Genomic DNA, 72,089 nt, shown 5'->3' with positions numbered 1-72,089 from the left:
ATGTTCAAAAATGTTAAATATTATTGAGTAGAATCAGGCAAATTTTTTCTGTAAAGGGCCAGATAGTAAATACTTTTTGGCTTTGAGGGCCATTATGTCTCTGATCCAACTATTCAGCTCCATTAGTGTACTGCAAAAGTAGCCACAATAAATATAAATGAATGGGCATGGCTATGTTCCAATAAAATTTTGCCTACAAAAACAGGCAGTGGACTAGATTTGGCCTAAGACCATAGTTTGCCAACCCCTGGACTGGATAAACTGATTCATTTCATGGCACAATAGTAATATCTATGCAATACTTTTTCTATCCCCTTTGTTGCAGACTCTTGAATTGATACTCAGTGATTCCAAGAGAATCTGCCTCTCCTTGCTTCTTCCTTAATGAACATGAAATACCAACAGCTCTAAGGGGGAAAAAAAAGAAGCTTCTAACCCTACTCATTCAACTCAGGCCTTCAAAGCCCAAGAGAAAAATAAAGTTGCCAATTGTCCTTGCTGGGCTCAACATATCCAATGTATCTGAATGGCCATTTTACATTTTCAAAAGTGCTAACAGATACCACATAATTAAGTGTATTAGCTGTGATATCACACGTTATTCTGCATTTTGTGTTGTTACCTCCGAGCTCTGCCAATTGTGGATCTTAGCAACCAGTGGGTGGTGGCATCTCCATTTAATATTAATACTGAATACTCACCTAGTCGCAGCCCCTTACTTTAGGAAATAAGACCCCTCTCAGGCATTTCAAAATAGTTATTTGTAATTTGTAATTACAAAATAATCATTTAGCCTCTTAGAATTCCATCCAGATCTCATTTATAAATGTATTTAAATTAGTCTATGGTGGATTGAATTGTGCACCCCCCCAAAAAAAAAGTTTTATCCACACCCTAATCTCTGCAACCTATGAATGTGACCTTATTTGGAAAAAGAGTCTTTGCTGATATAATTAAGTATCACAAGATGAGCTTGTCATGGATTATCTAGGGAATTACCTAAAACCATTGACAAGTATCCTTAGAAGAGACGGAAGAGGAGAGGACACAGGGAGAAGAGATGGCCATGTGAAGATGGAGGCCAAGATTAGAGTGATGCAGCCCTGTGCCAAGGAAAGCCTGGAGCCACCAGAAGATGGAAGAGGCGGGGAGAGATCCTCCCCTAGAGCCTCCAGAGGGAGCGCAGCTTGCCAACATGTTGCCTTTGGACTTCTGGCCTCCAGAATGGTGAGAGAATAAATTTCTCTTGTTTTAAGCCACCAAGTTAGTGTGGATTTGTTATGGTATCCCTAGGAAACTAACACACAGTCCAAAAAAATCAAATGGAGTCAAAAGCAAGGCAGATTGTTTGACAAAATCATGACATTTCAAACTCAGCTACTTAACTAAAATATTCAGCCTACTAAACTATAGATCTTCTATGCATATATCACTTTGAACATGGATGTTCTTATCATTTGTGAGCTAGAATTATATTGGAAACCTGTATTTTGGTTTCCCCAAGGAAAACAAACCTTGTCTCTTTTCTGAGATCATACCCCTCCCATACATCATTCAGGAACAATGAGGCATTCAATTGCCCACGACAACTTTTCCAAGTGCAATGTTAGAAACAAAGCAGGGACCACATAAAGGCACAATACAGCATCTCTGAATAAGCCATTCTTGTCTTATTTATTATCACCTCACATAGGACTCATTCAAATACATTCAGCAAGCACTTACTGTGTGCCTAGCAGATGCCGGACTCACTGCTAGGTGCTGAGCAGTCAGAGATGAGTCAGATATAGTTCTTGTGATTTAGTTGAGAAAATCAAAGTTGACTGAGACAGACAAATAAGGAGTCAGGTATGGTGTGTGTGACAAGTGAGAAAGCATAATGGCGATGGGAGGCCAAACAGAGGTGCCCCTGACCCATGGGGACAGGAGGAGAAGGAGGAGATGGAACCTGGGCTGAATTTTGAAAGCGTGGTTGACTGGATTCTGGGCTGGGACACATAGCATCAGGGAGCAGCGAGTGAGAGCTTGGAGGCCTGGGAAACTGCCAGAGGGTCGGTATATCTGGATTAGAGAATTATATTACAGAAAGGCTGAAGATGCAAACAGACCTGCGATGGTGAAGGGCCTTGGCAGGGGTTCAGATTTCATCCTTAAAAACATTAGAGTGCCATTGAAGCAGCAGTCCCCATCCTTTTTGGCACCAGGGACCGGTTTCATGGAAGACAGTTTTTCCACAGATGGGGGGTGGCGGGAGGATGGTTCAGGCAGTAATTCCAGTGATGGGGAGCAATGGGAAGCAGCAGAGGAAGCTTTGCTTGCCTGCCTGTCTCTCACCTCCTGCTGTGTGGCTGGTTCCCAGCAGGCTGCAGACCGGTATTGGTCCACGGCCCGGGGGTTGGAGACCCCTGCGTTAAAGGGTTTGGCATCAGTTACTGAATGATAGGATCAGGTTGCTTTCTGGAAATGTTCACGTTCTGCTGTGAGGATGTTGGATCCGGATGGGGCAGGAGTGGTCAAGGAAACCATGTAGAGAGGCTGTTTCCGCTATCCATCGAGGCTTTCAGAAGACCTGGCAGTAGCAATAGGGGTGAAGAGGAGCAGGTCTGGAGAGGGTATTAAAGGGCTAGTTTTTAGGGCTAGCTATAGGGTTGGGGTAGGGGAAGGAAATGTAGTTTTTGAAAGTTACTCTCTCTCCTAAGTTTTTGAACTCCAGAAGGATTAAGCACTGTCTTTTTATTCATCTCTGTACCAGCCCGGCCACCTGTACAAAATAAGTCTTCAATTTGTTAGTAGTTGAATCAAATTTCCCAGGTTTCTATTAGAAACTGAGGTTCCAGGTACTTTCCACAGTGCTCTCAGAATACCCTTCACTTTCAAGTATATAAAGCTATTATGAGAGATAATTTATGGCTCTCAGAAGGGCCTCCTGTTTTTGTTCATCTGCCCATTTAGCAGCCTCTTACTGGATTAATGGCCTGGTGCATCAATCATGTCGACAACCCGCACAGAATTAAGCGCTAACAGGAGGTTCCAGGAGAGCCATCTCTGATGCCTTCTAGAGGCCCAAGCAAAGGCCAGCAATGGTTGAAACCCCGATCCCAACCCACCCCCAACCCCAGGTCTCTCACTGGCATCCGTAGCATACACATTTATACTCATACTTTAGAAAGGCCCATGTTCATGTCTCCCTAGCTACAATCTCTAAAGAAATTCCTACAGCACTGCCTATGGAAGGCTTTTTAAATCATTTTATGAATAGCAGACTGGCTTCCTGAAGGCAGAGTGCCTCCAATGTGCTTCGACAGATAGGCTTTTACATCAAGAGGAGAAGGAAACCAGAGAAAGTAAGACTGAAAAGCTACTCAGGAGTTGGCGGGGTAGCAACGGCATGGAGTCATCCAAGAGAGAGAGGTGACTTCGGGCTGGGTTGCAGGGATGACTTGAGCTGGGTCTCTAAAGACAGGATTTAGCCAAAGTTTTGGAGGGAGTGCTATTGACAGTTTGGGGCTGGATGACTCGTTCATGCTTCATGCATGACATAATGCTTAGCATCCCTGACTCCTGCCCGCTACGTACCAGGGATCCAAAATACTCCCCGACATATACGCTTCCAAATACCCCCTGGAGGGCTGACCTTTACTGGGTGTGTGAACCACTGATGGATAGCGAAGGGGAATGTGAGAGGGTGATTCAAATGGAAGAGACCAAGGTGTGGAGAAGGACTCATGAGACATTCTCCGACCACTGGTAGAGCATTGTGACTGTGGTAGAGGATTCGAGAGGAAAACAACTTTTAAAACAAGCTAAAAATGAGGTTTATCATTAAATTCTATTCACAACATGTCCAAATGGCCCCCAAAGACCCTGTTAAACACTAATGTCGGATTCAGTTAAGAAGTCAAAGGCGTGTAGTAGATGGAATATGAGCTCTGACTTCAGGCCTAGTTTGAATCCCAGCCTCACCACTTACTAGCTGTTTCCCTGGGCAAGTTACTCATGGTCTCTCGGCCTGCTTTAACAACTTCAAAATGAAGATCATACTTCCTCAAAGCATTGTTGGAATCTCATCGTGTTTGAGGAAGTCATTAAGAGGACATGACCCCAGTTGACCTTCAAGCTGGACCCAAGCAATCAGAAGCTCCTCACTCCCTGCTCCCCTGTCCTTGGAATGTACATTCTGCCCACTGTACCCACACTAGGAGCCACTTAAAGGACACAGCTTTGACAGAGCAATGTATTATTGAGAACATCTAGACAGTATACACGACTGAACCCCATTAAGGCTTCTACACAAACTCTTAAGATTCTGGGGGGTAGGTGGGGAGATCTACTTATGTTGCAGCCACCCAGGACAAACCTCATATGTAAGGTCTCTTGCTTATTAAAACTGCCACCTACCAATCTGCAATGATCTGCCTCTTTCTTTGGTCTCTCTTTGTTCCCCACGTAAGGATACCAATTCTGAATTTTACCAGGAAACTCCCAAGGATGCAAACCAACACATCAATCTGACATTAAAAACATTTGAGGGCTTCCCTGATGGCACAGTGGTTGAGAATCTGCCTGCCAATGCAGGGGACACGGGTTCGAGCCCTGGTCTGGGAAGATCCCACATGCCGTGGAGCAACTAGGCCCGTGAGCCACAACTACTGAGCCTGTGCGTCTGGAGCTCGTGCTCCGCAACAAGAGAGGCCGCCACAGTGAGAGGCCCGCGCACCGCAATGAAGAGTGGCCCCCGCTCGTTGCAACTAGAGAAAGCCCTCGCACAGAAACGAAGACCTAACACAGCCAAAAATAAATAAATAAGCTTTCATTAAACAAACAAACAAACAAACAAGCATTTGAGCCTTGAAATAACTACTTTGCAAATGAATATATGTTCTACCAGTGTATCTATTTTTTTTGTAAGTCCTCTAAATTTTGGCTGTATGTTGTTCACAGTTAGCTGGAAGTTTTTTCCTCTTTTTTGTTAAGCAAGGTAATATTTACACTAACTTCAAGTGTCCAATTTGGTGAACTTTTGTAATTTTTTACAATCATTGAACCACCACCACAATCAAGAAATAGAACGATTCTCTCACCCTAAAAAGTTTCCTCACCTCATACCCAGCATCTCCCCTCACCCTGGCTCAGGCAACCATTGTATCATTATAGGTTAGAATATTATAGAATTTCATATAAATTGACTCATACAGTATGGAATCTTTGTGTTTGACTTCTTTCGTTTAACGTAATATTTTTGAGATGTATCCATATTGTTGTCTATGTTAGTATTTCCTTCCTTTTTATTGCTGAGTAGTTTTCCATGGTATGAATACACCACACTTTGTTTATCCATTCAAAGGCAATGGACATTTGAGTTATTTTCAGTTTGGGGCTATTGCAAATAATGCTGCTACAACCATTCATATACATGTTTTGTCTGGACATATATTTTCATTTCTCCTGGGTGAATACACAGAAGTAGAATTTCTGCTTGTATGGTCTGGTTGTATGGTAATGAATCTTTAACTTTTTAAGATAATGCCATACTCTTTGCCAAAGTGACTATATTCCCACCAGCAATGTCTGAGAGTTCCAGGTGCACCACATCCTTGCCAACACTTGGTAGCATCAGTCTTTTTCACTTCCTCCATTCTAGTGTATAGTGGTATCTCCCTGTAATTTTTAATTGATATTTCTCTGATGACCAATAAAGTTGGACACTTTTCGTGTGTTTATGAAAATGTTTAATCAAAATATCCATCAAATGAAATGCCAAAATGCAGTTATTGGAAGCAATAACTTCACGAGCACAGGAGCTACTGAACAAATTAAACAATGAGCCCTTCAATGGTATACCATATTGATATTGAAATTCTGTAATTGCATTTTGGGATATCTGAACTTGCAGAATGAATCATTTGCTGAAGTACCTTTTTTTTTTTTTTTTTTTGCGCTACGCGGGCCTCTCACTGTTGTGGCCTCTCCTGTTGCGGAGCACAGGCTCCAGACGCGCAGGCTCAGAGGCCATGGCTCAAGGGCCCATCATGTGGGATCCTCCCGGACCGGGGCACGAACCCGTGTCCCCTGCATCTGCAGGCGGATGCTCAACCACTGCGCCACCAGGGAAGCCCTGAAGTACCTATTTTTAATTGGGTAAATTTATGTTCTATACTGGAATGAAATGAAATTTAGGAGGCCTATAATTATGCAGAATCATAAGTAGAGACAACTTATTTGATGAGGTTTTTCTTATGAAATATTTGTTGAAGAAAGTCACTCTGAATGAAGGCAAAAAAAGTCAGCATCTGTGAAAATATTTGGGCTGAAATATTTACACATTTCAACATGCAAAAACTTAAAATTGTGAATATGCTTGTTTTAGTTCGCTAATGCTGCCATAATAAAATACCACAGACAGGGTGGCTTAACAGAAATTTATTTTCTCTCAGTTCTGGGAGCTGGAAGTCTAAGAGGAAGGTGTCGACAGGTTTATTTTCTTCTGAGGCTTCTCTCCTTGGCTTACAGATGGCTGACTTCTGGCTGTGTTCTCACGTCTTTTGTGTGTGTGTGCTTGTACCTCCCTGGTGTCTTTCTGTGTCTAATTTCCTTTTCTTATAAGGACACCAATAAGATTGGATTAGGGGCCATTCTAATGACCTCACCTTAACTATCCTTTAAAGACCCTATGTCCAAATATTGTCTCGGGTGTATTTGGCGCTAGAGGTCAAGGCTTCAAGATAGGAATTTTAGGGGGATATAATTCAGCCCACCACACTCTTCCATTTAGCAGACCAGTTCTGACATCCCTTTTACTTCCACATAACACAGGAAGAAACGTGACCGCTGGCATCTAGTGAAGGGTATAAATGGGCCAGAGAGTAAATGCCCTCTGCCCTGTAATCTGCAGTCACCCTCGTGCTCTGTGCTTTCCACGTGTCAGCATGGACCTGCCAGGTTCCAAAGTCCACCTGTTTAGGCCAGTAATATCTACCTGACCCTCTCACACTGGCACATTTTAAAAAAAATAGTTCTGTTTCTTCTGTTTGTAAAAGTAATATATGCTCATTGGGGAAAAAAAAAAAGACCAAACACTGGTGAAGTATATAGAAGAAAATAAGATCACCTCCAAAAATACACACCCAGAGATAGCCACTGTTAACTACATTTGTTGTGTATCCATCAGAATGTTTTGTCTGTGCAAGGACTTGTGTGCTTTTTAACATAAAAAGTAGAAATCATAACATATATAATTTTTCAGCTTTGTTTTTTCTACTTAATATATTCTGGACATATTTCCCTTTCTATAAACAGCTATCTTAAGACGTGTCAAAATTCAGCCTGGCCAGCTGTGCCGCCACCCAGGCCTAGGTTTTACTTAGACTCTTTGGAATGAGGTAGAAGTTTCAGGGCCAAGAGAGTCAAAGACCATTCAAGGTTAAGCAAAGTGCAGCCTTTAGTCCCGTACTGTTCCAACCTTCTTCCTGAAGGTGGGATGCACAGATTACCAAGTGATGCTGGGCCCAAGTCAGGAAGGCTCGGGGAGTGATTTGGGAGCTGATGACAAGCAGCCTCTGATGTCCTGCAGGCTTGAGGAGAACTGCCTTTCTAAGGTGGAAGCTGCCCTTACCTCTTTTATTAACCTTCCTCCAGGCTGAAATTGTGACCCTTAGCCACTCCCAATCACACTTCTGTTCTCTCATTTGGGACACTGAGGGGCATCTTTCTTCCCCCAGTTCCCAAACAGACAACCTAGAAAGCAATTCAGCACAACCTCCAACAAACAGAAACTATCGAAAAGAAATTTACAAGTATCACACATTCTCCTCCTTTGCTTCAAATACACAGTCCATCTTCTGGGAATTGGGCCCGGAGGTGGATAAGAAATATAGATGTTTGTCCTAGTCTGTTCATTCAATCTCCACAAGAAAGAAAAAAATTACAGTGTAAGAGAGTCATCAGCCCAGCCACATAATATCCTTTTAAACAAGTGCTAGGAATTCCACTGCCTAAAAGAAACCATATCAGAACTTATTTCCTATTGATAGATATCATAGGTTATTTCCAAACTTACTAAACAATACTTCAATGAACATCTTAGATATATATTTTGTACTCTTGCCTTAATATGTTTCCTTAGAATATATTCTGAGGGGTGGAATGTATGGGTTGAAGGGTATGTATTTTTCAAGTTGTGATAACTATTTCTAATTTGCTCTCTAGAAATGTTATTGCAGTTTATATAATTTCAATTACCTTGGTTATATACCTAGGAGTGAAATTGAGCCTCATTTTGTAAACCTATGTTTAACTTTTAGAGTAACTGTCAGATGGTTTTCCAGAGCAACTGCACATTTTTATATCCCATCAACAATGTATGTGGGTCCCAGTTTCACCATATCCTCATCAACACTTGTTATTATCTGTCTTTTACTATAGCTGTACTAGTAGGTGTGATGTGGTATCTCAGTGTGGTTTTGATATGCATTTCTTTGGTGACTAATGCTGTGACTATCTTCTCATATGTTTACTGGCCATTTGTCTATCTTCTTTTAAGAAATGTCTATTCAAATCCTGTGCCCATTTTTTAAATAGGTAATTTTTCCTTTTAATGTTGAGCTATAAGTGTTCCTTACATATTCTGGATAGTACTAATTCCTTATCAGATATATGAGTTGAAAAATTTTCTCCCATTCTTTGGGTTGTCTTTTCACTTTCTTAATAGCATCCTTTGAAGCCCAAAAGTTGTAAGTTTTGATGAAATCCAATTAATGTATTTTTTCATTGTTTGCTGAGTTTTAGGTTTCATGTCTAAGAAACCATTGCTTAATGCAAGGTCAGGAAGATTTACCCCTATGAGTCTTATAGTTTAAACTCTTACATTTAGGGCTTTGGTTCATTATTAGTTCTTTTTTGTATATGGTATGAGGCAGGGGTCCAACTTCATTCTTTTGCATGTGGATATCCAGTTGGCCCAGCACTATTAGAAAAGACTATTCTTGGGACTTCCCTGGTGGTCCAGTGGTTAGGACTCCACCCTTTCACTGCAGGGAGCACGGGTTCGATCTCTGGTCGGGGAACTAAGCTCCCTCATGCTGGAGGGTGCGGCCAAAAAAAAAAAGAAAAAAAGATGAATCTTTCCCCCACTGAATTGTTCTTGGCACCCTTGTCAAAAATTAATTGACCATAAATTGGTTTATTCTTAATTCTGTTCTATTGATCTGTATTCTATCCTCATGCCAGTACCACATAGTCTTGATTAAAATAGTTTTGTAATAACTTCTGAAATCAGAAAGGGTAAGTTCTCCAAATTAGTTGTTGTGTTTTTTTTTTTCATGAGTGTTTTGGATATTCTGGGTCCCTTGCATTTCCAAACGTATTTTTCTACTATTAATTCAAAAAGTACTTTCTATGTTAAGGATAGTAACCCTTTATTTATTAAACATATTACTATTTTCCCTTGTAAATTGTTTATTTTTTCTATTTAGTAGTTTTAATGTTTAATTAGTTTATTAATCTATGACTCTTTCATTCACAGTTTGGGGATTTGGCTATAGCTAACTTTTTGGAACCTCAATCTTTATTCTGCCTAAACCTACGACAGTCATTTAATCCTGCCATCACTGATCACTATGAAACTCAGACTTTACTCTACCTGAGTCACAGTATTTGTTAGTCTCTTCTTATGTAAATCGCGTGAAAGATTGAAAATGGCCAAGAACTCTTTGACACTCCTCCCATCAAGCGATAGGGTTTGTGTCCCCTCCCCTTCAATTTAGGTGGGCTCTGTAACTGTTTTCATCAACAGAATATGGCAAAAGCTCACTCTGTGCCTGGGCTTAGGCATTAAGTGTCTGGAAGCATTCACCTCCTATCCTTGGAACATTCTCTGGGAGCCCTAAGCTGCCATGTAAGTCTGACTGCCCTGAGACCACCATGCTGGAGAAGCCCTGTGTGGGAGCATCCCACAGCCGAGGGTCCCAGCTAAGCCCAGGCTTTCAGTCATCCCTTCCAAGAAACTGTACAAGCTAGTGAAGCCTTCCAGAGCAGCTAAACACACAAGCTAAACACCATCAAGTGACCCCAGTTGATACTCACGATGGAGAATTATCACCCAACTAAGCCTGCCTGAATTCATGACCCAAAAAATCATGAGATAGAATTAAATGGTTGTTGTTTTAATTGTGGCAGTAATTTGTTACAAAGCAATAGATAATCAGAAATTAAACTGGGCTAATAGCCACCCATGTACTGGTAAGACAGGTGGAGTAAAAAGAAGCATATAATCCTTAAAAGAAAAAAAATTTTTCCTTTTAGAAAAGAGGAGAAAAAGTAATGGTTGAAAATCAAATGTGGAAACTTTTCAAGCTCTGTCCTCTTTGCAGATTCTGGATGAGAGATTAAGACTATATAGGAGCTGAGTGGTATAAAAAGGTGAAGCTTTGAGGAAGTCAAATAAGGGTATGGCTTACTCCCTTATCATGGTTGATCTCTCTGAATAGTCCTCCCCCTATATACTCGAGCAAGAAGATTCTTCTTAGTTCCCACATTTCTATGATGGAAGAGATAATAGGAAGAATAGACCATGGCTAAATTCTAAAGTGCCCCTTGTGAGCTTTCAATGCAGAATCTATTTTAAAACTGCTCCAGCTGTTGGTGAGAATATGAAATGATGCAGCTGCTATGGAAAACAGTATCGTGGTTCCTCACAAAATTAAACATGGAATTACTATATGATCCAGCAATTCTACTCCTGGATACATATCCAAAAGAATCGAAAGCAGGGTCTTAAAGAGGTGTTCGTATACCCATGTTCATAGCGGTATTCTACACAGTAGTCTAAAGGTGGAAGCAATCCAGGTGTCCATTGATAGATAAATGAATAAACAACATGTTAGGTGATTAGGTAGAAAATCATTATGACACATGCTACAGCATGGATGAGCCTTAGGACATTATGCTAAGTCACATTAAGCCAGTCACAAAAAGACAAATACTATGTGATTCCACTTATATGAGGTATCTAGAGTAGTCAAATTCATAGAAACAGTAGAATGGTGGCTGAGAACCAGATAAGCTCTTTAGAAGACCACCTGAGGCCAGATTAAAGGAGTGCAGGCCCTGCACACACACTGATCCTTATCAGCAACTCCACCCTTGAACCATTGCTATAAAACTCCTCACCAAATCCTCCCAGGTGGGGACACACAGTTTTCTAGGGCACAAGCTTGCTGTGTCCCCCTTAGCCTGGCAAAGCAATAAAGCTATTCTTTTCTACTTCACCCAAAACTCTGTCTCTGAGATTCAATTCAGCACCGGTACACAGAGGCCAAGTTTTCAGTATCAATACCCAGAGGTAGCCAAACTAGAAAATTTGAGGGCACAGCCCCCAAGACTGTCCTCACTTCTGACATCAACTGCAAGTTCAGGGGTTCCCCAAACTACCCTCAGGTTCAATAATTCACCGAAGGACTCAGAATTCACTGAAAGCTATTGTGCTCAGAGTTACTGTTTATTACAAGGAAAGGGTACAGATCAAAATCAGTTAAAGGAAGAGACACATAGGGCAGACTCTGGGAAGGTTCCAAACACAAAGCTATGCTGTCCTCAGGATGCATTCCTCTGCTGGCATCAGTATGTAACAATACACACGGAATATTGCTGACCAAGGCAGCTCACCTGAGCTTCTGTGTCCAGACTTTTTATGGGGTTACAGAGGCATGATTGGAGGAATGGTTATCCACACGGTTGAACTCAGTCTCCTGAGTTGAGATAACACATGACTCAAAGACACCCCCCGAACCCCATGTGTGGTCTTTCTGGTGTGGCTAGCCCCTACACTAAGCAAAGACACTCCTACCCAGTATGACATTGATTACCTCCTAGTAGCTGATGGCAAAGTCAGTTTTTTCTCTGAGCAAGGCCAAATTCCTTACTACATAGCATATGTCAAAACACACATTGGCTTTTAAAGCTTCTACTCAGAAGTAACACGTGGCATTTGCTCTCACATCTTTGGATAAATCAAGTCCCAAGGCCAAGCTTGACTTCAAAGCGGGTGGTGAGGTACATTCTTCCCATAGCTGATTAGGTATAGGTGATTAGAAATCCTGTCTACCACGTGAGTGTTTTTATGTGTATTAATTCATTTAATTCTCTCGACAACCCCCTATTACTACCTTCATTTTCCAGATAAAGAAACTGAGCCACAGAGAGGTTAAGTGACATACCCAAAGTGGCACAGGTAGTAAGGGAAGAGCTGGGATGCCAGGTTTCAAGCCCAGGAACTCTACCTCCATAGCTCATGCTTTTTAAGACAACTAAGGGAGAAAAAATCCTATAGCTTCTTCAAGTTTCTTTTTTTCTACATTCAGATAATACTTGATGAATACTTCTGAAGTACTCCAGGCACTGGACTGTGAGGTGCTGGAAATTAATGGTGAATTAGACGTTAGGCACTTGCCCTAGTGAAGCTGAAGTTTTTCTACTTTCTTCTTGGACAAAGGGATTTGTGGTGGAAAACAGGAGCTGGAATAACCAGGCCCCGCTCCTCAAACACACAGTCACCACTACTACAACTACATCACACTCATTCCCCCAAACTAAGATCAAATCTTACCCACCCACTTCTTGAGACTTTGGAGGAGCAAAGAAAGAGGTAAGGGAAAAATAAAAGTGAAAATGGATGAAATGAAGTAAAAGCTATTAAAAACCCAACAGGATGACTCTTTGCCACTTCTCCTTACTTCAGATTAGTTAACAACAGGTACAGCATAGGCACTGCCCAGTTGATGGCAGTGATAGACTGTTGTCCCATCTGTAAGCATCAACCCTGTCCTTACCCCTCATCCTCCAGAGTGGACACATTCTCTTGGAACTACTGAAGAAAGAATGTGTTTTTTTCTGTTGGGTTTTCTGAGAAGACAAAATGTTGGCAGCTATCTTGTCAGCACTAGAGATCAGCCTGTCTGAGAATGGAGCCACTATAGAGGAAAGCAGGCAAGACCCAAGACATGTGAATCAAGCCTTTGACAGCATTTGAGCTCCTGGATCCAGCCATGCCTGAGGTCAAATGGCCTAGACTTTTCAGTTATGTAAGCCAATTAATTCCCTTTTTATGGCAAAGAAGTTGAGTTTCTGCTATTGAAGTCAAAGAGTCTTAATACACCTATATATTCATCCTCTTTTTAAAGTTCCAATGCCAAAGAAGCCATCATGTGCCCTTCACAGGAAGGGGAAAAGTTCGTCTTTAAGAAATGAGAATAAACCTAAGGAAGGCTGGTGCTGAAAGCTTGGCCTCTCTGCACAGGTGCCAAATTGAATCTTGGAGACAGAGTTTTAGGTGAAGTAGAAAAGAATAGCTTTATTGCTTTGCCAGGCAAAGGGGGACACGGCGGGCTCCTGCCCTCAAAAACTATGTGTCCCAACGCTTAAGGATTTGATGAAGAGTTTTATAGCAATAGTTCAAGGGTGGGATTACTGACAAGGTTAGGGGGTGTGCAAGGCCTGCACTTGCTTCATGTCGGCTTAATGTCGTCTCAGCTTCTCTGGTCTCTTTAATCTTTTTTTAAAATTATTTATTTATTTATTTATTTTGGCTGCGCTGGGTCTTAGTTGTGGCGCGCGGGATCTTCATTACTGCATGTGAACTCTTAGTTGCAGCATTCATGTGGGATCTAGTTCCCTGACCGGGGATCAAACCTGGGAGCTCTGCTGGGAGCTCTGCTGGGAGAGTCTTAGCCACTAGACTGCCAGGGAAATCCCTGGTCCCTTTAACCTTGCCTCAGGTGGGGGCTTGGCTGCTCCTCCCTTGATTAGCAGCTGTTCGAATCTGCCCTTTGGAACTCAGGGAAGGTCATGAAGGCTGGAGTCTTGCCTACAAGAAACGGGGGACAAAAAGACTTCTGTGCCCAGGAGCCCCACAGGGTCCTTCTTGGTTTCAAGTTAAATGAAGCTCATGGGGGATGATACCAATTTCCTAGGCACCAACTGCTGAGACTGTCCCCCTTCTACCAATACTTATAGCCCGCAATTTCTAGGAAAGCATGAATAGCAACAGAAGGAGGAATTGGCTACCAGGATGCATGGAGAGACACCAGCAAACTGCATATCGTATCTCCACTAAAAAGATTTAGTATTAGAAAGCTACAGTGAAGTCTCATATCTCTAAAATTCATTGCAGCCATAAAAAGCACCACCATATTTTCACAAGCTATTAAAACAGTTAAAAATAAAACCCATTTGGGGCTTCCCTGGTGGCGCAGTGATTGAGAGTCCGCCTGCTGATGCAGGGGACACGGGTTCGTGCCCCGGTCTGGGAGGATCCCACATGCCGCGGAGCGGCTGGGCCCGTGAGCCATGGCCGCTGAGCCTGCGCTTCCGGAGCCTGTGCTCCGCAACGGGAGAGGCCACAACAGTGAGAGGCCCGCGTACCACAAAACAAAAACAAAAACAAAACAAAACACAATGTCTGTCTCTGAAAAGTATGATTTGGCAAGGTGGTTGTAGGAGTTGGGGCGGGGGACGGTTAGGGAGAGGACAGGAACTTTCATTTTTTACTTTATAAACTCTGTATTTGATTTTTTTTTTTTACAGTGAAGATGCATTTTATGACAATTTTAATTCGTTAAAAACAACTGGAAGGAAATTTGTAAAATATTAACAATGGTTGTCTTTAGGTAATGGGGTTTGGGAGATTTTTTTAATGTCACCTTTCTAAACTTTTTTAAGATTCCTATGATGAGCATATGTTTCTTTATGCCTTAAAAAAAAAAAACTTATTTCAATGAGATGATGCATTTGAAAGCACTCTGTAATCTGTGGAGCAATTCAATTATAAAAGTGATTTCATTACTACTGTAAGACATATTAAATGCTGGCAATGACATTTGTAAAGTCAGAGGACAGATCCACTAACCAACTACCCGAGCACTCAAGTTTTGCGCAGCTGCCGCCTTCCGGAAGGTGGGAGGGAGGCCGGACAAACCACCACCGCCCACCCAGAACAATTATAATGCTTAAGAGTTGGGGCTTCCCTTGTGGCGCAGTGGTTGAGAATCTGCAGGCTAATGCAGGGGACAATGGTTCGAGCCCTGGTCTGGGAGGATCCCACATGCCGTGGAGCAACTAGACCCGTGAGCCACAACTACTGAGCCTGCGCGTCTGGAGCCTGTGCTCCGCAGCAAGAGAGGCCGCGATAGTGAGAGGCCCGCGCACGGCGATGGAGTGGCCCCTGCTCGCCGCAACTAGAGAAAGCCCTCGCACAGAAACGAAAACCCAACACAGCAAAAGTAAATAAATAAATTAATAAACTCCTACCCCCAACATCTCCTTTAAAAAAAAAAAGTTTATCTGGCAAAACCGAAGATGTTAGATTAGAAAAGCATTTCTTAGGGCTGTGCTTCTCAGCCCAGGAGGCATATTAGAATGGCCTGAGAGAATTTTTTAGGGCTCCACCCCCAGAGATAAGAAATCTATTGTTTAGGGTGAGGCCCGGGTGTGAGTATTTTTAATGTTTCCCAGTTAATGCTAATAAGCAGAACCGAGAGTGATAGCTTTGGGAAATACTGTGGATAAATTCTCCATGTAAAGTGCTGGGAAGAGTTCTAAAACCCCTCTGGGAACATTTAACTCTCTAACCAAAAAACTAGAAAAATATTGCTTTCTTCAAACCAACCTGAGGTTTTTGTCTTTTTTGTTTTTTTTAAAGTAAGAATTTTAATTGCTACTTCTGTCCTTACAATTTACAAAGGTCATCATGGAGATAATCTTATTTGATAATCTCATTGAATTATGATAATGTATGTAAAGTGCTAATAGGTGTAACTCTCTAGACAATTCTGGGAGGTAAGTGAGGCAAAAACCATTATTTACATTTCGCCCAGGAGGGAATTGAGAGGAGAGCGTTCAGAAGTTTCCCAAGATCCAGCAGACTTGAACCCAAGTAACTTCCCCAATTACAACATGCTTGTTCCAAAAATTGGCTTGTATCTTTAAGTTGCCAATAACATTACACTAGAACAAAAGATTCAAAAAAAGGCTTGTCTTCCTCCTTTCCCACTGCATCCTCAGGATCTAGAGAGCAAAGTGAAAGTACAGTCGTCCCTTGGTATCCATGGGAGATTGGTTCCAGGACTCACACAGATACCAAAACCCAAGGATGCTCAAGTCCTTTCTATAAACTGGTGCTGTATTTGCATTTAACCTAAGCACATCCTCCCGAATACTTTAAATCATTTCTAGATTACTTATAATACCTAATACAGTGTTAGTGCTATGTAGATAGTTGCCAGTAAGCAGCAAATTCAAGTGTTTTGGGGAACTTTCTGGATTTTCCCCCCAAATATTTTCACTCCACGGTTGGTTGAATCCGAGGATTCAGAGGCCACAGATTTGAAGGGTCGCCTGTGTTATGTGAACATATTTTACGTGCAACTGTGCCACCAATAGCACTCCTGGGAGCAGGGTCTGGACACATGAGTAAGTGTGTATTGAATGAAAGAATGAATGACTATATCCTATTAGATAACATTACCCCCATTTGTCTTAGTCCTTTCAGACTGCTATAACAAAATACCATAGACTGGGTGGCTTATAAACAACAAGCATTTATTTCTCACAGTTTTAGTGTCTGGGAAGTCTAAGATCAAGGTGCTGGTATATACAGTGTCTGGTGAAGGCTCACTTCCTGGTTCGTAGATGGCGGTCTTCTTGATGTAACCCCACGTGGCAGACAAGATGAGGGGGATCTCGGGTATCATTTATAAGGGCACTGTTCCCATTTGTGAGGGCTCTACCCTCATGACCTAATCACCTCCCAAAGGCCCCACCTCCTAATACTGTCATATTGGTGGTTAAGATTTAACAGATGTATTTGAGGGGAAGGCCATAAACATTCAGATATATAGATAGAACCATTTTACAGGGGAGGTATCTGAAACTCCAAGAGAGAAGGTGAAACTCCAAGAGGGAAGTTGACACTCCCGAGGTAACAGAACTTATGCCAGACAGAACTGGAAAGAAAGAGAACTCGGGACAGCCAACTCTGTATTTTTACCCACCATACTAAACTGCCAACTTTTGCTGTATTTAGAGACCAAGCCCCAAGGACAAGGCCTTAGAGATAATTTATGTGGCAACTCTTCTCTAGATATTATACAAAGATGCTGTAATAGGAGGAATATTGAATAGGAGTTGGCAGCAGTGATTTGCTATTATAGTGTTTTATTGAAAACAATTCATTTTACTGAAGACTTACTTCCAGAATCCTTAGTCTGATTAATGACAACCTTCTGGAATGATTTTTTTTTAAATAAAAAAGATTTTACTTCCTTAAAAATTCACATAATATAGTATGTGACAGATCACCATAGTCATATATTTAGATCCACAATTACTAGACACAAATAAAAGAGAGCTGGAGAGAAGACATCATACATGCTTTTAATCAGGAAAGAAAAAGACCTCTCTAATCAATGTCTTGCAAAATCATTAACCAAAGTCGTAAACTGAAGCTCAAATAATTGAAAAATGAAAATGATCCATCTACTCATGACAGGGAGATTGCAGTCTAATAAAAAAGTTGAATGCATATATGGATGAAAAGGATTGACACTGCCATTTGGTAATTGGCTAACAGTCATAAACAAATGAAAGAAATAACCAAGTTGAGAGCAGATGTCAGAATTTTCCCCATCATCTTTAAGAGGTCACAACACATTGATCTAGAATTTTGATGCTCAAATCATTAGTTATGTGGAATAGAACTGACAATGGTAAAAGGCATTACAATTCATCCATCCATCGTCATTCATCCATCCATCGTCTGTCTGTCCATTCATTCATCCACTCATCTATCCATCCACTAGGTTTAACAACATGAAATTGCCATTATTTGATCATTTTTGACCTACAAGAAATGCAAATTCATGTGGTTCAATATAAAATATTCAATTAATACTTATTGAACTTACTGCCATGTTCAATGCACTATGTAAGGCTTGGGGAGTAAAGGTTGAAAAAGAAATACTCCCCATTTCTGAAAATCTGTACTGGGAGAAACATACACCAACTACTGTTTATAAGAGAGTTACAAAGTGCTATGGGTTTATATTGATTACTGTACATGCATAGAAAGAACATATAGCAAATTGTCAGTAGAGATGTTGTTGGTGGGAGTTTGTAAAATTCTTTTTCCTTTTGCTTATTTCTACCTTAAAACTTTTTATTCAGTGAACATGCATTATTTTCATAATCAAAAGTTTTTTGAAAATGTACCATGAAGGCTGAAAAATTGATGGATATTAATAGATATGTATAAGATAAAGGATGTAAAAGTTAAAATAGATGAAGCAACCTAGGTAAATAATAAGTGAGAAACTGAATATACAGAAAGACAATGGTCAGACCATATACAAAAATAGAGCTCTGACCCACAACCTGTAGCAACCAGCCTGGGAAACCAATCTATTATTTATAGTAACCAGACTGGAAAGCCAGTCTTCTATCTATAAGTCAGACTGCTATCTCTATCAACCAGCCCAGGAAGCTAAATAATAATCGCTGTAACAGTTGGCCCCAAATCAAGCCAGGACTTGATTAATAACTGAACTTTCCTAATATTTGTCCCCACTTTGAACTTAGGACCAATCAGACACAGCCCAATATGCACCCCTAACCAATCACATAGGATGCCCCACTTCTAGTTAGCCCACCTCCAGGTTCTCCAAGCCAACAGGCTCCAATCAGGGCATACCCGAAGCCTTCGCTTTGTTTCACTATAAAACTTTCCCACTCCTCTGCCTGCCTTTCAGTCTCTGCCAAAAGTCAAGTAATGGTGGCTGACTCCCTTGCTATAGCAAACTCTAAACAAAGACAACTTGCCCCTTCTCATTTGGTTGGTCTTCATTTATTTCCACAGAAGAGAAAGAGAAATGAACTCGGGAGTGAGCTTAGCACACAGAATGCAAATGACAAAGGCAAACACATTTATGAGAAATGAACATTAAAACAACTGTCCATACCCCACTGATCACAGGGACTAGCTGGGTTCTGGTTAAGCTCCAGGAAGACGAAATTGTTTTACTTCTTGGTATTTCCTTTTCCACACCCTCTTTCAGCATGCTTTACCCCCCACTCCTTAACCTGAAAAGGAAAATCTAGAGCTACCATATGCCTCTGATTTGGTTTGACCTTTGAAGGCTGGCTCTGAATCAGGAAGACCTTAGGAACCAGATTTTATCACTTAGAATATCAACTCCATGAGGGAAGGGAGCAAGCATGTCTGTTCAGCCCACCTCCATGTGCCCAGCTGAATGATTGAAATAAACATGTGGATGCATTCAGGGTATAAGCACTATGTGGTACATGCAGGAAGACAACTCAAATGAATAGCTTGTGTCAAAAACCTATTTTGCTTCCCTGAAGTTATTGAACCAAAGCACATTCAGAGAACACCTATGGTCCAACACACCAAATGAGGTCTAAATAGACTAGCCACACAGGAGCTGAAGATTGGGGTCATCACTGCATAGTGATTTGTCCTATGATGTTCAGTGCTTAGTTGGATACAGCTGCATTTCTAACTCTTTCTTTCGTGTTCACTGGATAGTAAACATGAATCACTATTAATAATAATTTTCCACCGCACGTCCAGAACAATCCATGCAGAGAAAATTGGAACTTCTTCTTTGCTGAGGTCCAGTCCCATCAATTTGATGCTCATTTTATAGAAAGGCCATTGAGCAAAATTAATGTACCCAAACAAATAGAGTTTGTCCTTGTAACTGATTCCGAGTATGACAGGAAACAAAAGGGCTGCCTTAATGACCTCGTCTGAGAAATTTATTTTCAGAACATTGAGTTATTTTCTTCTACTTGACCAGATTGGATTAAAATTTTTATAAAAAAAAAAAAGAAAAGAAAGGAAGAAAAATAAAACTTAGTTGTCTGTTTTCATAGAAATCACTTTGAGATCTAGCTTCATTTAAATTCACTTGTTATTGTCCAAATCAAATAATGTTATAATCTTCGGGTTATTTTACTTCTTTACATTTGACACTTCTTTTCCCATTTTCTTCACACTGCCCCCAGCATGTTTTACTCCCAGCCTCTTAACCTGAAAAAGAAAATCTAGAGCCACCATATGCCAGAAATGAGGGAGACTGAGCCTCTTTAAAATACTACTATACCTTGCCAGGAGATACCACTTTAGACTATTATCCAAAAACTCTGGCCATCCTTTTTCTGCGGTATTGGACAGATCAGTGAGGGTACCTGCCTCACTCTCAGTCCCTGGGGGGGGGGAAGGCCTCCCCCACAGCCTCTGGAATGTTCTTTTCCATGTGATCTGCCTGTCTCCTGACCTCCTCCATCACAACCAGTTGGACCAATTGGGAAGCTCTATCCAAACAGGAAGGGTAGGAAGAAAAGACTCCAACCAGAGTGCCTTGGTCAGAAATTAGATCTAGAAAGTATGAAGAGAGAATCAGCTGGGTTCGAGATTCTGAAAACTTGCAAAGAGAAGGCATGAGTGAGCCCATGTTACTCATAACCAGCTGCCACAAGGTCAGGAAGGTGTGGACAGATGGGAAGTTGTTCGTGGGTAGTAGCAGGAGAAGAGCCGAAGAGATGGGGCAGAGCTGAATCAGCAGAATGGCAGGGAATTGGTGACTCCTTGCTGCTGAGGTGCAAGGAGAGAAGCTAGTTCCTTATCAGGTTTCCCTCCAGTTCAGCTGGACCGCAGCTTGTAAACCCAAATAACATTTCGGATTGTATTATAAGTATCATGGGAAGCCACGGAATATATAAGCAGAGGGGGAACACAATTGGAAACGCAAGTTAGGAACATCACTCTGGCTGCTCTACAGAAAAGAGATTTGGGTGGAATGCCTGGCTGATACCTTGGGTTGCTTGTCAAATACCTTTTCCTCCCTTACCTCTTGCAGACAGAATTATAATTTGGTCTGGTGTACATCTATTCAGGGTGATTCAGGATAATGGGATCATATTCCCAACTCCAAGGGTAACTTCTGATTGGTCCAAGTCAATATGATGGTCCCATTCTCCTTGTCAGTGATTGGTTCCATAGTAGACATGTGAACCAGTTCTGACTAATGAGCTTTGAGGGGAGACCTATCGTGGGAGACTTCTGGGAATGGCATCTTCATTTGTAGGAATGCACCAGGAGACAGTACCTTTCTGCTCCTGGATGTGGCTGTGTCTGGCTATGAAGCTGCTGACAACACCTGCAGTCATCATTCACCCATCTTCCTCTCCACCAGGGGCTTAAGGCAGCCTGAGAGTGAAGCCAACAAACTAAGTGTGGATGAGCTAAAGGATGGAAAGAACCTGGGTCTCTGGTGACAGTGATGAGGCCCTGAGTGAACCAGCTCCCAAACGTGCCCTCTTGTTGGCCTTTCTCCTAAGTCAGATAATGAATTTCTTTTAAACCAATTTGAGTTGGGATTTCTGTTTCTGCTGCTTATGACTTCTTAACTATTTAGGGGGCTAAAGTACAAGTGAGAGTCCAATTAGAAGATTGTTGGAGTGGTCAAGACAGAGATGATGGTGAACAAGGATGGCAGTGGTGAAGAGAGAGAGAAGTTGATGATTCAAGAGATATTTCAGAAGTAGAATCAAGAGGGTGAGGGGTGGATGAATGGAAGGATGGTTAGATTAAATCATTAGGAAAGTTCCATGCCATATCCCATGTTGCCAATGTCTGTCTTAGTCTATTTGGGATGCTATAACAGGAATACCATACGCTGGTGGCTTATAAACAATAGAAATTGATTGGAGGCTGGGAAGTCCAAGATTGTGGTGCCAGCAGATTTGGTGTCTGGTAAAAGCCTGCTTCCTGATTAATAGGTGCCCATCTTTTCACTGGGTCCTCACATGGTAGAATAGGGCAAGAAAGCTCTCTAGGGTCTTTTTAAAGAGTATTAAATCCATTCATGAGGGTCCCACGCGCACAACCTAATCACCTCCCAAAGGCCCCACTTCCAAACACCATCGTATTAGGAATTAGATTTTAATATATGAATTTTGGGGGAAACACAATCTGTGGCAATTACTTAATAGTTTAATATGCCCTTTGAAAATTTCTCGTGGACCAGAAATGATTGCAGTTGTACTTCTGAGGTTCTTTTACATCTCATTCATTGGCCAACAGTACCAACTCTGTGATAGAAGTTAAAAATAGTATCAGCATATAAGTTTGTTTGTTCGTTTGTTTTTTAACCTGTGCCAGAGTCCAGAAGTATAATTCTGGGAGCAGAAACGACTTTGCAGCCACTCTCCAGTGTCTTCTCAGAACCAAGAGTGACAAATTCCAATTGCCAGAGCTTCCTTAAACAAATAAAGATTTCCTTTATGCTGAGGCCAGCTTGACGGGAAAGCCTAGCAGAGAAGCAGTCTCCAGAAACGAGTGGCCAGAGGTCATTTTAGTGTAGCTGGGGCGTCTTTGTGGGTGGCTTGGACAGTTCCGGATACGGTTACATGCATGTGCCTCCTGTCATCTGACTGCATCTGGATCCTTGCAGGTGGGCCTGTCACACACCCAGTGAGGAAGAGACTGTGTGAGGAAGCTCAGAGCACGTTCAAGACACCCCGAAGAGTTAATGGAACCACATTCAGCATATGGTGCTTCATAGGCAGATTTCCATCAACAAAGAGCTTTCATTGTGAGGTTTGGAATCATGGTCTTTTAAATCTGGTCATGTTTAGGAAGAAATTTTCCTTATCCTTTTTTTGACTACTTCTTAGGTTTGCTCAGTGGTTTCCTTTTTTTGATAGTCATAGATTCCAGGAAAGCTATGCTAATAGGCACATTGAGGTTTTGGCTGGGGACCTTCCATCTAATAATGACAGATGCAAGATACTGCGATGGGGTTTTACAGTGAGTTGAATAGTGTCCCCTGTTTAAACAAAAAAAAGAAAATATCATGTCCATTCAAAACCTCAAAATGTAACCGTATTTGGAGATAGGGTTTTCGCAGATGTAATGAGTTAAGATGAGGTCATCCTAGATTAATGGAGGCCCTAAATCTAATGACTGGTGTCCTTATAAAAAGAAGAGAGGACAAGCAGAGATAAACAGAGAGGAGCAGGATATGTGATGTTGGAGCAGAGATTAGAATGATGTGTCCACAAGGCCAGGGATTTCTGGGAGGTACCAGAAGCTGGAAGAAACAAGGATGGATTTTCCCCAAGAGCCTTTGGAGGGAGCATGGCTCTGCTGACACCTTGATTTCAAACTTCTTGCATTCAGAACTGTGAGAGAATAAATTTCTGTTGTTTTCAGGCACCCAGTTTGTGCTGGTTTGTTAGGGCAGTTCCAGGAAACTAATACAGGCTTCAAAGGCTGAGCCCCAGATCTCTTTGCAGGCCCACGCCTGCTGACCCCATTTCTTCCTCTCCACCAGGGGCTTAAGGATGACCTATTTTCCTTTTCTTTCAGCCACTGTCACCACCCGCTCACCTCCCCTCACCCAAGCCCAGCAGCAGAGTGGTACCCAATTTTCCCAGGTCCTCCTTTTCCTGCTGACAAGCTCATAATCCTCTCTTTGCTTTCATTACTTTTTTTTTTTTTTACTAATTACTACAGACAGACAGGCAATCACACAAGTAAGAATCCAGGGGAAATTTCAAGGTTTATAAAACGTGTTAAACCACTGCTCTTCTGGTCTATCTTGTTCCTGGATTTATCTAGCGTCTGCAATTAAATTGGCACTTGGGTATTTTTCCTTTCTGTCTGTTAAAACAAAAAACAAACAAAAATTGAATTGTATACTTCTCTACAGTTACAAAAATTTTAAAATATTTCCTAAAATTGATATAAACTGCACAAATCGGAGGTACCAATGCATTTTCATCAAGTACTTATATTTTTAACCACCACCACAGCCTTGTATGCCATGAACCCATCCCCATCTCCAACCAGGATTTTGGAAAAGAAAATCTGGCAACTTTTTGCTTAACTCTCTTCTGAGATGGCCTCTGAGGAACCAGGCTTCTGTCCTTCGTGTTCATTCTGGAGTGTGGGGCTGGCCAACCCTTTCCCTCTTTTCTTGTTGAGATGTACCCTTTCCTTTGGGAGCTCTTCTCATTTGGCAGATGTGATCATCACTGAAGAGGTCGTCATGGCCCCTGACTGACATCTGGGAACTTCGGTTCCCACCATTCCTAATAAGAGTGGCTCACTATGCCTAAAATGTTTGTGCAAACAATATGGTTTATGCTGAACACATGCTTTGTTTCTAGGGATGTGGAATTTTGGTAGATGCTAGGCAGGGGGTGCCTGCATGACTAGCCCCAATAAAAACCTCGGACACTGAGCCTCTAATGAGCTTCTCTGGTAGACAACATTTGACACGTGTTGTCCCAACTTGTAGTCTAGGGAGGTAAGAGTGTCATGTGGTGCCTCCAATGGGAGAGAGCTCTTGGAAGTAAGGACCTGGTTTTTCCCAACTTGGTCTCAGGTGCTTTTTCCCTTTGCTGATTCTGCTTTGCGTCCTTTTGCTATAATAAGTCATAGATGTAAATATGACTATATTGTGAGTCCTCTTAGTGAATCATCAAACCTGGGGATGCTCTTGGGGACCTCCCAACACAGGCTTTCTTTGTGATATTTGGGGAGAAAATATCAATACTATCAAAGAGAAGTGGAGGGTTTATGGCTTTCACTACAAAGTTTATTTACATAACTCCTTTAAATCTAATTTTACTTATTCATTCATTTGTTCATGAATTTATATGCTTTGTCAAGCACACATTATGTTCTAGTCACTCTCCTAGGAACTGGAGGGAGCGAGAGAGAAATACAGAGAGAACATCACATCCTTCCCTGCAAGGAGCTCACAGTTTCACAGCACCTTTGAATAGAGAAATAATTAAACTTCAGTGGGAGAGGTGCCACTAGAGGAAGTCAGAGCAAGGATTTGGGGAGAATACAGGACAGAGACATGGTGATCTCTGCTTAGGAAAGTGGGGACAGTGTTCCAAAGGAATTGGCATTAAACTGGGATTTAGAGGTCAGGTAGAGTTTGGCCAAGTGGAGAAGAGGGTAGGGATTTCCTGTCAGCAAGAATAAAGCCACAGAGGCATGAAATAACTGGTTCTAGGAATAGGGAGATGCTCAGGATGGCTGCAGCTGGGATGAGGTCAATCGTGGGGTTGATGTGAGCAGTTAAGAGCCCAGTCTGGGAGGAATTACATGCAGTGATAATTTTTTCTTTTAATAAATTTATTTATTTATTTATTTTTGGCTACATTGGGTCTTTGTTGCTGCGCACAGGCTCTTCTCTAGTTGCAGCAAGCGGGGGCTACTCTTCGTTGCGGTGCACATGCGGGCTTCTCATTGCGGTGGCTTCTCTTGTTGCGGAGAGTGGGCTCTAGGCGCACAGGCTTCAGCAGTTGTGGCACGTGGACTCAGTAGTTGTGGCTCATGGGCTGAGTTGCTCCGTGGCATGTGGGATCTTCCCAGAGCAGGGCTTGAACCCGTGTCCCCTGCGTTGGCAGGTGGATTGTTAACCTCTGCGCCACCAGGGAAGTCCCTGCAATGGTAAATTTTTAGGTTTGTTTTTGTTTTTGTTTTTTGGTGAGCAATGGGATAACATTAGAAGTTAGTGACTGTCCATCAACAGATGAGTGGATAAAGAAGATGTGGTGTACATATATGTATAGATATAGATATAGAGATATATATCAATACAATGGAATATTACTCATCCATTAAAAAGAATGAAATAATGCCATTTGCAGCAACATGGTTGGACCTAGAATTTATCATCTTAAGTGAAGTAAGTCAGACAGAGAAAGACAAATATTACATGATATCACTTATATGTGGAATATAAAAAAATATGATACAAATGAACTTATTTACAAAACAGAAATAGATTCACAGACATAGAAAACAAACAAACTTATGGTTACCAAAGGGGAAAAGGAGGGGAGGGATAAATTAAGAGTTTGGAATTAACAGATACACACTACTGTATATAAAATAGATAACCAACAAGGACCTATTGTATAGCACAGGGAATTATATTCAGTACCTTGTAATAGCCTATAATGAAAGAGAATCTGAAAAAGAATATATATATACATATATATAACTGAATCACTTTGCTGTACACCTGAAATTAACATATTTTAAATGAACTATACTTCAATAATAAAAAAAACTATCTCCAGAAAAAAAAAAAGTTGTTGACAATGATCAGAACTGTGATTTAGAAAGAACCTTCCGCTGGTTTCCTAAGTGAAGAGAGGCTGTATAATAGAATGGCCAAAAGGGTGGAGCCAGACCACTGGCGTTCCAACATTAACTCTGCCACTTACAGCTGGGTGATCTGGGACAAATCACTTCACCTGTATATACCTTAGTTTCCCCATGTGTAAAGAGGGGATAATAAGAACACCTGCCACAGTGAGCTGTTGTGAGGGTATATAAGCTAATAAACTCAAAGCATGTGGAACAGCATCTGGTTCTCAATAAACTGTAGCTTTCATTATCACTGCATAAAAGCAGCATTTGTTTCACAAGCATTTTATCTGCATGTAAGTTTTTGGGAACAGATTCTGCTTAAAGCAAGATCCAGTATTACTATAAGATAAATTTGGGAAATGACAGAAAACTGAGAATCAGGATTTTCTTTAATATATCTGTATTCAAATCACAACATATACATGTAGATATTGAAGTGGAGCAGAATACAAAGATTGGAGGGTTCTTCTGGAGGATCTTTGTGTTTCTTCAAGACAATAATAATTCCCCGTGAAGTAAAAGTCCACTGGAGCTAGCTAAACAAAGCCAATATAGATTATCAACCAAGTGGCTATTATCAGATTTATAATATTATGGTATTTATAATATATTTATAATATATCAGAAAGGCTAGTGTTCTTTCTGTTTTCCATGGTTACACATGTCATATCAGTTGAATCATAACCTTAAAAATCAACCTCATCTAATTAAGACATTCACCTAAGTCAAGTAGTCTTTGTTTCTTTTTCCCCCATTGCTATAAAAACCTTGTAATGCACTAAAATCATTTTAATGTAACTATTTAGTAAAAAAAAAACCAAACAAACACAAAAATTAAAACAGTGCCAAAAACAGAAGTAGAAGCTCCAGAATTTTCATATAGAAGGGATTTAGAAGTAACCAGGTATTTGGAACATTCTTTTTGTTTGTTTGGTTTTTGTTTTTTTTAATTCTTTATTGGAGTATAATTGCTTTACAATGGTGTGTTAGCTTCTGCTTTATAACAAAGTGAATCAGTTTGCAGATGACATGATACTATACATAGAGAATCCTAAAGATGCTACCAGAAAACTACTAGAGCTAATCAATGAATTTGGTAAAGCAGCAGGATACAAAATTAATGCACAGAAATCTCTGGCATTCCTATACACTAATGATGAAAAATCTGAAAGTGAAATCAAGAAAACACTCCCATTTACCATTGCAACAAAAAGAATAAAATATCTAGGAATAAACCTACCTAAGGAGACAAAAGACCTGTATGCAGAAAATTATGACACTGATGAAAGAAATTAAAGATGATACAAATAGATGGAGAGATATACCATGTTCTTGGATAGGTATTTGGAACATTCTTATCCCATAGCCTAATAGCGATCACTTTCACCCTCAATTCTGTCTTTGAGCGTTTGACTATCGTATCAGTTTCTTGCCATTGTTGGCATTCCTTGGATTCCATGGCTTGTGGCCACATCACTCCAATCTGTGCCTCATCTTCACATCTGCCTCTATGTGTGTCTTCTCCTCTTCTGTCTCAAACTTCCCTGTGCCTTTCTTTTATAAGGACACTTGTCATTGGATTTAGTGCCATCTGGGATGATATCATCCCCCAATCCTTAACTTAATTACATCTGCAAAACCTTTTTTTCCAAATAAGATAATATTCACAGGTTCCAGGGATTTGACAGGGACATTATCTTTAGGGGGAAATCACCATTCAACCCACTACAACCACCTTGTATGAAATAGCACCCACCCATTGTACTACCATCATTCTGTACTCTTCACCCTGCATTATTCTTTTTCATAACGTTTGTCATAATTTCACATTCTAATATTCTCTTGGCTACTTCTTATCGTTTATCTCCCCCAGGAGAATGGAAGCCTCATGAGAGCAGAGGTGCGTTCACTCCTCTCTTCCCAGCACTACAATAGCACTTGGCACAATTTATTTGTTGAATGTATGGAGGAACTAGGAAACTTTCTTGAGTCCATGTTTCCTCAGTAAGGATCGTTTTTCTACTTAGGGGTGAAAATAAAGATCACTTGGGGTACCTTGGAGGGACGAGAGTTGTTGATGGAGCCCAACCAGTACCACTAGCAAAAAGCAGCAGCTAGATTGCTGAAAAAAAATGATCAGAAATTTCAGGTGGGATTTTACTCCAGCCAAGTCTCTTCCCTGCCCTGAATTCTCTTTCTTAACCCTTTTTCCTGATCTTGGCCCCTCTTATATGCTCTCACAGCAGCCTGTACTTCCTCCACATAGCTACAGCATACTGTATTGTAACTGCCTGTTTATTTGTTTGTAATTTCCATCTCATCATACTCTCCCTTACAGCAAAAACCTTGAGATCTTTGCTGAGTTCTGTGAGTTGTTCTGGCAAATTACAGAACCTGAGGAGGTCATGGGCCCCCCAAATTTATAGCCAGTTGGTCATAAAAGGGGGTGTCCTGGGGACCCCTGAAGTGTAGCTGGCATCTGTAGTAAGGACAGTCTCATGGAGAACTGACCCCTTAACTTGTGGGATCTGTGCTAACTCTGGGTGGTTAGTGGCAGAATTGAATTGTATAGTATGCCAGGTGGTGCTGGAATGCCTATCCTGAATCTTCCAATGGCTCCTTGCTCCGGGGTGTTAAAAAACCTGAGGCTCACAACAAAGACTGGATTTGAAATACAGATGTTGACACAGCCTCCATTAACAAAAGCCCCAGCAAATAGCGGCAGCGCTCTGTGTCTTTTCTTATTAAAGGAGCATTATTTTACAGGTGATGGTGACATTGGACATGGTGCATTTAGGCCTGTGTTAGGATGTTCTAGGATGTAGTGTTAGGATGTAGAGTGATGTTGTAAGAGTGATGCCACGTTTCATTTAAAGGTCTTGCATCTTCTAAACCCTGACTCTTATTGAAGAATGGACTCCTAAGGGAATATTCCATGGAACAAAATTAAGAAATATCTGTGAGAAATACTGGAGGCAGCAGAGCCTTAGAATTCAAAACTGAGATGCTGACACAGGGATATATTTTACCATGTTTACAAGAATTGAAAAAAAGTCTGCTTTGGCTGATTGATTTGGCAATAAACATTGGCTTTACCGATCAACTTTTTTTTTTTTTTTCTGTGGCACGCGGGCCTCTCACTGTTGCGGCCTCTCCCGTTGCAGAGCACAGGCTCCGGACGCGCAGGCTCAGCGGCCACGGCTCACGGGCCCAGCCGCTCCGCGGCATGTGTGATCTTCCCGGACCGGGGCACGAACTCGTGGCCCCTGCATCGGCAGGCGGACTCTCAACCACTGCGCCACCACGGAAGCCCCCGATCAACTTTTAAGTTAGATTTTTTACATACACTGAATGAGCCAAATTTGCATTTCTAAAGTTTTGGCAAAAATATACTTAAAACTCATGATAAGATAAAAGCATTTTAACAAATAATATTGTATTGCCAAAGGTCTATAGAAATGTTAATGTTCTTATTTTCTCAATTCTGAGTTAAAAAATAAAGTGCCTTGAAATGAAAGAGTTACAGTACAATTATTAATTACCGATAAGTCTTTTAAAAGACTTTTTGGTATACTTCCCAGAGATTGACAAAGTGAATAACTCAAAGGAGGACCTAAATGAATTGCCTTATAATAGATCATAAAAAATAATTTTTGATGATAGAGTGCTATATGACTTTTAGCATTTGGAAGATCAAAGATCTGAGTGACATTGCTATTTCAAAGTATTCACCATAAGCATCTATTTATTTGAACATATTTTCTCAGTGTTTATATCTACAAAAACTAAAACTACGAATAGAACTGATGACGAATCCTGTCTTATCTAGCAATAAGTAATGTTCCTCTACTAACATGTGAACTGCGGACAAAAAATAGCACCATTCATCTCACTAAAAGATACATTTCCATAAAAATATGTTATAGGAGATTATATCAGACTAAGCCTTTTATAGATAAAAGTTATAAACTTTGGATAAAACATAAAAACAATTGTTTGAAGATGCTGGAAAGTAACCAAAAGCTAGCAGGCAGGATTTTAAGGGATGGCTACTCTTCAAAGAATTGAAATATAATGAGTATGATTTATGCTCATACATCTGTTTATCTGAGGGCACTACTCGGTCTGCACTGTGAAAAGCAGCGGGAACTCAGAAAGCCACAATCTCAATGGCTTAAGGAATTAGAGAATGGACCCTGGGGCTCCCAGAGCATCTGGAAGTTGAGGATGAAACTCCTGAAAAGGAAGGAGTAATAGAGGGAGAGAGCTCCAAAATCTACATATACACTCTGCCCAAGTCCTTGGTTGACTCCTGAACTCTGTGTGCATAGGATAAAAGTTAACTACCGTAAGTCCCCTACATACAAATCTTCAAGTTGCAAACTTTCAAAGATGTGAACGTGTATTCGTGTCCAATCATGTAAGTTAGTTCACGTGTCTGCTGTACGTTGTCACGTGCGTGCATCCTCTACAAGTGGCTGTGCTTTTGTGTACTTTACTGTACAGTCCTGTATAGAGTACAGTAGTGCAGTATCTTTATTTCAAGCCCAGGATGTCCGGAAGCAAGCGTAAAAGCAGTGGTGATGTAGCTGGTACTGCTAAGAAGCGCCAGGAATTGGAGGCCCAGAGAAAGGATGAAGAGAGACAAGAGGAAGAAGAAGTAACTGCAGAACCGAAGAGATTCACAATGTAGGAAATGGCAAGGGGATTTTCTTTGTGTGAGGAGGCACTGTTACTTTTGGAGGCACAGGACCCGATCGTAGAACAGTACATGAAGGTTGCAGCAGCCGTTCAGAATGCAATCCAGTGCTACCATGTCATCTACAATGAGAAAAAAATAGCTACCCAGACATCACTGGATTGTTTTTTCAAGAGGGTAGATAGAACTGAATCCAGCAAGGAACCAGAACCTGTGCCGTCAACGTCAGGCGTGAGTGAAATTGCACCTTGCCCTCCGTCTCCTATCGCTGACGATCCTCCAGCTCTACCATCTCCCACCTCCTCTCCCTCCAGTCAGTAACTCTTCTTGCCTGTTCACTCGATGCCAGCCCTGTTGTCCTGTACTACTGTACTTTTCAAGGTACTGTACTGTAATATTAAAAATGTTTTCTTTATTTTTTGTGTTTGTTCTTCATGTATTATTTGTGTGAGAAGTATTGTAAACCTATTACAGTACAGTACTATGTAGCCGATTGTGTTAGTTGGGTACCTAGGCTAACTCCGTTGGACTGACAAACAAATTGGACTTACGAATGTGCTCTCGGAACAGAACTCATTCGTATGTAGGGGACTTACTGTACCTGCAAGAATACATCAACATTTATCAGAGGAAGATAACAGAATCTAGAGGCTCTACAATGTATCACCTACAATTTCCAGTACACAATAAAAAACTAACAAGAATATAAAGGAATAGGAAAGTTTTGGGGTTTTTTTACTTAATTTTTATTGGAGTATAGTTGCTTTACAATGTTGTGTTAGTTTCTGCTGTACAGCAAAGTGAATCAGCTATACATGTACATATATCCCCTCATTTTTGGATTTCCTTCCCATTTAGGTCACCACAGATCACTGAGTAGAGTTCCCTGTGCTATACAGTAGGTTCTCACTAGTTATCTATTTTATTATTTATTTTTTTATTTATATTTTTGCGGTACGCGCGGGCCTCTCACTGTCGTGGCCTCAACCGTTGCAGAGCACAGCCTCTGGACGCGCAGGCTCAGCGGCCATGGCTCACGGGCCCAGCCGCTCCGCGGCATGTGGGATCTTCCTGGACCGGGGCACGATTCCCGGACCGGGACACAAACCCGTGTCCCCTGCATCAGCAGGCGGACTCTCAACCACTGCGCCACCAGGGAAGCCCACTAGTTATCTATTTTATACATTGTAGTGTATATATGTCAATCCCAATCTCCCAATTCATCCCATCCCTCCTTTCCCCCCTTGGTGTCCATACACTGTTCTCTAGTTGTGTCTTTATTTCTGCTTTGCAAATACGTTCGTCATTTTTTAGATTCCACATATAAGCAATATTATACGATATTTCTTTTTCTCTTTCTGACTTTCACTCCGTATGACAGTCTCTAGGTCCACATCTCTGTAAATGGCACAATTTCGTTCCCTTTTATGGCTGAGTAATAGTCCATTATATATATGCACCACATCTTCTTTATCCATTCCTCTGTTGATGGGCATTTAGGTTGCTTCCATGTCCTGGCTATTGTAACTAGTGCTGCAATGAACATTGGGGTGCATATATCTTTTTGAATTATGGGTTTCTCCAGGTATATGCCCAGGAATGGGATTGCCTGGTCATATGGTAGTTTTATTTTTAATTTTTTAGGGAACCTCCATACTGTTCTCCATAGTGGCTGTATCAATTTACATTCTCACCAACAGTGCAAGAGGGTACCCTTTTCTCCACACCCTCTCCAGCATTTATTGTTTGCAGATTTTTTGATGATGGCCATTCTGACCGGTGTGAGGTGATACCTCATTGTAGTTTTGATTTGCATTTCTCTGATAATTAGTGATGCTGAGCATCTTTTCATGTGTTTGTTGGCCATCTGTATGTCTTCTTTGGGGAAATATCTATTTCGGTCTTCCGCCCATTTTTTGATTGGGTTGTTTGCTTTTTTGATATTGAGCTGCATGAGCTGTTTGTATATCTTGAAGATTAACCCCTTGTCAGTTGCTTCGTTTGCATTGTTTTATCCCGTTCTGAGGGTTGTCTTTTGGTGTTGTTTATGGTTTCCTTTGCTGTGCAAAAGCTTTGAAGTTTAATTAGGTCCCATTTGTTTATTTTCATTACTCTAGGAGGTTGGTCAAAAAAGATCTTGCTGTGATTTATGTCAGAGTGTTCTGCCTATGTTTTCCTCTAAGAGTTTTATAGTGTCCAGCCTTACTTTAGGTTTTTAATCCATTTTGAGTTTATTTTTGTGTATGGTGTTAGGGAGGTTCTAATTTCGTTCTTTTACATGTAGCTGTCCAGTATTGAAGAGACAGTCTTTTCTTTTGTCTGTTCTTGTCTCCTTTGTCATAGATTAGGTGACCATAGGTGCGTGGGTTTATCTCTGGGCTTTCTATCCTGCTCCATTTTTCTATATTTCTGTTTTTGTGCCAGTCCATACTGTCTTGATGACTGTTGCTTTGTAGTGTAGTCTGAAGTCAAGGAGACTGATTCCTCCAGCTCCATTTTTCTTTCTCAAGATTGCTTTGGCTATTTGGGGTCTTTTGTGTTTCCATACAAATTGTATTCTAATTCTGTGAAAAATGCCATTGGTAATTTGATAGGGATTGCACTGGATCTGTAGATTGCTTTGGGTAGTATAGTCATTTTCACAATACTGATTCTTCCAATCCAAGAACATGGTATATCTCTCCATTTCCATTTGTGTCATCTTCGATTTCTTTCATCAGTATTTATAGTTTTCTGAGTACAGGTCTTTTGCCTCCTTAGGTAGGTTTATTCCTAGGTAATTTATTCTTTTTATTGCAATGGTAAGTGGGATTGTTTCCCTAATTTCTCTTTCTGATCTTTTGTTGCTAGTGTATAGGAATGCAAGAGATTTCTGTGCATTAATTCTGTATCCTGCAACTTTACCAAATTCATTGATTAGCTCTAGTAGTTTTCTGGTGGCATCTTTAGGATTTTCTAGGTATAGTATCATGTCATCTGCAAACAGTGACAATTTTACTTCTTCTTTTCCAACTTGGATTCCAAGGAACAGGAAAGTTTGACTCATGGTTCAGAGAAAAGGTAGTCAGTAGAAACTGACTCCAAGATGACTCAGATGTAACAATTAGCAAAGACTTTTTTTTTAAATTGAAGTACTGTTGATTTACAATGTTGTGTTATTCAGGTGTACAGTAAAGTGATATATATTCTTTTTCAGATTCTTTTCCATTATAGATTATTATAAGATACTGAATATAACTCCCTGAGCTATACTGTAAGTCCTTGTTGTTTATCTGTTTTATATATAGTAGTGTGTATATGTTAATCCCAAACTCCCAGTTTATCCCACCCCCTTTCTTTCCCCTTTGGTAACCATAAGTTTGTTGTCTATGTCTGTGAGTCTATTTCTGTTTTGTAAATAAGTTCTTTGTATCATTTTTTTAAGATTCCACGTATAAGTGATATCATATTATATTTGTCTTTCTCTGACTTACTCCACTTAGGATGATAAATTCTAGGTCCATCCATGTTTCTGCAAATGGTATTATTCCATTCTTTTTTATGGCTGAGTAATACTCCATTATATATATATATATATATATATATATATATATATATATATATACCACATCTTCTTTATTCATTCATCTGTTGATGGACATTTAGGTTGCTTCCATGTCTTGGCTATTGTAAATAGAGCTGCTATGAACATTGGGGTGCATGTATCTTTCCAATTATGATTTTCTCTGGATATATGCTCAGGAGTTGGATCACTGAATCATATGGTAACTCTATTTTTACTTCTTTAAGAAACTTCCATACCATTCTCCATTGTGGCTAGAAAAGAGTTTTAAACAGTTATTATACATATATGCAAGGACATGAAAAAGTATATGGTCAAAATAATGAATTAACAGAAAAAGTCAGCAGAGATATAGAAATTCTAAAAAGAGAGAGAGAGAGAGACAAATGGAAATTCTAGAACTGAAAAGTACAAAATTTGAAATAAAAAATTCACTGGGTAGTCCTAACAGCTATTTAGAAATGGCTGAAGGGTTGGTAAACTTAAAAACAGGATAAAAGAAATTATCCAATCTGAAAAACAGAGATAAAAACTATTGAAAAAAATGGACAGAGCCCTACTAGCCTTCAAGACAATATTAAAGAGCCTAACATACATGTAATAGGAATCACATAAAGAAAGGGAAGAGAGAATGGGGCAGAAAATTTTTTGAAAAAATAATGACAGATTTCCCCAAATTTGGTAGAATACATAACTTTAAAAATGAATAAACCCAGCAAAACCCAAGCAGGATATATAAAAAAAGAAATTCATACCACAAACATCATGGTCAAACTATTGAAAACCAGATAAAGAGAAAATCTTAAAGGCAGCTAGGGAAAAATGACATAGTAGAAATTGAGTGGGTGGGTAGAGGGACAGGATTCAGAAACAACAAAAGCTAGAGGACAATGGAATCATATTTTTAAGAGTTAAACTGGGAGCAGGGGTAGGGGGCAACGTCAATCCAGAATTCTATATGCAGAGAAAATATTCTTTGAAAATGATAGTGAAAGATGACTTCAGAGAAACAAAAACTTAGAAGTTATGCATTACAAGAAATGCTTTTAAAAAATTATTCAGAGGGAAGGGAAATGATATTAGATGAAAATTCAGATCTATGCGAAGAAATAAAGGGCACTGGAAATGGTAAATATGTAGGTAAATAGAAAAGAATATACATTTTAAAAATTTCTTTAAAAGATGTAATTGTTTAAGGCAAAAATAGTTCACTGCATTTAAACATAGGTGGGCCTAATGTATATGAAAGCAATCATGTAAAGGATGGAGGATAAATAGAACTACACTTCTGCAAGGTTCTTACATTTTACATCAGTTACTACAATATGAGGTCTACATGCATTGAGACACTTTAAGCATGAATATGCTAGAGTAAGCACTAAAAATTAATGTAAAGAAGTTTAGTGGAAGGTCAATAAAGGAATAAAGATGAAATATAAACAAATATTGATTAACCCAAATGAAAGCAGAAAAGGAGAAACAAAAGAACAAAAAAGGGATGAAACAAATAGAATACAAATTGCAAATAATAATAGACTTAAAATCCAATGATATTAATCTTATGTTAAATGTAAATAAACTAAAAACTCCAATTAAAAGGCAGAAATTATCAGACTGGATTTTTTTTTTTTTAATCAAGAACAAACTATAGAACTTCCCTGGTGGCACAGTGGTTAGGCATCTGCCTGCCAATGCAGGGGACCCAGGTTTGAGCCCTGGTGCGGGAAGATCCCACATGCTGCTGAGCACCTAAGCCCGTGTGCCACAACTACTGAGCCCATGTGCTGAGACTACTGAAGTCCACATGTCTAGAGCCCATGCTCCGCAAGAAAAGAAGCCACCACAATGAGAAGCCTGCACACCACAACAAAGAGTAGCCCCTGCTCACTGCAACTAGAGAAAGCCTGCTCACAGCAAGGAAGACCCAACATAGACAAAAAAAAAAGAACCAACTAGAAGCTATCTACAAGAGACATATATTTAATATAAAGATACAAATAGATTGAAAAGGAAAAAGATTTACCAGGCAAACAGTAAACATAAGAAAGGTGGAGAGGTTGTATTATTATCAGACAATATAGAATTCAAGCCAGGAGTATTAAGAGAGATAAGGAGGGGCAGTTCATGAAAGAAGGAAAGAGAAAGAAAGAAAGAAGGAAAGAAAAGAAAGAAAGAAAGGAAGGGAGGGAGGGTTAAATCATCAGGAAGACTTGAAAGCCTAACAGAAGACATAAAAATCATATATATATATGCACCTAATAACACAACTTCAAAATGCATAAAGGCAAAGCTCATCAAACTAAAAGAAGAAATAGACAAATCCACATTCACAGATTGTAATAGTCTCCTTTCGGTGAGTGATAGAACAACTCAATTTAAAAATCCATAAGGATATAGTTGATCAGAATAACACTATCAATACCAAACTGAATTAATATTTATAGAAAAAAATTGACAGTTATATAACTACTCAACTGCAGAATACACATTCTTTTTTAAAGCACACATGGGATGTTCACCAAGGGAGATAATATGGTGGGTTATGAAATGAGTCTCAATAAACTCCAAAAGGTTGAAATTTTAATGACTCTTCTCTGTCCACAACAGAATTAAATTAAAAATCAGTAATAATAACCAGGAATCATTTTGCAATATATACAAATATTGAATCATTATGTTGTATACCTGAAAGTAATATAATGTCATATGTCAACTATACTGTAATTAAAAAATAATATCTAGGGCTTCCCTGGTGGTGTAGTGATTAAAAATCCGCCTCCCAGTGCAGGGGATGCAGGTTCGAGCCCTGGTCCGGGAACATCCCACATGCTGTGGAGCAACTAAGCCTGTGCACCACAACTACTGAGCCCGTGTGCCACAACTACTGAAGCCTGCGCGCCTAAAGCCCATGCTCCGCAACAGGACCACAATGAGAAGCCCACGCACTGCAACGAAGAGTAGCCCCTGCTCACCACAACTAGAGAAAGTCCATGCGCAGCAACGAAGACCCCACACAGCCAAAAATAAATAAATTAAAAATAGTGTATATGTGTCTATCGCAATCTCCCTAAAAATATATCTATATAATAATTTAAAAATAGTATCTAGAAAAGCCCCTGAATATTTGGAAATTAAACAACACACTTCAAAAAAGTGAGTCAAAGAAGAAACAATAAGGGAAATTTAAAACTACTCTGTACTGAATGAAAATGAAAGCACAACACATTAAAACTTGTGAAATGCAGATAATGCAGTGCTTAGAGGGAAATGCATAGCTTTAAATGCTTATATGAAAAAAATAGAAAAGTCCAGAATCGGTAATGTAATCTTCTACTCTAATCAGCTTGAAGAGGAAATCAAATCCCAGTTAAGTAGGAAGAAGGAAATAATAAAGAACAAAAGTCGATAAACTAGAGAATAAATAATCAATGGAACCATAGATGGCTTTTTGAAAAAATTTAAAATTTTTATAAACTTCTGACCATATTAGTCAGTAGAAAAAAAAAAAGAGAAAATGCAAAATACCAAAATCAGGGATGTTTGAAAAAGTGACAAGGTCCTGGCTCTCGTGGACTTCTAGTGGGGGAAACATGTTACATGGTCATACAAAGAAATATACAGGTATAGATTGTGGTAAACTCTATGAGAATTCTGCAGGGGAGGGAGAGGCCGATTGGGGCTGGAGAGGGGCACCTCCGCAGAAGTAAGTTAACTTCGACCCCTTCGCTCAACAAGGAGTAAAGTCAGCCCCTCCCGGCGTCTTCCCGGCCCCTAGGAGGCAAGTGGCGGCCCCCCCCCCCCCCCCGCGCGCCGCGCTCCCCCCCAATCTCAGCCGCCCCGGCCCTTCCGCGCAGGCGCGGGACGGGCGCGAGGTGGGGCTCGGCCGGCGGCGGGGCGGGGCAACCGCCGGGCGAGCGCCGAGCGGGACCACACACTAGAGAGGTGCTTTCGGTCAGACCAAGCGGCGCCGGTTCCCCGCGATGCCGAGGCCAGATCCGGACGCCTCGCCTCTCTGAGTCGGTCTCAGCGCGGAAGGCACAGAGGGAGGCCATGGCGGAGCCCTCCGAGCCCGGGCGGCAGGCGTCCGCGGGCGGCGGGAGCCTGGAGGAGGAGGACGAGGAGGACGAGGAGCGGGAGCCGCTGCTGCCGCGGATCGCCTGGGCCCAGCCGCAGAAGGGCGCTCCGGGGGGCGCCGTGCGGCTGGAGAAAGCTGTCGGGGAGGAGGGCGCGGCCTCCCCTAACCAGGCCAGTGACCGGGAACTGCTGCTCCTGCCCAGGGATGCGTCTTTCTTCTCTTCCCTGAGTTTGGGGTGCCTGCGGAGCTCGCCCACCAACCTGGACCGGAACCACCCCGTGGGTTCAGGTGCGATCCGGCTTTTCCCTTCCCCGGCGCCCTGCCAGTGCGCCTGTCGCCGCCGCCGCTCAGCCCCCTATTCAAGCCCCTCCTTGGGTCCCTACCCCCGGCTTCTTTCGCTGTCTCCCGCTAGCCCTTGCGTAGTAGGAAAGGCTCTTCGCCGGGCATCAGGTCCGGCGCACAGGCCGAGGGGTCAGCCGCTGGGCACACCTTGGACACTTCGCCTTTCTTTCCTGCTCCCCCGTTTACTCGCACCTTTTCCAGGGGCTATAGGCTGCTTCACCTGAGGCCTGGGGTTGTCATTAAACACTGATCCTTGAGGCCTCCCCTAAGAGTGAGCCTAAACTTTTGTAATCAGACAGGAAAAGCTAACACTGTAAAATGACGTAAGTTGTTTGCTCAAGTTTGGACTTGAGTTTGGGGTTAAGAACCCTGAGCTACCAGGAAAGTTGGTGAATTTGCAAGGTGGATGACAGCCGAGAGATAAAGAGCAAGAATATCCGGTTGCCTCTGGGACACGTTCCAAAAACTTTTGAAGTTAAATATTGTTACTGTAACATTAGCCAGAGGGCGCAGAAGCAGTTGAATTTCTGTACCTGCTCTCTCTCTTGCAAAGTTTCCTTTCTTGAGTCATTTCTATTTTTATACTTTAAAAAAAAAAAAAAATTTTCATTGTTAAGCAGACTGACAGCCTCAGGTGAAAGAGAGGATAATTGAAATGATGTTGAAAGGTATGCGACTGCAGGCATTGATATTTATTGATAAATCGAATTTTTTGCCATGATCGAGTCGAATAAGGCTAATTTGATAGTAAAATAGAATAGGCTTGTAAGAGTCCTAGGTAGAGCTGAGACAGGCTAGTTTGTAAAATGGCCATGATAACACCTACTTGCTGGTGGTAAGGATGGTTTAAATGATGAGATGTGTGCATTGTGCCTAGAGTTTCATTCCACCTGTGAGCTTAAAGAAAAGGCACAGAAAATGTAGTTTTCATTAATGCTGCTTAAGTTTTTCTGGAGTGGTTAGATTTTACATGTCCTGCTATTAGTACAGTAATGGGGCTTCTACAATTTAAAGAATTCTGGGTAGAGTAGGTTATTCTAGTTGTAGTTGAATTTATGGTCAAATATTCTAGAGTAAATAAATCAGAGCAGCCCAAGGGAAGCAGACTTTAATGAATAAAGCTTTAACAAACCTGTCTAATATACAGATCGGCTAGCTACCATTATGTTAGCTTTTGGATGCATTGACAGTACAACATTTAACAGAACAAACAAATATGCATTTGCAATCAAATCACAAATGGATCCACATTCACCCAGCTACATTGATAATATGGGTATATATTACCTAGAAACCGGTCTGTGAAGTAACTAAGATTTGTGTGGCTAGCTTGCCTTTTTCTACCCAAAGTTACCTGTGTAGCTAGATTTTAAAAGAGCCTAAAACCTTAAAAATGCATTTATTCTATGAAGCTGAGGTTTTGTAAACAAATGATATTAAGGCTAGAGAAAGTCAAAGTGGAGATAGAGTATAATATTTGAATACAAATGGATTATTAAAGAGAATTCCAACCTTTTGAATGGCAGTAACTTACTTATATCACAGTTTACAGTTTGCTAAGATCTTTTTCTTTGTATATTTCATTAATTCTCACAATAGCACAGCAAGTTAGTTATTTACCCCCATCCTGAGTGTGAAGACTGAAAATGAATGAAAACTGTAATAACTAGTAGTTGATAGAACTTCAGAGGTAAGCCAAGGTCAAGGTCCAGGAAGTGGAAAAGCCAGACTGAACCTAGTTTTTTCATGTCCTACAGTTTTTCCATTTTGCTGTAGATCCCCAAGTGTTATAAAATAATTGTTAACTTTTGTTTACTTATTATGGAGGTCTTATTTTTAATGGATTTAAAAACAGTTTTGAACTGTAAAAACTATTTTTAAAATTTCAAACCATTCTCCTAGAAAGTTCATGATTAATTTAACTAGACGATTAAGTTTAGTTATTTTTTGAGTCCATTAACTTGCTTTGTCCCTTACCATCCAATTTCCATGAAGCCACCTCTCTAGTTCCAAGATATTCTTGCCTTTAGATTAATATTAACATCATTTATGATGCTTAACTATTTTATGTAAACAGGAGCTTTATGTACTTTACCCAGTGGAAGAATGTCATATGTCTGTTATCTTTACTTGAACAAGACATGTGACAAAGTCTAGAACCAGCATAAACATAGTGTTGTTGGATCAATGTCAAAAGGATTAGTGGCATTCCTTGTTCCAGTTGTCGTTTTAATCAGTGAGTTGAAGAGTAGTAAAGATGATAATAGTTAATACCCACAAAACTGTTAGTACATGCAGAGGGCATAGTTCTCTGCGCTTCACATATATTAATTTATAACGAACCCTATGGATGTGAGCACTATTTTTTATTTATTTTCATTTTAAGGAAGCACAGAGAGGTGAAGTGAAGGTCCCAGTTAATATAAACCAGAGGCACTTATCAATTTTGTTGGAGAGCCTGGCAATTAGAGAATGGTGTTAGAATTCGCAAAGAGCTTCTAAAGTAAAAGAAAGTGTGTGTTTATAAGCCATTTAATGATTCATGGTGGCTTATAAATGTACGAACAAAATAAAATCATTTAAAACTAAGGAAGAAATATGAGAATGGAAAATAAGAGCAATGAAATAAATAAGATGGGGGCCGGAATAAGAGTACACAAAATTAACATCACACACTCGATACAGGCAGCCCACAAATTTGATATTTAAGATTACCGAGCAGCCAACTTGAGAGAAACACAATCACTCTGTCCATAAAGTTAAAACAGACTAGTTATTTGAACCAAAACAAAACTGGCAAAGGATAAACTGTCATGTATTCTCTTGGAGAAGAGATTATATGCTGAGTAATATCTTGGTAATAAAAGTGATGACTTTCACAGGAGTGTTGCTTACAACTTCCCTGAAGTTCATTTCAGTAGAAGTAATTCTAGTGGGTGGTGTTATCAGTATTGCTGGGTCTAGATTCCAGATCCTGATAGTCTGGCTTAATTTAGAGGAAGGTATTAGAAGAGTGGATATCCCGAGGATCTTGACAATCCTCCAAAGCTGAACTTTTGAAAGGGAGTGAGCAGCAGTGTGTTGGAGATTATTCCTCAACCAATAATTAGAATACACTTATTCTCGTTTTCCATTTATTGCAGAGATCCATCATTCAGCAAATGTTTCAGTGTCTGTGGGATGCCAGTGGAAATTGAGGCCTTGGGGAAACAGTGGTGGCCAGATATCAAATGGATGTCCAGTCACGAGCCTTGTCCCCATGCAACCTTATAACCTCATGAAGGAAAGAGTCAATTAAAACAAACAGTTCTAACAGAGGATATATGTGCTTGGATGGGGAAAGCCAAGGCTTCCATAGAGCCATACCCTGGATTTAGGGGCCAGGGAAGATTTAGCAGAGGAAATAGCATCCAATTTGAGACTTGAGGATGAATAGCACTGGAACCCCTGAGGGTTCCAGTTTGGGTCAGATCGCCAAACTTGTGAGCCAGCTACTTTTCTCTTTAGAAAATATTCTGGCCAATGGGTAAGATATATTCCCAACCCTTAGGTGAGGAAGAGTTCATTTTGATTTGTTTATTTAAAATGAGAGCTTGATAAGTTACCATGCACACTTATATAAAACTAAATATAAGAGGTTATACAAGGGGTTCTCTTAATCCATTTTCAATTTCTGCTTATCAGAGGATCAGCTGTAACCCTTAAGTGTGGTTAAGGGTTTGTTAATAAATAATTCGCAAATTTATTGAGGGTTTACCATGTGCCAGGTACAGTTTTAAGCACTTGGCATATATCACAGGACAAAACAAAGCTCTCTGCCCTCCTGGAACATAGATCATTTTGTTATAGCATTGCAAGGTGATCAGATGAAGTCGAAGGATGGATAAGAATTAGCCATAGAAAGGAAACTTGGCATATACATCAAAACAGCATGGACAAAGGTTCGGAGGGTGGGCTGGATGCCTTGTGAAAAGTGTGGAGTTTGAATAGGACTGGAACTTGCTAGAAGGCCACTGCTTCTTGGAGGAGTGCCAAAGAGAGTATACAGAGATAGAACTCACATGCTTCTCAGAAAACTGGAATATTTTTTGATACAGGGACAAATAAAAATCTCATAGTTTATTTCTTAAAAGGGAGAAAGTAATTTTAACTGAACAAAATTTAAAGAAGATATAGCTAATTAAGCCCTCAGCTATTAAAAATCAAACCAAACAATGACAACAAACCTTCAAACCAAATCTCCATGGCACATTTATCTTGAAGTGTAACTTTAGGGTGTGTTCTCCAAGTTAAACTCATTGCTAAATACACATTTAGGTAAATAAAATGAAGAAAGTTGTAGAATGTAATTGTGAGTTATGAATCAGAAAAATTACTAAAAAAGAATTACTTTGATTTTTAGAATAGTTGATATATAGTCTTTTTTTTTTTTTTTTTTTTTCTGGCAGTAGTTAGGTAGGACCAGTTGTCTTTTAAGTGCCTTTCTGGATTGTGATGGTAAATCCAGACCATTTTCAAAGAATGCCAGTTTTCATGTAGGGAGATAATCTCATTTATCTCCAAAAGAGTTGCTCATTAAAGGGACAAGTTAAAGAAAAAGAGATTGAGAACATCCAGGCTGATTTTTTAGGAATCGTTCTGATCTGATTTTGGTTGAAGCTGAATTATTAAGTATTCAGAGTATGATCCTGGGCTCCATGAGAGTAACAAAGGCAGGTTCTATGATGAACTCATAAAGCTTAACCCATAAAGCAATTTGATAACATCTAATAGTAATGTCAAAGTCTGCACATAGTTTCCAAAAGAATTGCTCAAGTACAGGATGGGAGAGACCAAAAGGGGTCCAAGAGTTTAGCCATTTCAACATGAATTAGTATGACAGGACTCCTAAACAACGATTGTAATACTTGAGTACTTCTTATTTTGGTATAGTGTCAAGACTGAGAGATATCTCTATTCTCTGCAATGGGTTGCTTGATTCTGGAGACCATATTTTAAAGTGGCACATTGAAAACTGAAGCATGAAACGGGAGGGCAACTCGGATGCTGAAAAGCCTGAAAATACTTCCATATGGAAGGAGGCAGAGAATAGAAGAGACTTAGGGGAGCATGAAATTATCTTCAGCTATTTGAAGGGCTATCCCTGGGAAGAGAGGAGTAAGTAGACTTTTGTTTTGCTCCAGATGGCAGGTCTGGGACATTGGGTGAAACTACAGGAAACCTATTTCTGAAAAAGAAAGAAGTTTATATTTGTTTTCAAACAAACACAAAAAGTATGGAAAAAGGAGTGATCTGTCTTTGAAAGTGTTTAAACATTGGTCCAGAGACCACCTGCTGGTGATGTATTATGGAAAGTACATCAGTACTGTGAGCAAAGTTGAAATAAATAGCTTTTCAAGTTCTTTCTTGTTAAGAGCCCTGATCTAGAAGAAATATCATTTGACTAATGATAATTATTATTGGCATATTCTGCCACACAAATAATACTTCATTTATTCATTTAAATGCTTATGAAGAACCCACTAAATGCCAATCCCTCTTCCAGGTGCTAGGGATGCACAGTGAGCAAGAAAGACAAAGTTTCTCCCTTCATTCTTAAGAATTTTCATGGAATAGATCTGGAAATAGTATATCAATTGTATAGACATGACTAAGGTACTTGGATTATTTATTCTTTTAAGTAGGTTAAATATGCCCAAGGGCCCTTTTTGTAGTATTTTTCTCAGCATAAACTTTTAAAAATTAGTAAATAATTGTTTTGTTTATGTCTGAATTAAGGAAAATTTTAAATTAAGGAAAGTTTATAGTTTGAATTTTCGTAAGATTGACGTGAATAGCACTTAAATGCCTTTCAGAGTAAAATGTGAATAATTTTTGGCTTGTCTACCACTTTAAATGATTAATTACCACTTTAAATGATTAACTCTGCAAGTGTTTATTGAATGCCTTTTATGTTCCAGGAACTATAAAAGTTCTGGGTATATAGCAGTGAGAGAATCCTTGTCTTCTTGGAGCTCACAAAATAAATAAGTTATATAATATGTTAGGTGATAAGTGCTAACCAGAAAAATAAAGTGGAGGTTAGGGGAGATTGGGTAGGGTCTTGGCGGCCAATATAAGAACTTAGAGTTTTTCTTCAAGTGAGATGGAGAACCACTGGGCGGCCCTGTGAGTGAAAGTGCTGAGTCCTAACCACTGGACCACCAGGGAATTCCCTGACTTACGTTTGAAAAGGATTACCATACCTTCACTGTTGAGTGTAGAGAGATCAGTTAGGAGACTTGTAACAATCTAGGCTAGAGTTGATAGTGACTTGAATCACATGGAAGGAATGGAGGTGGTAAGAGGTGGTTAGGTTCTGGATATTCATTTAAGGTAGAGCTACACAGCTTGCTGTTGGCTGTGGGGGGGTGAGGGTGTGAGATCATGGATGATTCCAAGGTTTTTTGCAAGAGCGCCTAGAAGATTTGGAGTTGCCAGTAACTAACACAGGGAATACTGGGAGTGAAGCAGTTGAGAGGAAATGAAGAATTGATTTTGAGGCAGTAAAGTTTGAACTGTCTACTAAACATCCAAATGGAGAAGCTGAGTATAATAGTCTGGGGTTCAGGGCAGAAGTCCAGGCTTGAGATATAAATCAGGGAGCCATCAGTGCTGATGAGGGAGAGAAGAGGGCCATGAACTGAACCTGGGCATTCCAAAGTTAAGTGATCGGGGGATGAAAATGAGCCCACAGAAGACTGAAAAAGAGGAACTAATGAAATGGAAGGACAACTTGGAGAAGTGGCGTCTTGGAAGCCAAGTGAAGAAAGTGTTTTCAGGAGGAGGGAGTGACCGACAGGGTGAAACGATGGTATTGGTCAAGGAAGATCAGTTCTGAGGTTGGGTTTAGCAATGTGGATGTTACTATGGACCCTGACAAAAATTATATCAATGGAGTGGTCAGGTCAGAAGCGTGATTGAAATGGGTTCAAAAGAGAGTGGGAGAAGAAAAATTGGAGATGGTAAATATAATTATAGAAGTCTTCTGCTATAAAAGGGAGCAAAGAAATGAGGGGGTGTCTAGGGGGACTTTGGAGGCTAAGAGAGATTTAAGATGAGAAAAATTACACCATGCTTTGTATGGTGGTAGAAATGATCCAATAGAGAGGGAAATATTGATACAGGAAAGAATTGCAGAAGAAATGTCCTGGAGTAGTCAGGAAGAGGTAGGTCTAGTATCCAAAGTGGAGGAGTTGATCTTAGAGCTTGGATCATCCATCTATAGTAGTAGGCAGGAGGCAGAGGTTGTGGATGGGTAGATATGGTGCTGAGGGCTGATGATAGCTTTTTCTGCTTGCTTCTCTTTTCTTCTTGAAATAGGAAGATCATCTGCTGAGAGGAAAGAGGTGTTGGGACTTTGAGGAGAGGGGAGGGTATGAGATAGTTGTCCAGAAGAGTGGGAGAGTCTGTGTATGAGGGGAGTCATCCTAGTTTAGGCCGTTATAATGACATACCCTAGCTGGAGTGGCTTAAACAACAGATATTTCTTTCTCACAGTTCTGGAGGCTGGGAAATCCAAGATCAGGGTGCCAGCATGATCAGGTTCTTGCTAAGGGCTTTCTTCTTGGCTTGCAGATGGTAACCTTCTCACTGTGTCCTCACCTGGCCTAATCCCATCATGGGGTCCCCACCCTCATCTAAACCTAATTACCTACCAAAGACCCCACTCCCTGTTTGATCACATTAGGGGTCAAGGCTTTGAGTGTTTTGAGGGACACAAGCATTGAGTCTTTAACAGGAATGTAGTATGCTCCCACGGCAACATGAAGGGTCCACCTGAGGACTGTGGTGATGAATTTAAGGGGAGACACCAGGCATTGTGTTTATCTAGTCAAGTTTAGCTGTCCAGGCATAGGCATAGTCATAGGCAGACAGTTGGGTTTATCCAGGATTGGGATTTTTCCAGGTAACCATGATGAGGGGTGGGAGGAAGAGAGTGATTTTTTGATGATTAACCATAATTTATGCTGGCCAAGGAGGGAAGTAGGGACACAAAGTGGGTGAAGACCCTTGAACAGTATATGGTAGATCGGTGCTTTGAACGTCCTAGTGGGATGGAAGAATTTTTGGACTCAGGGTGCCAGAGGGAGTGAACTAGGAAAAATAAAAGATGCCTAAAGTGAAAAGTAGGGAGAGATTGCAGGTATTAGTGATGACAGATCTGAGGTATGACTGCAGTCGGAGGCTGAGGTGGGATGAAGAACAAAAACACTGGGAGGGAGGAGTTCAAGTTAACACAAGGCATTAGTGTGATTATTTCAGTATAGGAGATCTTGTTTTTCACGTGTCATAGCTTGAAGTGGGGTTAGAGGAAAAAAAAAAAAGCATCAAACCAGCCCAAACAATACTTAATTACATTTTTCTGTACCTAAATGTTTTAGTGCTAATAATCTAATCCAGTATTACAGGTGCATATTGTGAGCATTTTCAGAGCTGGTCTTTCTTCTTCTTAGCATTCTATTTAACATCGATTTTTCTTAATGCAATAATTGTTGGTTCTTCAGAGTTGAATACATTCTTGGATGATCCAGAATTTGCTGATGTTATATTGAAAGCAGAGCAAGCAATAGAATTTGGAGTTTATCCAGAAAGAATCTCTCAAGGTTCAAGTGGAAGTTACTTCGTGAAGGATCCTAAGAGGGTGAGAATTTCACAGACCTACTATAAATAACAGACATTTTGGAAAACACTAATTTAAATGTGAAGTCACTGTGAGTTTCTGAAGATATTTTCCTAATAAATCTGCTTACACCTTCTTTTCAGAAATAAAGGTCAGTTTACCATTAACTAAAGCGCTCTACTGCTTAAAAATTGAGCTATTCATTTTAAGCCATAGTTTTCTGTATTATTATTATTATTTTATTTATTTATTTTTTTGCGGTACGCGGGCCTCTCACTGTTGTGGCCTCTCCCGTTGCGGAGCACAGGCTCCGGACGTGCAGGCTCAGCGGCCATGGCTCACAGGCTCACGGACCCAGCCGCTCCGCGGCATGTGGGATCTTCCCGGACCAGGGCACGAACCCGTGTCCCCTGCATCGGCAGGCGGACTCTCAACCACTGCACCACCAGGGAAGCCCCTGTTTTATTATTTTAATATTTGGTTTCAAGTATTTATTGAATATTCACATTTAGCTGTAGATTCGTTGGGTTTATATTCACAAGTCCTTACCGTACAGTAACCAAGCAGAGTTTTATTTTACCCTCAGAATATTTTTTCCAGCATTGTACCAGAGAAGGAGCCTGGGCAGTCTGAAGTTTGAAGGCGTTGGAATGTGACAAAGTGAAATGAACCAAAGTATAATTCTAAGGCAGGAAAGAGAAGTCGATATGGGACTTTGTTCCACTTAGTCTAGAATTTTTCAAAAATCTGTATTATTTCTAAAAGCTTTCGGAGTGATGCATAGCCAGCAGTTCTCTTTTTCAGGAGGAAAAAAGATTATAATTCCACCCAAATATTTTTTGCAAAGACTGAAGTTATATTTTAAAACATAGGCTTTTTTGAGATTTAAATATATATATGTAGGTAATGTCAATCTCTCTATCTTTATTCCAAGCTTGATTTCTTAATTTGTTCTTGACTTTTTTATTAGTGACTCAGACTTTATTGCATTATAAAACAGTTATATACTTATAGTAAGATTTTTATTTCTTGTCTAAGGATAATTCAGCTTCTAAATTTAATATTAATGTATTTTATCAGACCAGTAATAATGATTATAGACTTTTAGACATCCATGAGCAATTTTTTTTAAGAGGAGAGAATTTATTTAAAAATTGGTTCATAAAGAAATAACTGAAAAAAGATTTAAGGTAGGAGAATCTGGCAGCATAGATGTCACTATATCCTATCATTTCCTTTGTATCTTAGAGATGACTTTTTGTCATTGGATTTATTCATTTAACAGATGCTTGAATGTTTACTGTGTACCAGGTACACAGTACTTAGGATATAGCCCTAACAGAGAAAGTGCCTGCCCTTTTAGAATACACATCTACTGGGAAAGTAGACAATAAATAAACATAGAATTTGGGTATTTAATAGATATTGAATAATAACACTGTTTGACCTAGGTCAGTGGTTTTCAAACATTTTAAAATCAGTGGAACCCCTTCTTAACTAGGAAGTCCAGTACATAAAATGGGTGAGGGCTTCCCTGGTGGCGCAGTGGTTGAGAGCCTGCCTGCCGATGCAGGGGACACAGGTTCGTGCCCTGGTCCGGGAAGATCCCACATGCTACGGAGCGGCTGGGCCTGTGAGCCATGGCCATTGAGCCTGTGCATCCGGAGTCTGTGCTCCGCAACGGGAGAGGCCACAACAGTGAGAGGCCCATATACCGCAAAAAAAAAAAAAAAAAAAAAAATGGGTGAAATCAGTGGATGGGGTCTTAGAGCCCTGCCCTCCCCTCTTCTCTCACCTTCCCTAGAATTTCTCAGAGCAAGGTTTGAAAACCATTAGCCCAAAGGATTATTGATTTTAGATTGTTGAATGAGAATGCGTATAAAACTGTTATTGGTATTAAACCTCTTAATAGTTAAGAGTGATGCCCAAATTTGTGGTGGGAAGAAGTAGAAAATGATCAGAATGCGTTTTATTGATTATTATCTCTCTGTCTTAAAAGTCTAATAAAATTTCCACTTTTTTTTTCCCCTATAGAACATTATTGGTGTGTTTAAACCCAAATCGGAAGAGCCTTATGGTCACCTGAATCCAAAATGGACCAAATATGTTCATAAGGTCTGCTGCCCTTGCTGCTTTGGCAGAGGCTGCCTGCTTCCTAATCAGGGATACCTTTCCGAAGCTGGTGCCTCCCTTGTGGATGAAAAGCTTCATCTGGGCATTGTACCAAAAACAAGGGTAAAGCAGAAATTGTTTTTAATCATGTCCTTCTAATTTACAGCCCACTTCTCTGTGAACACTTTAGTATTATTCATAATGCCAGAGCCTAAAGTTGAGCCCCTTTTTTTGTAATCCAGAGTCACAAATGACTAGTAAATTGATTCTAGTGTAGATCCACAAAGTATCCAAGGGAGTATCTCTTGCTCAGGTGAGCTGAGATGATGCTGACGAAAAGAGGAGAAAGAACTAGCATTTAGAAAGCAGAAAAAAATCTAGAAATTCTTTTGAAGGTAGAGATAACTGATATGCTCAGAAGACTGCTATCTTTTTCTTTCTGACCTTTATACATTTTTACTTGAAGTTCTACTGGAAATGTTCATTCCTAATTCTACATTTCAAGACTATTACTTCTTTCTTCCACTGGCCAATTTTAGCTGCCTCTCTCAGAAAGAAATACATGTGTGCCATTTAACCAACTTTGCCAAATCCCTTAGCCTTTCTATTTTAGATTCTCAGGAGCATTTAGTATAGTGTTAAACTTTGCTAATTTACAGCATTAGAGTGAGTTCCATGGTGTATGTGAATAGAAATACTATAATGCAAATTCTAATAGCCATTTTTTTTAACTGTACGTCTCTAGGTGGTTTGGCTCGTCAGTGAGACATTTAACTACAGTGCAATTGACCGTGCAAAATCTAGAGGCAAAAAGTATGCTTTAGAGAAAGTGCCAAAAGTAGGTAGAAAATTTCATCGGATAGGACTTCCTCCTAAGGTAAGTTACTGTGATGCGCTTTATTTGGGGCGAAGTTCATCACATATTACCTGAGCTCTGTGCGCTAGGCACTGTGCTGTGGACTGTGGATATATATTAGTAAAACCGGTTTTCTCATCTTCAACAGCTTATAGTAACAAGCAGTCTCAACGCAATGTGATAAAGCTGTTGAGGATGGTTAAGTGCAGGGAGCTCAGAGAGGGTAGAGGAGGGATATTTAACCCACTTTGGAGGGCTAGGGAATTGCCAAGAGGAGGCTGCACCTAAGGCTTTATAAAGTAATGGCTGAAAGTGCAGGCTGAGAATTAGACCTAGGTTTTATTCCAACCCTCTCCACCAGTTAGCTCTGAGACCTTGGGCAAGTCCCTTACTCTCCAAGCCCCAGTTTCTGTAAAACGAGGCTAATAAAAAACTACCTCTTAGGGTTGTGAGAATAAAATGGAAAAATATATGTCAAGTACTTGATACAGTACCTGGCACATAGTAAACGATAGTAGCCGAGTTTACTCAATACATACTAGATTTTGTTTTTTCTTATCACTTTTAAATAAACCTAAGGGATGATTAGCAACTAGCTAAGCAAGGGTAGGGAGGGTTAATGGGAAAAACATTCTAGAAAAAGCAGTAGGCTTTATTATTATTATTTTAAAATTATATTTAACCTGCAATTTTGTTGTTTTGTTGTTGCTATGCATTTATCTATATAAAAGAATTTGAGTAGAAATGCATGGTTATCCTAACTTGTCTTTAGTATTGTACTCCAAGTAAGCAGGAAGTTTTGAAAAAATTTACAAGGCCTGTTACTCCTTGCATATGCTGAAATAGGTGTGACTAAAGAAGGATATTATTTCTGTATTTATGACTACTAGGACTTCATTATGAGTGCTTTAGAGAAAACATTTAGGAAATCATTAAAATTTCATGCCAACAAGAACATAAAGTGTTAAGATAAGTGATAGATTTTTTTTTTTTTTTTTGGCTGCACCGCCCAGCATGTGGGATCTTAGTTCCTGGACCAGGGAGCCAACCTGGGCCCTCGGCAGTGAAAGTGTGGAGTCCTAAATAGGTTTTCTTTGTAGTGATTTGTTTGTAAATATTTATGAGGCCAGCTACGTTACCCATTACCTATGTGTCCTGTGCTATTTAAATTTGTATTTCCATCTTTAAAAACTTGTTTAACATTAACAACTAGTAATTTTAGCGATAGAAAACTTTATAAAATAGACATATCTTCAAGGAAAGGACTTTTTAAAAAAACCACTATAGAGGTTATGATTCATTGGTTACTTCTTTAAAATTTATGACAGGATCTTTAAGCTACATAGTCAAAGAATTCATTCTTCTATAAAAATAAAGTCATTTTCTGTATCTTATGTTGTAAAAAGAATCCTGAAGTATTTTTTCAGCAAGATAAAATTATACTATTATTAAATAAATAACCAGGATAGGTGTAAAATTTGGTCTTCAAAATTAACTTCATGTTAATGAATATTTTTAGAAAACAGCATTCTTGTTGAGAATATCACCTTAAGGGCACATGTGTATTTTGTTTTTTAGTTATCCTAAAATAGCTGCTATGCTCCTTGAAAGTCTAGGATTGAGCATTTTTTATTTGCTATGTATTCTTTATGTGATTATTTTAAATTAGTGTATAAAAATAGTTTTCTTGATAAATGTGGCTTATCTAAATTAGTGTTAACTTCGATTTTTCTTATTGTGTTCATGTAAAGTATTTTATGACAATACTGCTGAGAACTTTAAAAAGTAGTCTCTTTGTTCTTATATTTTCTTTTCTAACTATAATTCTTAAAATTATAGATTGGTTCCTTTCAGTTATTTGTTGAAGGTTACAAGGAGGCTGAATATTGGCTTAGGAAATTTGAAGCTGACCCTTTGCCTGAGAATATTAGAAAACAATTTCAGTCACAGTTTGAAAGACTAGTTATTTTGGATTACCTCATCAGAAATACAGGTACTGAAGTTCTCTCATTTGTTCACTCAAATCTGGTTAACTTTCAAATTGTATTCAACTCTTGTTTATCCAAATCAAAGACGTAAAATTTTGATGCAGTGGTCTTGAGGCCACTTTTTTTTTTTTTTTTGCGGTACATGGGCCTCACACTGCTTTGGCCTCTCCCGTTGCGGAGCACAGGCTCCAGACGCGCAGGCTCAGCAGCCATGGCTCACAGGCCCAGCCGCTCCGCGGCATGTGGGATCTACCCGGACCGGAGCACGAACCCGTGCCCCCTGCATCGGCAGGCAGACTCTCAACCACTGCGCCACCAGGGAAGCCCTGAGGCCACTTTTTCTTTTCTTTCCTTAGAAAACAGAGGTGTAGTACCAACTCTCCCAGGCAGAATTAATCTCGTACTGGATATTCTGACTCAGAGCAGGCTCCTGCCCAGGTGATAGCAATCAGTTCCTATCCCTCAGGAGAGGGGAGTTTCTTGGCAACAGGACAAAGCCTGCTGGAAATTGGAAATGTTGTAACATCTTATGGAAAAACTCGAACAAACTTTTTGGCCAACATAATAGATAATCTGCGACAGTGGTTCCCTGGACTGTCAGGGTCAGTATTATATGGGCATTTGTTACAAATGCATCTTCTGGGAGCCCAGCCCAGACCTGCTGAATGTGAGGCCAGCAGTTTGTGTTTTAATAAGTCCTCCAGGTAATTCTCATGCACCCTGAAGCTTGAGAACCACTGGTTCAAAATCTTTGCTCATTTATATTAATTTCTGGAGAAGCATTATGTACCTTTTTAGATTTACCTTTATTAAATCATATGGTCTTAAGTTAATGTTAAAATTAGTGTAGAATCCAATGGAATATTACTCAGCCGTGAAAAAGAATGAGATATTGCCATTTGCAGCAGTATGGATGGACCCAGAGAATATTATACTTAGTGAAGTAAATCATACAGAGAAAGACAAAAATAATATTGTATCACTTATATGTGGAATCCAAAAAAATAGTACAAATGAAGCTACATATGAAACAGACTCACAGACATAGAAAACAAACTTATGGTTACCCAAGGGGAGAGGGAAGGAAGGAGGGATAAATTAGGAGTATGGGATTAACAGGTACAAACTACCACACATAAAACAGATAAGCAACAAGGATTTACTGTATAGCATAGGGAATTATATTCAATATCTTGTAATAACCTATAATGGAAAATAATCTGAAAAAAATATGTATATATAACTGAATCACTACTGTACACCTCAAACTAACACAATATTGTGAATCGACTATAGTTCAAATTTTTTTTAAATTAGTGTAAAATCTAGAATACTCCTATAGAGACATTAGGTAAGAGCCTATCCAGGAATTTGCCTGGAAATGGGGGTAGATGCTTTTTTTCTCAAGGTGAAGAGAAATTATCCTTTTTAATAACCTTGGTTTAAGAGTTCTTGACAGTAATTGTACCTACCACAGAGTGGTTTTAAGAATTCAGTGAACTAATACATGTTAAGCACTTACAACAATGTCTGGCACAGAGTAAATCTCAATGAATGTTAGCTAACATTTATGAGTATTTTTAGTCTGCATGTGTTAAATTGGAGACTTTAATATGTCCATATGCTACAGATAACAAATAAAGGTCTCAAAAAGTGATGACTAAATTTTTCCCCTTGGTATTAAACTATGATATCCATAAAAAAATGAAGTAACAGATTTTTTGTTTGTTTGTTTTGAAAGACAGGGGAAATGATAATTGGTTAATCAGATGTGAAAACCAGAAACAAGAAGATGAAATTACGGTAAGGAAATTTTAATATAGATATGTATATACACGTACACACGCTATCAATTTCTGTAAAAAATTCCTTGATGTTAAGTTATTTTTCATCACATCCTCTCCTTCACCTAGATCCTTGGTTTTTATCTCCTTTTTCTGTTTTTATCCTCTTTTTTCTTTCCTTCACGTGTTTACATTGTATTTTTTATTCTATTTTCAAAACCTCTGTGCAGTTTTATTTTTTATGTTGTATTAGTATAGAAGAATGATATCAGCTCAGTACTTTATTTTTTCCTTTTTGCGGTGCGCGGGCCTCTCACTGTTGTGGCCTCTCCCGTTGCGGAGCACAGGCTCCGGACGCACAGGCTCAGCGGCCATGGCTCATGGGCCCAGCCGCTCCGCGGCATGTGGGATCTTCCCGGACCGGGGCACGAACCCGTGTCCCCCTGCATCGGCAGGCGGACTCTCAACCACTGTGCCACCAGGGAAGCCCAGCTCAGTACTTTTTTTAGGGCTTTGGAAATTTGTTATATAACCACCATATTTATTTTGCTTTTATGTAATAAAGAAAGGCTTTAGTATTTTTTGCCAAAATGTTTATATTTTACTAATTCACTTCTTTCTGAGCCTTATGACTCAGGATTAGGTAATACAGAATTACCCGATAAAATGGAACCTATGTGCTTTACCTGTGAATTATAGCCATTGAACTTAAAAAAATATACTTCTAATGCTTATAAGAAGCTGTTTTTCATGTACATAATAGACTGTGAAGACCCTCAACACTATCAGAATGATAGATTTTAGATCCATTCCTATCAACTTTGACTACCCAAGTTCAAATTTTAGATATTTACATGAGAGATATTTTCAGAATAATTTTACTAGTTTAAATCAGTTTATACATTTAAGAAAGTTTTAACTGATTAAAAATAAGTTTCTCCAATGTTTATAGTCTGTGTATTCTCATCACTTAAAGCTGTTGCATCACTTTAAAAGTTTGTAGTTTTCCGTGTTCATCAAAGAAATTTAAAATTACATATTCATATTACTCAGCAATAAAAAAAGAATAAGCTTGATATACGCAATAATGTGAATGAATTTCAAAATCCTGCCAAGTGAAAGAAGCTACACAAAATGGAAGATACTGTCTGATTCCTTTTATATAAAAATCTAGAAAGTTCAAACTAATCCCTAGGGACAGAAAGCAGGCCATGGTTGCCTGGGGTGGAGTAGAGGGAGGGAGGGGACTGCTAAGGGACACAAGGAAACTTCTGGGTGGTTTCACATCTGTCAGTGCTTGTCAAATTGTACACTTTAATATGTAAAGTTTATTGTGTGTAAATTATACCTCATAAAGTTGTAAATAGAAAAAAATGATAGAAATAAAAATAAATGGCAGTTATAGCAGAAATGGGTTTTAAAATACACATATAAAAATATTCATATTGATAACAGTTCCTAAATATATTTTATTGGTATATCTTAAGCAATTGGATTTTACTGAAAACCCTATTCTTTTGCTCTTAAGTATTTTGTGCATTTTCATCGAGATATTTGATATAAACTAACAGGAACAAACCTGGCATATATCACTTGGACCTTCACTCTAATACTTTCAATTTAAAATTTATCTTTTTCACGTCTTGTTATTTTATCTAGGCCACTTAATAATGGCAACCCTCTATTTTTTGATAATAGGAAGTACTGTTTAACATGAAAAGTCTCTTGTCCCTGAGGTCTTCGTTTCCCTTACAGAAGAATGGAGAAGTTAGGAATGGCCTACATTCTGTAATCAAGAGTATCTTGAAGTTCCTTCTACTGGACCTTATTATATTTAGCTATGGTCATTGAGGAGTTTTATTTAGAAGCATTTTGTATTTGAACTAATTATTTCTATGAGACTGTAGGAAAGACTTGATTTTAATAAGGTAACTTTAAGTTGTTATCTTAAAAATATCAATATTTTGCAAATACCATACATTTAAGCAATGTATCTAACAATAAATTATACCGAAGTACACTTTTTAAAGTCTTGATAATTCCAAGCCCTCTTCCCCAAAGAGGAAAAAAATGAAACTATTAATGCATGAATTTGTAATACCAAATTTAAAAAAAAATAGTGATTATGAAGTTTTTACTGATTCTTAAGACAGTCTCTTCCCTTAAAGGGTAAATTGGTACCTTCTGGCAACTTTACTTTTATAAGCTCTTCAGATAAAATGTCTTTAAACCTCAATAATTGTTATAAATTATCTTTTGGAAATATGCATATAAATTTTTTTATCAACAGACTATTTTTCTGCCCTTCAGGAAACAAAATGGACTGATGATAAAGAAACGCTTATTAAAATAGCTGCAATTGATAACGGTCTAGCATTTCCTTTTAAACATCCTGATGAGTGGAGAGCATGTGAGTATTTAGAACTTTCCATAGATTCTATAGTTACCCCTTTTCCAGAGTAAGAAGGGAATGAAATTTATGGATATCACAATAGCAGAGGAAAAACTGGGTGAAATACAGTCATTCATCAGGGCTCAGTTCTAGGCACTGGGGATGCAAAGATGTGTACTACGCTCTGTGTGTCTTGCCATGTATTGTTTGCTTATTTTTGGATGAGTGTCTGATTTTGATTTTTTGGCTTGTATTAGCCTTGTAAAATAAGTTTGATAGCTTTCCAGTTTTTAAATGTATGTAATATGGGAATTATCTATTTTAATATTTTGGTAGCATTTTATTTTCATATTTGGGTAGTATTCACTTCTAAAACAATTTAGGCCTACCTCCCCCTTTTCTAGTGAGTAGTGGCTTAACTGCCTTACCAGTCTCTTCTACAGTTAATGGTCAGGTTTTCTACGTCTTCTTGAGCCAGTTTTAGACGTTGTTATTTTGCTTTAAATTATCCATGTTATCTTGAGTTGTAATTTATGCGTATAAGTGTTTTAAAGAATTCTCTTATAATTTAAGAAATCCCCTCTGTGCATATTAAATATTTAGGGGTGAAATGAAATGGAATTTGCTTTAAAATACTTAGGGGGAGGAAAAACAGGGATAGATGAAACAAATTTTATAAGAAATTTGGGAATAATTGAATTAGGTTATTCAGAATATGGGAATTCATTGTACTAGTTTTTAAAATTTTTGTGTATGTTTGAAATATATGTAATAAATTTAAAAAATAATCTCTGTATCTATGACTATGCCTCTTTTAAATTCCTACTGCTTATTGAATTTTTTTTCACTAGACTTGCCCAAGATTGTCTATTGTAAAGCATTGGCTCATATATATAATATATATGATTATATATAAATATAATATACAAAACAAATATACATAATTATGTAAATATATTTTATATATATATTTTTTCACTTTTATCAGATAATTGGCCTTCTATTGATCAGGTTTCCAGTTTGTTTATTTGCTTTTTCTTTTTCATAATTTATGTATTCCATTATTATTTTCTTCTGTTGTGTTCGTGCTATTTTATTTCCCTATATTTTTTTTTTCTAGGTATCATTTGGCTAAAGCACAGATTGGCTAGGTGTTGCATTGTTGTTCTGCTTTTACATATTCGTACTTTCCGATTTTATTTTTGACAGGAATAATTTAGAAGTATTTTGTTTGGTTTTAAATTTCTAGGGCAGTTGATTAAAAAAACTGTCCATTGTAATTTTCAAGTTTTATTGCTTTGTGATCTGTGAATGTTAACTGTGTGAATTCTGCTCTTTGAAATTTTTTAGTAATTCTTTTGTAACTTGATATATGGCCAGTTTGAAGGACTGTATTTGAGAAGAATGCGGTTAGGCACAAAGTTCTGTGTCTGTCTACTAATGAAAGCTTGTTAGTCAAATCATATTCTTGATATATTTTTTGACCACTTGATCTGTTAATTTTTGAGAGACAAAGTTCACTGCGATTGTAATTTTGTCAGTTTCTTTTTGCATTTCTTTGCATTTCTTGCTTTGTATTTCACACACAAAGGCCTGGCGTTTTATCTTGCTGTTGGCTTGTTCTTTTTATTAGTGTAAAATATATCCCACTTTATCCCTCGCAGTGTTTTTGGCATTTCTTATTTCATCTGTTGTAACATTGCTGTACCTCGTTTCTTTTTATTAGTATTTACCTGTATTATTCTATACTTTTATTTTCAACTTTCATTATTTTGATATGACATATGAACAGCTCTTAGCTGAATTTTTTTTTTTTTTTTTTTTTTTTTACCCAATCTGAGATCCTTTTAACTGGTACACATAACTCTGTAGTTTGTCTCAATAAACTACTGATGTGTTTGAACTTTTCCTGCCATCTTTTTTTTTTTTTCTATTTACCATGAATTTCAATTTTTTCTTTTTTTCCTTCCTATCTTTGGTTGAACTGACTTGAGATGTCTTTGTTCTATTTTTTTTTTTTCCTCTAATGGTTTGGAATCTATATGCAAATTGTATTTTAAAAGTGTCAAGTTTAAGATGCCTACAGTACACCTGGAAAATTTTACCAAACACACAGTTCGGGATTAAGGGTCTAGAACTTGAAAGATTAATTGGTATTGAGGATGTCATTTTTAAACTGTCACCTTGGTAAGTGGAAGCCGTGGTGGTATTGCTATCACCTGGGAAAATCATGGTGAACAAATGCCACCACTAGGACAATGTGAGGAACATAGGTACTCAATAAATGTTTCATGAATATTTAGTAGATGAAGGAGAGGAAGGACTAAGCATAGAACCTGGGAATGGTGACATTGAAAATGAGAGGAAAAGCCAGCAAACAAGAGAAATGGCTTAAAAGACAGAAGGTAAAGTTTGAGAGAGTGGTATCTCCAAAACCACATAGAAGAGAATTTCAGAGGGAGATGATAGAGAACAGTGCTGCTTGCTGCAAAGACACATGAAGTAGCATGAGGGCTGAAAATGGGCTTTTGGAGAAACCCTTATGAGATGACTGGTGATCTTAGGGGAGAGTTTGAATGGTGATAGTAGAAGTTGAGGGATAGGGATTGGAAGTAAAGGCAGGCATAGAATCAGGGCTTTTCTTTTATATAATTGGTCAGGGAAAGGTCAAAGGGAAATTGGACATAGCTTCAGAGATGTAGGCCACAGGAAAGGCTTTCTTTGGAATGGACTACTTCCCACAGTGTTCAAAGAGATAGATAAAAGAGAATTCAGAAGGAATGACTCTAAAGGCAGAGTGTTTTCCTCAGGGCTTTCTACATGGTAGGAGCTGGAGGTTCGCATTGGATGTACCCACTGGAGTTCTGTGGGTGATCATATTCTCGTAAGCCTTACATTTTCTTGCATGAATCTGAATATGTACCCTATCTAGACAATCTCACTACGTTACAAATCTTTCTAGTCCTGGCACTGTGTATATTTAATGGTCTTCTCGGAAGAGAACTAGAGTTAGGCCAGAATCATGGATCTTTTATCCCTCAAAGCCAATTACCTGTTTACCTAGTAATGATTTAAAATTTTGGAACATCACACACACACACATATACAAATATGAGTGGTCAGTTCCTGATAATTTGTGGCTGAAAAGGCAGGGAGACCTCGGCCATGGTATCTAGGGCTGTGAACAAATTATAGATACCCCTCAGTTTCCAAACACAGGAACCAGAGATTCATATATATATATATATATATATATGTTTTTTTGTTTTTTGCGGTACGCGGGCCTCTCACTGTTGCGGCCTCTCCCGTTGCAGAGCACAGGCTCCGGACGCGCAGGCTCAGCGGCCATGGCTCACGGGCCCAGCCGCTCCATGGCATATGGGATCTTCCCAGACCGGGGCACGAACCTGTGTCCCCTGCATCGGCAGGCGGACTCTCAACCACCGCGCCACCAGGGAAGCCCCAGATATATTTTTTGATATAGGGCTGTTTGAGATAGATTCATTATCAAAACTCTTACTGTTTCCAATTTAGAACTCAGAAACCTAACCAGTTCAGGTAATACCTTACTGTGCTTTACCATCTGAATTAACCATCCAAACTTAGAAATCTGAATAATTTAGATGGCAAAAACTAATTGTTCTCTCTGATACCGCCTTTCTCCTTTTTTTTTTTTTTAACATCTTTATTGGAGTATAATTGCTTTACAGTGGTGTGTTAGTTTCTGCTTTATAACAAAGTGAATCAGCTATACATATACATATATCCCTATATCTCCTCCCTCTTGTGTCTCCCTCCCACCCTCCCTATCCCACCCCTCTAGGTCTCTTGTCTTTTTTTTTAACCTAGGAACTGTAGGGGAAAAGCAGGGTAAATTTAGGTCTAAATAAACCATTTCCCCTCACTATAAGAATACTTTTTTTTTTTTTTTTTAGATCCATTTCACTGGGCTTGGCTTCCTCAAGCAAAAGTTCCTTTTTCTGAAGAAATAAGAAATTTGGTTCTACCACATATTTCTGACATGAACTTTGTGCAAGATTTATGTGAAGATCTTTATGAACTTTTTAAGGTAAATAAGTTTTTAGTTTTAATTATTGCAGAAAATGAAATAAATCTTAAGAGATTTTCTTAATAGAGTTGATTTGCAGTTTACTGCTTCTGGTATCACTGCTTGCAGTAGAACCTGACATAACAAAAAGGAATTAGCAGTTTTACTTTATAGGAGCATAAGTTTGTGAAGTTACACTATGAGTATTCTTTGAAGTGAAATTACATTATAATTTGAGAAGTTGTTTGCTTCAAAAGTTGAAGTTTTACAAAATTACTCTGAATTATAATAAATATTTGGTGATCTGCTATGATTCAATTTTCTTTTTTAAAAAGCCTAAACCCATTGGCTGGTAAGTCATTTTAAATCCTTTCTGGAACAAGTTGGAGTATAACTACACTGTTTATTGTCATTCTGGAGGAATACGAAAATACATCAATTTAAAATAATCTTTTCATGCTATTTTTTTCTATTAGGAATGCTTTCTAATGACCTTATGTGCTGAGTTGAAGAGTTCATTGGTTTTCAATTTTTTTTTTTCAAAGATCCTGATTTTTAGAATTGTAGTAATGTTTTCTTTCCTTTTTGTGATAGACTGACAGAAGATTTGACAAAGCCACTTTTGAAAGGCAGATGTCTGTGATGAGGGGTCAGGTAGGTCACCTTTTTAAGATCTTGTTCATTAAGGAAAAACTCTCTCTTTGAAACAGTAGTCAACTTTTTTTTTCCATTGTGACCCAAAGATGCAGCTCTCAACACTGTCCTTTATTCTGAACCAAAGTAGCTCAGATGATTAGAAATGAAGTTGATTTCAGTACTCTTTTTTTCTCTTTTGTCTTCTGTATTAGATTTTTTTTACCTTGTGTATTGTTTAGTTAGCCAGTTTCCTCCTACTGCTAATTCTTGTCCTCATTTTGATAACTGGTTTCCTGAGTGTTGGTATCGTCTTCCTCCTCAAATCCACTTGCTTGAATGTTTCAATACCAAGTTCTGTTTCCTGTTGATTATTTTCCTCATAAAATATGTTTGACCTTTGCTAGAGCAGTCAGTAAATAACCATGTCACCATGGTTGAGCACTAATTAGGACATAAAAGTACTAGTTGTAACTCAGTCCTCTGACTCCTTTTCACTTCCTTTCATAAGCAATACAGGGTATCAATTACATCTGCTGGTGTGGACCTGCAGGCTGGGCTGACCTACAGGTGATGTCTGGTTCTTCTAGTCTACTAATAGTATTTAGATTCCAAAAGGAAGACTTGAAATGAAAATAAACTATAGGGTAAACATTGTCTTTTAGTGACTTACTAATTAACTTTTTCTTCCTAAAATATGCATTTCATTTAAGGTAGCTGTTTGCTGCATACCTGTGACAAAGAAGACAAGTCTAAGTTTCGCACTATTTATTATATAACATTAACAAATAGATGTAGTTAAATTAGATAACTGTGTATTCATCATATATTTATTGACAGAACCAGAGCCAGAACCTGTCCTAATGATTGAGATAAAGCAGTGAGTAAAAACCAAGTTCCTACTCTGATGGAGCTCTTGCTTCTGATGAGGCTGGGAGTCAGGAAAAGGGACAGATTGTTAGCATATACATCTCTCTGTGTTCTCTTGCGCTTATACAGTGCTTTGCTGGAGTCATACGTTTTAAATAGTAAGTGAAATGGCCGGAGACGCAGGCTAGAGCCAGATTTTGAAGGGCCTTAAGTGCCGGGTATAGACTCCACATGGAAGGGATTGGAGCAGTTGTGATAACCCAAGTGCCCATCAACAGATGATTGGCTTAGAATACAGTGGAATATTACTCAGCCATAAAAAAGAATGAAATATTGCCATTTGCAGCAACATGGATAGACCTAAAGAATATTATACTTAATGAAATAAGTCAGCAAAAGACAAAACTTTGATTATCACTTATATGTGAAATCTAAACAATAATACAAATGAATTTATATACAAAACAGGAACAGATTCACAGGCATAGAAAACAAATTTATGATTACCAAAGGGGAGAGGGAGAGGGGAGAGACAAATTAGGAGTATGGGATTAACAAACTACTGTACATAAAATAGATAATCAACAAGGATGTACTGTATAGCACAGGGAATTATACCCAATATCTTGTAATAACGTTTAATGGAGTATAATCTGCAAAAAAAAAAAAAAGAATCACTAAGCTATACACCTGAAACTAATGCAATATATTTTAAATCAACTATACTTCAATTTTTAAAAAAGGGCTGTGATAATGACTAAGTTGTCCATTTACTAGTATGGAGAGATCTCCAGAATATGTTATAAAATGTAGTGCATAATGGTATGTATAAGCTGCTAACATATTGTATATAATAAAAAAGGAATCAGAATATTTTTTTAAAAGGGAGAGTTATGATGAGACTTACATTTCCCGAGAGGAGACCTTACCCTGGGGTTTCTCCTATGAACTCCCTGAGATTACGTGCTAAATTCTGTTTATATGTGCGTCTTGGGCATGGAGTGGGCAATAGAATTTGTATCCCAGCAAAAGGTGTCCATAACCCAACAAAGAACCCCTGCAGATTGGACAGTGGGGTGCACATTGACTCAGCAGATGAGCCTAGAACCAGGGAGCCTTGTGGGGAGGTGTTTTCGGTAATTCAGGTATGAATGATGGGCTTAGATGATTGATGATTGTAATTATGTTGCTGAGTGTCACCACCCTAAACTATATTTGAACTAAATTTTCAGGCATACGTAATTATGCCCTTATTTGGCATTTTTGCTTGAACCATATCTATTTGACTTAACAATATGCTCCATCTTCTGGAATTCTCTTATCCCTAAAGATGTATCTTTATTTCAGAAATGTTTGTGTGTTTTTTTAAAATAAAAGCTGTAAATAATCTTGTAAGCTTTAATTGTAGATTAAAGTTAGTACGTGAGAAATTTTAATTTTAAAATGCTTGTCTGAACAGATATGGGGACATTCTAGTTCTGAGGTCTGTTACAAAGATATACCAGTGGCTATCTGCTGTTTTAGGTTTATTTATTCGTATCCTGGAGTAAAGTATTATACAAAGGAGTAAAGTATTATACAAATGGGTGTAATAGAATATAAAAGTGACAGGATCAGGATCTGGGAAAGAAAAAATAAAATAAAACATTATGTTTTAATTTTATTTTGTTTTGGTTTTTTATTTTAATTTGGTTTTGACCTTTCTGATAGCCAAAAAGAGTAAGGTACTCTGACCATGTACATGATTGTGTAGCTCTCTGATTTTAACCCTTTTTTAAAAAAAGCTGGTCTGAAAAAAATCAGGTATTATTTTATATTCTAAAGTAAATCAGTGCTTTGAAACCAAGGCTTAACAAACAAAAACTAATACCTGTGTTTCAAGCAGTTATTCAGCCAGTTCCTTAATTGAGTCAAAATACTGTGTTATTGAAACCGAAAAGTGGGATCCGGGCTGCTCGCTGCTCAAAAACCAATAAAGAGGCAAGGTTGGTGGAAAGGAAAGTTTGCTTTATTTTAGATGCCGGCAACTGGTGGGGGAGGGCAGACGCCTGTCCAATGACCAACTCCCTTCCCCCCCTCCTACAACCAGTGGGCAAGAGCTTTTATAGATGGAGGGAGGGGCCTACATGCAGAAACAGCACAGTCAGCTCTGACAGCCATCTTGAAATTGGTCATGCGGTGGTCTGACCAGCGTCATCTTGGTTGTTGTAAGTACAGTTAATCTTCAGTTCCAGGGTCGGTTTGTTCCCATTTCCTTGAGGCCAGTTCTCAGAATTGTGGCAGCTTAGGTCATAGCTACAGTCTGGTCATCATGTAGTTAACTTCTTCCACTTGATGGAGGTTTCAGTATCTATAAGACAGCTCACAGGATATGGCCCAGAATATTCATCTATAGCCCTTGAGGAGGAACTAAGGGTTTTTGACTGTGCTTAGTGACTAGCCTGTTATTATTTGGTCTCCTTTGGCTGTTTTCCTTTGTTTCCGTATTTTCTCATTTCTCTGATTAAACTTATTCTCTGGCTAAGGTTTTTCCACAGACAAAAGGCAGGCAGAGGACATAGGGTCCTGCTCTGTTTCATTATTTCAGTCATTTATAATTATCCCTTGAATCCCTCTCCCTTCTAATTTTGCCAATTAACATCATGATTTGTGCTTCGTACAACCTAGTCTTTTGTCCTAGTTTATAGTAAGTTTTTAGTTTTGCACACATAGTCAGTGACAATTCTCATTCTACCTATAAAGATGTGGACTGGAATTAGGAACTAGTATGAAGGCATTTCTTTTAAAATTTGACTAGAAATGTTTATTCAGTTAAAATTTTTGAATTTTACATTAACTAACAGTAGGGTCATGATCAAGCTCAATAAGAGCGTCATTTTATGTTCTACCTGTGCCTGTTTGGAGCACTGGACCTCAGAAATACTTATTTATTTGAAATACATTTTATACACGATCGGAAAAAAGTGACAGAAATGATTAATAAAACAGTTTCATTAATACAGAGTGAAATTCTATTCAGTGATATATAAACCAGAAGCTCATTTGCAGATTCAGTAAAAATTGATGTTAAAGAAAATGAAAGTGACGCTTTCGTACCTCCTGAGTACTTGACTCTTTACTAGATATTTTTATGTTTGTTATTATTTTTCCTCATAACAGCTCTACATAGTTGTCTGCATTTTGTAACTTGGCTCAAAGGGGTTAACATGTTGCATCTGTTTAATAAGGGAGTCTAAAGTCTGGCAAATCTGCAACATTTCAGCATTGCCTCTGCCTGGGGTCCTTATCATCTCTTCTCTGGATTTAATGATCTGCTAAGTGGTGTCCTTACCTCTTTTCCCATCCTTCTTCCACATTAGACCAGAACAATCTTTCTCAAAGCAGATATGATCATCTCTTTTGTGATTTAAAACTCCCCTGATTTGTCAGTCCGTACAGGCTTAAGCCCTGACTTTGAGCACCTTCTCCAACACCTTTGCAGTCTGCCTCCAGCAACATAGCTACCTTTATCTCTTGTCACTGTCAGCTTCCCCTAAGCCTAGCCGCTCAGAACTGTTCTTCAGTCCCAGTTCACATCTCCCAGTGGTGCCCTTTGCGTGCTGTGTCTCTCCTGGGGTGCCTTTTCCTCTCCTTCTGGAGAACAGTTTTTCCTTCAAGCTCCAGCTCTGTCTTCCTAGGCTCCTCCTGCCGCTCAAGGAGTTCTGTTTTCCCTAGCACTCCATGGGAGTATTGGGGTTACATTTCACTCAGAAACTGGATGTTAAGACAGCATGTTGGGGGAGTTTCCTGGTGGCCTAGTGGTTAGGATTCTGGGCTTTCACTGCTGCAGCGCGGGTTCAATCCTTAGTCAGGAAACAGATCCCACAAGCCGTACGGTGCAGGCCAAAAAAAAAAAGGACAGCAAATTGGACATAGTACAGTTGAAAAATAGCTTAAAACCAACAGGAAGTAGAATATACATAGTTTTATGTAGATAGTACAGTAATTCTCATGTCCACTAAAATTTGAGGACCAGTGAACTAGTCCAAAGGAAAGCAAAGTCTATATGCAGAAGTCTGTGAGTTCACAACATCTGCCCTTGACCTATCACACCCCTACCATGGTATCAAATGTGGCATAGATGGAGCATTCTAAAGTGTTTTTCCTGGGCTTCGCTGGTGGCGCAGTGGTTGAGAGTCCGCCTGCCGATGCAGGGGACACGGGTTCGTGTCCTGGTCTGGGAGGATCCCACATGCCGTGGAGCGGCTGGGCCTGTGAGCCACGGCCACTGGGCCTGCGCATCCGGAGGCTGTGCTCCGCAGCGGGAAAGGCCACAACAGTGAGAGGCCCGTGTACCGCAAAATAAATAAAGTGTTTTTCCTTGCCTGCAATGTTTAGTCTATTTCTAAAAATAATCTTCTCTGATGTAAAGATATAGTAATAGATGTGTTTATTCTTTGGGAAATGAAAAAATGAATGGTATGTAAAGGAGGGGATCAGATTGTAAAGTCAGGGCATAGATCCACTGTTGCTGAAGTGTTTGTCACACTGCATTCCAGTTATTTGTTTGTGTGGCTGTTTGTTTCTACAATGTGTGCACTTTAAGGGCTCAGATGGGTTTTTTCCCTCGTATTTAGTCTTCTCCCCAACACAGCGCGTGCTCAGTAAATATTTCTTTAGTAAATAAATGCAAGATCATCAAATGTCTTCTCAACTCCCAAAGAAATACTAATATTTTGGATAGTTTTAAGACTGAATAATTTTTGCTATTATATATTTGAAATTCTTTAGTCTTGTAGAATGACTTTCATTTTCTTTGTACCATTCCGCTTCTAGATTCTCTACAACAATCATGTATTGTTTTTAGAATCAGGAAAATATTAGATGTTACTTAAATTAGTGTGTTTAGATTAACATGTTTAGAATAGGATTTTTAAAATCAAAAGAGGAAACTAACTGAATATTTCATTCCTTAGCCATGCTGGTACCCACATTTATTTTCATGGTAAGGACAATGCTTATAAACATAAATTTTGTAAATTCTTTTTGTCTTTTTATCCAAACATAACTAGCCTAGAAGATTTTAAGGGAAGAGCTTAAAAGGAATCCTAAACCATAAATACAATGAGTAGCTACTATTACTAGTAAAGGTTTATTTCTCTGATGTATTAAATACTTCAGATCTTCCAGGATCTAAACCATCTAGTTTATACTGTTCAAGTATTATGACATTTATTTATTAGTATGGCTTTATGTTGAAACCTTTATGCTTATCTCACTATTAAACAGTCTTTACAACAACTAGTAAATTGCACACCATCTGTATATTAAATATTTTCAAATACCTGAAGGAGACATCCTTATTTCTAACGTACACAACAAAGGGAATTTTTTTTTTTTTTTTTTTCTGTACGCGGGCCTCTCACTGTTGTGGCCTCTCCCGTTGCGGAGCACAGGCTCCGGACGCGCAGGCTCAATGGCCTTGGCTCACGGGCCCAGCCGCTCCGTGGCATGTGGGATCCTCCCGGACCGGGGCACGAACCCGTGTCCTCTGCATTGGCAGGCGGAGTCTCAACCACTGCGCCACCAGGGAAGCCCCCAAAGGGAATTTTTTACCTGATATGCAGGGAAAAAAAGAAAATTAATTATTAAATTTTTATTTGAACAGAGTAGAATAGGCTGTAAGCTATGCATTGTTTCATAACCTTATTTATATGCTCAAGTAGCAATTCCAAGAGTATGTTTAAACATGGAATGTAATATAGTTTATTTTTCCTAGTTTTACTTTTCCTATTTAAGAATAGACTCTTAAATAAAACTTTACTTTAAATGCTACCTTCCCCAGTTCGCTAATTCACTTGCCCTGCCTCATGCTTCCCCATAGCACTTTTTCCTTCTAATACTTGGTGTAATTGACTTGTTTGAGATGTTTATTGACTCCTCCCCTGCTGAAATGTGAGCTCTGTGAAGGCAGAGATTTTGTTTGTTTTCTTACTGTTGCATCCCCAGCACTTAGAACAGAGCCTAGCACATAATAAGCATGCAGTAAATTTATTTGTTGAATGAGCGGGTAAGGCAAGTATTTAGTAAAAACCAGACTATTTAGACCAGTATTTTTTTAGGTCCAGTGTCAACTGGGGTATGTATGTGGAACCATTCACTTCATTCAGTCTCTGACTCCATTGCTCCTGGACATAGATGCATTCTAGAATATTTCAAAGTTACCAATTGGCAAAAATTATTTAATTTTAATCCTGTGCATTTGCCTGTGTATATGTATGTGTGTGTATAAGCATCCATACATCCACATATATATATTGATAGCAGTAACTCATCACAGTCTCTGTTGGGCATAAATGGATGAAATAAAAATTGTAGTTATGAATAGATGGTTAAAATAATGTCAATGAACGGAAGGTTTTTATCTTTTTTGAACTGATGAAAACCTCTCTTCTTTCCACAGATCTTAAATCTTACTCAGGCATTGAGAGACAGGAGGAGTCCTGTCCAGCTAGTACAGATGCCTTGTGTGATTGTGGAGCGCAGTCAAGGTGGAGGTCAGGGTCGGATCGTCCACCTCAGCAATTCATTCACCCAGACTGTCCACTGCAGGAAGCCTTTTTTTTCCTCCTGGTAGCAGATGTGAGAGAAAGAAACCGTTTGACATTATTGTGTTGTTACAACATTACCACCCTGTAAACCTGCTGGTAAGAGCTCCAGTTGCCAAAACCTCAAATAATATAAGTTTCTAAAAGGTTTTCTTTGAATGTAATTGAAGTTTACAGTTTTCTGTCCAAATACTAAATTTCTATTTCAGGGAAGAAGTGATATATCTCCTATGTCGTATTTTTGTAGAAAAATTGTATTTTGTGTTGTTGATGTTAGTTTCAGAGGTCATTTCATAGTTTACACATTCTGGAATGACTATAATTACTCTAGAATTCCAAACAGAAAAATAAGGTGTTTGTTAACTTTGAATACAATAACTTTTTATATACTTTTTTAATATTGAGAAGAATGGTCATGTTAACTCTTCTTACATTATAAAAGGCCTTTGAGGATGAAACTGCTCTTACGAGCTTTAATAGAGTAGTTAATAGAAAATAGTTAAGAATAAAACAATGTTGCCTTAATTTAAAAAGCTGCTACTTTAGAACTTGAATAAATGCTCCTAAAGTGACCATTATTAGGGACCAGAAAATTATATTTCAAGTTACCAATGACCATTTTCTTTTTTGTACTTCAGAATATTTTTGGTCAATTATTTTGTTATAGTGAGGGAAAAAAAATCTAACGCTATCTCCCCCTTTAAAAAAATGGAAACACTCAACTGAGACTTGAGGGGAATAATATGAAATTAAGATAGATCCCCAGTATTTTGAAATTCCAGAATAGCATTAAAAATTCCCATCTGTTTCTTGCATGGGATCAATACTTAATCATTTAGTACCTCAGAGTACTGATCTCGTTCAATTTAGTACTTCAATTAGTATTAAACTTCACTGAAAGGTAAACCATAACTCAAACCGTATATTGGGTTGCATTTTCAGGTCCTAGGACATAACCTCTTAAAAATAATAGTAGTGTTGTAGGGTACTTGAAATTACTGATGTTATTATAATTACAGTCAACTTTAGAATACTAGTCCCAGTTAAAGGGGACCGTAACAGAGATAACCATTAAGTCATTTTTATTTGATTTTGAATATCAGTATTTCTGACATCCTGGGAATTTGTAGTACTTTTAACTTACCAAGTGATTGAAATTGAGATGAGCCCGGTATGAAGATTTGATCCCAAAGAAGCAGGAGCTTCATTCTCTTCTTAGGCTCCAAACAAATAACATCACCACTCAGACTAAACTGGGCAGTTTGTGGTCTTGGCCTTTTGTTGTTAAGCTTTCTGTCCTGTAATTTTTAAAATTATTTTTATATAAAAAGTATTTCCTGAAGATTGAATTAGGATGGAAGTCAGATCTGCCGTTCTCCCTTTCTTCACATCTTTCTCTTGGTCTTCGTGGATGTGATGAGTGAGGATACTGCCGTCCTAGTGGAAGTCCATTGGAAACCTGTGTTCTCCTACCTCCCCTGACCCTCCATGATCTTAATGTTGAGATAATGGAAAATTGACTGGAAATTCAAAGCTCAAGCTAATATCTTTAGATAAATACCAGTCATTAAAATGTGCCTTTTGAAGATGTGTTCTTAATGAAATAAGTTGTGATGATGTGGTTACTGCTTTCATAAAACAGGGTTTTCAGTATTTTGAGAATTTCTATATTAATTTAAAAAATAGAAACTTAGTAAGTTGCTACTGTTTTGTACCCTAAAATTAAAATAGTGTGGAAATATTTTTAAATGGCCTGACCAGGCCAGAAAAGTTGAGTTGAAATATTTAAGATACGATTACAAGTCAGAGTACATTGGTTTTATTTTATAAATTTTCATGAACTTCATTTTTTTTTAAATATTGTGTCAATGTTTTCAGTGAGTATATTTATAGTGTCAAACATGGTAGACGAAAGGTAATAAAAATCACTGTCTTAAGACTAGATTTCTCCTGAAGTATGTATATTGAATATTTAGAATGTTTGTAAATACATTTATGTTTATAAATGATGACAAACCACCATTTTCTTACTGCATATATTAGTAGTACAGTTTAATACTTTATCATTCCTAAAGATATATTTAACTGGAATCTTTATAATTAGAGACATTTTCATTTTTATTTGAATATAAGCTGCCTTACTCTCCCCCAAATTTGTCAGCAGTTAGTTGAAGACTATGGAAACATGTTTTTTGCAATCTTGAAAACGATTTGATTCACAAATTTTTTTTAATTAAAGTTTTGTACTAATGGAATTAAAACCTTATTAAAAACAGTGGTGACCAGTCCTTTGATCAGATTACATCTTAAATCCTTTTACAGATATATGAAGAGACAGGCAGCATCTTACGTTTTATAGTCTGCCTTCTTTCCCAAAGTTGCTTGGGCAGCTGTACAGATAGTGGCAGAGATCTTCAGTGTGGCTCTGTTTCCAAGCCTCTCTTATGGTGAGTTTGGAGCCATGTACCCGAGTTCTGGCCAGTAAGAAGTGGGGATGAGGGATGTATGTGGCTTCCAGACCTGGCAGTAAAACTCACTGCGGCACAACCAGTGATCACCGTTGACCACTCTCTTGTCTTCCCATTTGGCTGTAAACAAAGAATTTGCAAAGTGGAAGCAGCCAGGGCATGTGAGTCACTGCTTGGAAACCTACCAGGAGAGCGTGCTGACTGCATTGGACTGTGACATGAGCAAGAAATAGTGCTTGTGTTTAGTCACTAAAATTTTGCATTTATATGTTAAAACTTACCATAGTCTGTCCTATCCTGGGCGTTAACAGTGTAAATAGAAAAAAAAAATCATTTAAAAATAAAAAACCAATTATAGAAGGCTAATGGCAGCAGCAGTGCGTATTTAATCTCAGATCCCCATAGAACAACTAGGATAGCAAAAGAAAAATCACAGTGACACCATCTTCACTAAAATTAGATGATAGAATATCCCTATGGATCCCAGGAATGAGCAGTTTGGGCTAAATCCATCAATAGCAAAAGGATCACATGGGAACAACAGCTTTGGAGGAGTGAACGGAGGGAAGGTGAGGGGGGCCTGTGATGGTACAAAGAGCCCAGAATCTGCTGACATGTCGTCAGCCCCAAAAGGAGGCGCCCCCAGTCATCGTGGCAGTCTCAACTGGTGCATCCAAAACCACAATCAAAATTGGGAGAGGGCTGTCCAGCATTCAGCTGGAAGCTGTAAAGGGAGCCTGCAGGAAGGTATGAGGGTGCC

At 39.0% G+C, this 72,089-nt stretch overlaps 1 protein-coding gene across 3 annotated transcripts; it reads left to right on the top strand.

Annotated features, from left to right (window-relative positions):
- Positions 1-38,435: 38,435 nt before the first annotated feature.
- On the top strand, positions 38,436-71,682 carry PI4K2B (phosphatidylinositol 4-kinase type 2 beta). Of its 3 annotated transcripts, none has more exons than XM_029235446.1 (11): positions 38,436-38,875; positions 47,476-47,612; positions 49,626-49,826; positions 50,449-50,580; positions 52,399-52,552; positions 54,289-54,350; positions 56,642-56,741; positions 60,659-60,792; positions 61,366-61,425; positions 68,717-68,960; positions 71,184-71,682. In XM_029235446.1, exons 1-10 carry the CDS (start codon positions 38,563-38,565, stop codon positions 68,888-68,890), a joined length of 1,467 nt encoding a protein of 488 aa, XP_029091279.1. In that variant the 5' UTR covers positions 38,436-38,562; the 3' UTR covers positions 68,891-68,960; positions 71,184-71,682. The 3 variants fall into 3 exon arrangements, with proteins under 3 accessions (XP_029091279.1, XP_029091280.1, XP_029091278.1); XM_029235445.1 differs by lacking the exon at positions 71,184-71,682 and adding an exon at positions 70,193-71,172 and having other exon boundaries at positions 38,437-38,875; XM_029235447.1 differs by lacking the exon at positions 71,184-71,682 and having other exon boundaries at positions 52,414-52,552; positions 68,717-71,172.
- The last annotated feature ends 407 nt before the right edge of the window (positions 71,683-72,089 follow it).

This window comes from Monodon monoceros, unplaced genomic scaffold, assembly GCF_005190385.1.
Source record: "Monodon monoceros isolate NGI ecotype Baffin Bay Population unplaced genomic scaffold, NGI_Narwhal_1 Super_Scaffold_20, whole genome shotgun sequence".
Lineage (NCBI taxonomy): Eukaryota > Metazoa > Chordata > Mammalia > Artiodactyla > Monodontidae > Monodon > Monodon monoceros.
This window is presented reverse-complemented; position numbering and strand designations above follow the sequence as displayed.

What these genes read in the sequence shown, in the direction of transcription:
- PI4K2B (XM_029235446.1), top strand. Translation starts at nt 38,563, where the DNA reads ATGGCGGAGCCCTCCGAGCCCGGGCGGCAGGCGTCCGCGGGCGGCGGG. An exon ending in TCGTGAAGGATCCTAAGAGG is followed by an intron (nt 47,613 to 49,625) that starts GTGAGAATTTCA and finishes TTTCCCCTATAG; the next exon opens with AACATTATTGGTGTGTTTAA. An exon ending in TTACCTCATCAGAAATACAG is followed by an intron (nt 52,553 to 54,288) that starts GTACTGAAGTTC and finishes TTGTTTTGAAAG; the next exon opens with ACAGGGGAAATGATAATTGG.